Source organism: Pseudophryne corroboree, chromosome 1, assembly GCF_028390025.1.
Source record: "Pseudophryne corroboree isolate aPseCor3 chromosome 1, aPseCor3.hap2, whole genome shotgun sequence".
Classification (NCBI taxonomy): Eukaryota; Metazoa; Chordata; class Amphibia; order Anura; family Myobatrachidae; genus Pseudophryne; species Pseudophryne corroboree.
In genome coordinates, this window is record NC_086444.1 from 719,605,022 (window position 1) to 719,677,110 (window position 72,089).

A 72,089-nucleotide genomic window follows, 5' to 3' on the forward strand; every position below is an offset into this window, starting at 1 on the left:
TTTTTTTCACGGCTCCCCTAGGACAAAAATTTCTTATTGAAACATTTTGAAAGAAATATTACATTAAGTAGATCGCGTTTATATGTCATCCCTAGGGTCAGTTGTGTGGTGGGGGACAAGATTTGCTTCTATTTGGTCACATATTTTATGACTGGCAGCCACCAGCACTGGGTTTTGCCTATTATATTGACCATGAAAAATTTGAATTGGTCCTGCACCACCAACCCAGGGCACCCCTGCAAGTGTCCCGAGGCACCTTAGGGAGCCACGGCATACAGTTTGGGAACCTCTGTCCTCCGGTATTATTAACCTCAATAACATTAATTTCCAGTCTATGCTGAACACTTCACACCTCACAATATTGTTTTTATGCCAAAAGGTTGCACCTAGGTGGCTGGATGACTAAGCTAACCAACACAAGTGTGCGGCACAAATACCTGGCCCATCTAGGAGTGGCACTGCAGTGGCAAACAGGATGGCAGTTTTAAAAAATAGGCCCCAAACAGCACATGATGCAAAGAAGAAAAAGAGGTGCAATGCGGTAGCTGTATGACTAAGCTAAGCGACACAAGTGTGCGGCACATATACCTGGCCTATCTAGGAGTGGCACTGCAGTGGCAGACAGGATGGCAGATTTAAAAAATAGGCCCCAAACAGCACATGATGCAAAGAAGAAAAAGAGATGCAATTAGGTAGCTGGATGGATAATAATAACCCTTTTATTTGGAGCTATTATAATAATATGCAGCACAGGCGAGCGTACCCCTACACCACACAGGGCAAACCCTGTAAAAATAATTTGGATAATAATATAAGTAATGTATATAACCCTTTTATTTGGAGTAAATAATATACAGCACAGGACACCACCACTGGACTTATGGCAGCACAAGACAGCACCACTGGACTGGATTTATATGGCAGTACCCCATGACTTATACGGCAGTACCCCTGAAGTTGTATGACAGTGTCAGTCAGGATGGCATTTTAATAAACTAGTCCCCAAACAGCACATGATGCAAAGAAGAAAAAGAGGTGCAAGATGGAATTTTCCTTGGGCCCTCCCACCCACCCTTATGTTGTATAAACAGGACATGAACACTTTAACAAACCAATCATTTCAGCGACAGGGTCTGCCACACGGCTGTAGCTGAAATGACTGGTTTGTTTGGGCTCCCACCAAAAAAGAAGCAATCAATCTCTCCTTGCACAAACTGGCTCTACAGAGGCAAGATGTCAACCTCATCCTCCGATTCCTCACACCTTTTCACTGTGTACATCCTCCTTCTCACAGAGTATTAATTTGTCCCCACTGGAATTTACCATCACAGGTCCCTGTGTACTTTCTGGAGGCAATTGCTGGTAAAGGTCTCCACGGAGGAATTTATAATTAATTTTGATGAACATCATCTTCTCCACATTTTGTGGAAGTAACCTCTTACGCCGATCGCTGACAAGGTTACTGGCTGCATTAAACACTCTTTTGGAGTACACACTGGAGGGGGGGCAACTTAGATAAAATAAAGCCAGTTTGTGCAAGGGCATCCCAATTGCCTCTTTTTCCTGCCAGTATACATATGGACTGTCTGACATGCCTACTTGGATGCTGTCACTCATATAATCCTCCACCATTCTTTCAATGGTGACAGAATCATATGCAGTGACAGTAGACATGTCAGTAATCGTTGGCAGGTCCTTCAGTCCAGACCAGATGTCAGCACTCGCTCCTGACTGCCCTGCATTACTGCCAGCGGGAGGGCTAAGAAATCTTATCCCTTTCCTCGTAGCCCCAGTTGCGGGAAAAAATGAAGGAGGAGCTGTTGACAGTTCACGTTCCGCCTGAGTTGACAATTTTCTCACCAGCAGGTCTTTGAACTTCTGCAGACTTGTGTCTGCTGGAAAGAGAGATACAACGTAGGCTTTAAACCTAGGATCAAGCACGGTGGCCAAAATGGAGTGCTCTGATTTCAACAGATTGACCACCCTTGAATCCTGACAAAGCGAATGAAGGGCTCCATCATACTTTGCAGAATTGCTCCATCTTGGCTCCTCTTTCAATTTCTCCAGCTACTTCTGCAAAAGCCTGATGAGGGGAATGACCTGACTCAAGCTGGCAGTGTCTGAACTGACTTCACGTGTGGCAAGTTCGAAGGGTTGGAGAACCTTGCATAAGACGGAAATCATTCTCCACTGCGCATGAGTCAGGTGCATTCCCCCTTCTTTGCCTATATTGTAGGTGGATGTATAGGCATGAATGGCCTTTTGCTGCTCCTCCATCCTCTGAAGCATATAGAGTGTTGAATTCCACCTCGTTACCACCTCTTGCTTCAGGTGATGGCAGGGCAGGTTCAGGAGTGTTTGCTGGCAGTGGCTGAATGTCAAAAGTGGCCCGCAATTTTTCTGCCACTGACAGTATCTCCTGCACGCCCCTGTCATTTTTCAAAAAATTCTGCACCACAAAATTAATTGTATGTGCAAACATGGGACGTACTGGAATTTGCCCAGATGTAATGCACGCACAATATTGGTGGCGTTGCCCGATATCACAAATCCCCAGGATAGTCTAATTGGGGTAAGCCATTGTGCAATGATGTCCCTCAGTTTCCTAAGAGGTTGTCAGCGGTGTGCCTCTTACGGAAAGCGGTGATACATAGCGTAGCCTGCCTAGGAACGAGTTGGCGTTTGCGAGATGCTGCTACTGGAGCCGCTGCTTTTGTTGCTGAGGGAGGCAATACATCTACCCAGTGGGCTGTCACAGTCATATAGTCCTTAGTCTGCCCTGTTCCACTTGTCCACATGTCCGTGGTTAAGTGGACAGTGGGTACAACTGCATTTTTTAGGACAATGAGGACACTTTTTCTGACGTCTCTGTACATTCTCGGTATCGCTTGCCTAGTGAAGTGAAACCTAGATGGGATTTGGTACCGGGGACACACTACCTCAACCGATTCCCTAAGTCCCACTGAACTAATGGCGGATACCGGATGCATGTCTAACACCAACATAGCTGTCAAGGCCTCAGTTATCCGCTTTGCAACCAGATGACTGCTGTCATATTTCATCTTCCTCACAAAAAAACTGTTGGATAGTCAATTGCTTAGTTGAAGTAGTACAAGTGGTCTTCCGACTTCCCCACTGAGATGACGATAGACTCCCAGCAGCAACAACAGCAGTGGCAGCAACAGCAGCAGTTGGCGTATCACTCAAGGATCCTCCGGAGGAATGCCGGTTAGGAGAGGACCTCTCAGTCTTGCCAGTAACATGGCCTGCAGGACTACTAACGTTCCAGACTGAGGAGGAAGTTGAAGTTGAGGGAGTTGGTGGTGTGGCTTGCAGGAGCTTGGGAACAAGAGGAAGAAGAGATTTAGGTGTAAGTGGACTGCTTACGCTCTTACCCAAAGTTTCACAACTTGACACTGACTTCTGATGAATGCACAGCAGGTGACGTATAAGGGAGGATGTTTCCAGGTGGTTAATGTCCTTACCCCTACTTATTACAGATTGACAGAGGCAACACACGGCTTGACACCTGTTGTCCGGATTTGTGGAGAAATAATTCCACACTGAAGCGGTGGCTTTTTTGGTATTTTGCCCATGCATCACAATGGGCTTATTCATCTCACGGACAACAGGTGTCTCCCCCGGTGCCTGATTTAAACAAACCACATCACAATCAGAATCCTCCTTGTCAACTTCCTCCTCAGCGCCAGCAACACCCATATCCTCATCCTGGTGTACAACAGTGACATTGTCAATTTGATTATCAGAAACTGGACTGTGGGTGCTCCTTCCAGCACTTGCAGAGGGCGTGCAAATGGTGGAAAGAGCCACCTTTTCCCATCCAGTGTTGGGAAGGTCAGGCATCGCAACCACCGACACACTTGGATTCTCCTTGGGGATTTGTGATACCATCTTAGAACCCACAGTTCTTTGCTGTGCTTTTGCCAGCTTAACTCTTTTCATCTTTCTAGCGGGAGTACATCGTCATGTGAAGCTGAACCACTAGTCATGAACATAGGCCAGGGCCTTAGCCGTTCCTTGCCACTCTGTGTCGTAAATGGCATATTGGCAAGTTCATGATTCTCCTCAGACCATTTCAATTAATTTTTTGGGGTCATTTTACTGAACTTTTGCTTTTTGGATTTGACATGCCCTCTACTATGACATTGGGCATCGGCCTTGGCATACGCGTCTAGTTCCCTTCGTGGAGAGGACCTTTGCTGTGCGGTGCGCGATGACGTCATCGCGCACCGCTCAGCAAAGGTCCTCTCCACGAAGGGAAACTAGATGCTACGCGTCTAGTTCCCTTCACAGGAGGCGGGGACACAGCGGGCCGGGCAGCGGAGGCGGACGGGGGACACAGCGGGCAGCAGTGGCGGATCTTGCCACGGTGCGGCGCCCTCCGGAAGGCGGCGCCCCGGGCAAAAGTCCTGCTTACCCGTGGCAAGATCCGCTACTGATAGCAGCACTGGACATATGGCAGCAGAGTATACCACTGTGACTGCCTGGTCACTGGACTGACTGATGCACAGGACACTACCACTGGTCTGATGTAGGACAACACAGCAACACTGTAAGGGACTTATTATACAGCAGCACTGGACATACTGTATAGCAGCAGAGGACACCACTGTCACTGGTCACTGGACTGACTGATGCACAGGACACTACCACTGGTCTGATGTAGGACAACACAGCGACACTGTAAGGGAACTTATATTACAGCAGCACTGGACATATGGCAGCAGAGGACACCACCACTGTGAATGGTCACTGGACTGACTGATGCACAGGACACTACCACTGGTCTGATGCAGGACAACACAGCAACACTGTAAGGGACTTATTATACAGCAGCACTGGACTTATGGCAGCAGAGGACACCACCACTGTGACTGGTCACTGAACTGACTGATACACAGGACACTACCACTGGTCTGATGCAGGACAACACAGCGACACTGTAAGGGACTTATTATACAGCAGCACTGGACATATGGCAGCAGAGGACACCACCACTGTCACTGGTCACTGGACTGACTGATGCACAGGACACTACCACTGGTCTCATGCAGGACAATACAGCGACACTGTAAGGGACTTATTAAACAGCAGCACTGGACATATGGCAGCAGAGGACACCACCACTGTGACTGGTCACTGGACTGACTGATGCACAAGACACTACCCCTGGTCTGATGCAGGACAACCGAACCCGCTCATCTCTAACTTTAATCCATTAATAAATCTGTGTTTTGTATGTTTACATGCACACTGTATTGTTTTAGTCAGGAACATGTTTCAACGCTATTCTATCTTTACACTTCTTTTTCATTAATCAAAAGTAATTTCATTTTCAACAATGGAATTTTGCACTGGCACAATATTAATTAATAATGTCAGAATATTTTTTACTTAGTAATTAGTAATATTCAGTAATGGTTCAACTGTAGTCTTACTAATTTGAATAACTTTTCTTTTTTACTTATAATCAGTATGATAAAAACAGATTGCAAGAAAAGTCAAGGAAGTACACACAAAACAAGCAAGAGCAAAATACTACCTAAAATACATTTGTGATACTTACATAGGGGGTAATTCTGAGTTGATCGCAGCAGGAATTTTGTTAGCAGTTGGGCAAAACCATGGCCCTCATTCCGAGTTGTTCGCTCACTAGCTGCTTTTAGCAGCTTTGCACACGCTAAGCCGCCGCCCTCTGGGAGTGTATCTTAGCTTAGCAGAATTGCGAACGAAAGATTAGCAAATTTGCGAATAGAAATTTCTTAGCAGTTTCTGAGTAGCTCGAGACTTACTCTGCCACTGCGATCAGTTCAGTCAGTTTCGTTCCTGGTTTGACGTCACAAACACACCCAGCGTTCGCCAAGACACTCCCCCGTTTCTGCAGACACTCCCGCGTTTTTCCCAGAAACGCCAGCGTTTTTCCGCACACACCCATAAAACGGCTAGTTTCCGCCCAGAAACACCCACTTCCTGTCAATCACACTCCGATCACCAGAACAAAGAGATTTCTTCGTTAAGCCGTGAGTAAAATACCAAACTTTTTAGCAAATTTACTTGGCGCAGGCGCACTGCGAACGTTGCGCATGCGCAGTTTGCGACTAATCCCACCGATGCGAAGAAAAATAACGAGCGAACAACTCGGAATGATGGCCCATGTGCACTGCAGGGGAGGCAGATATATAACATGTGCAGAGAGAGTTAGATTTGGGTGTGGTGTGTTCAATTTGCAATCTAAATTGCAGTGTAAAATAAAGCAGCCAGTTTTTACCCTGCACAGAAACAAAATAACCCACCCAAATCTAACTCTCTCTGCACATGTTATATCTGCCTCCCCTGCAGTGCACATGGTTTTGCCCAACTGCTAACAAAAATCCTGCTGCGATCAACTCAGAATTACCCCCATAGTTACATAGTTAGTGAGGTTGAAAAGAGGCAAAATGCTTATTGGGTTCAACCTGTATTCTGTGTTAAGCTGTTCATATTATAATGCACCTGCTGACGTAATGGTTTAGTACCAATTGACAACTATGATTCTTACCACTCCCAGATATTAATGTGACTATGTTAAATGCTATAACCCTGGATACTTCTTCCAGTTAAAAATTTGTCCAGTCCGTTCTTAAATGCATTTACAGAGTCTGCCGTTATTACCTTCTCTGGCAGTGAGTTCCAAATCTTTATTGCCCTTACCGTGAAGAACCCTTTTCTGTGTTGTGTCCAGAAGTTTCTCTCCTCTAGCCTCAGCGAGTGACCACGTGTCCTATACAGAGTTCTTTTAATAAAAAATCCCCTGCTGACCTTTTACATATTTGAAGATATTAATAATGTCTCTTCTTAGATGCCTCTTTTCTAGTGTATACATATTTAACCTAGTAAGACGTTCCTCGTACTCCAGTGTCTCTAACACTTTAACCAATTTAGTAGCTTACCTTTGAACTCTTTCTAGTTCGCCGATATCTTTTTTACAATACGGTGCCTAAAACTGAACACAATATTCAAGATGTGGATGTACCAATGATTTGTACGGTGGCAGGATTACATCCTTATCCCTTGTCTCAATGCCCCGTTTTATGCAAGCAAGCACTTTACTTGCCTTTTTTTGCTGCATTTTGACATTGTGTATTGTTATTAAGCCTATTATCTATGAGCATGCCCAAATCTTTTTCCACCACAGTTACCCCTATATTTTCCCCATTAAGAGAATAGGATGCATGTGTGTTTTTTGTCCCAAAATGCATAACTTTGCATTTTTCTATGTTGAACCTCATTCCCAATTTAGACACCCAGGTATCAAGTTTAAATAAGTAATTATGTAGAGACTCCACATCGCTTTCTGACTTAATTACCTTGTAGTTTAGTATCATCTGCAAAGATTGACACTGTGCTTTCCCGGCCTACTCCTAGATCATTGATAAATATATTGAACAGTAGCGGGCCAAGTACGGACCCTTGTGGTATTCCGCTGACTACTGGTGCCCAGCTGGAGAACATCCCGTTGACCACTACTAGTTGTACTCTGTTATCCAGCCAATTACCTATCCATGTACAAATGGTATATCCCAGGACAAATTCCCTTATTTTGATGATCGGTCTCCTGTGAGGCACTGTATCGAAGGCTTTTGCAAAATCTAAATACATCACTTCCACAGATTTTCCCTGGTCAAGATTCTCGCTCACTTCCTCGTAGAAGCTAATTAAGTTAGTTAGACATGATCTGCCTCTTACAAACAAATGCTGACTTTTGCTAATAATCTTATTAACCTGCAGATAATCCTCTATGCTATCCCTCAAAATACCTTCCAATATTTTACCCACTATAGAGGTTAAACTAACTGGTCTATAGTTACCAGGATTATTTTTAGTACCCTTTTTAAATAAAGGCACTACCTCAGCTATGCGCCAATCCTTTGGTACCATGCCTGATGTAATTGAACTATGGAAAATCAAGTATAGGCATTTTGCTAGCTGCGACCTAAGCTTCATAATAACCCTCGGATGAAAACCATCTGGGCCTGGTGATTTATTAATCTTTATGTTGCTTAGTCTCTCCAGGACTACTTCCTCACTTAAACAAGCATAAAGCCAAGAGTTATTACCTTCACTATCGTTATGCACTACTCTCACCGTCTGATCTTCCCTGGTGAATACTGAGGGGGAAAAATTGTTCAGTATTTCAGCTTTTATTTTATCATCATTTATCAAAGCTCCCAATTCATATTTTAATGGGCCTACATTCTCCTTCTGTAACCTTTTACTGTTTATGTATTTATAAAACTTTTTAGAATTGGTTTTACTCTCTATAGCGATTTGTTTTCGCTTACAATTTTAGCCGCCCTTATTACTTTTTTGCATTTTTCATTGCATTCCTTATAATGCAGGAATGACTCCTCTCCTTCATTAGATTTAAATGTTTTAAAAGCTCGCCTCTTTTTAGCCATTGCTTCTTTGACCTCCTTATTAAGCCACATAGGCTTATGTTTAGTACTCCTTTGTTTACTACTCATGGGAATGAATTTGTGAATATTGCTATCAAGCAACCCTTTTAAAGCATCCCACATTTCTAATGTGTCCTTACCATGAAACAAAACTTCCCAGTCAATGTTGTTTAGTGCCTGTCTCAGCATATTGAAGTTAGGTTTTGTAAAGTTAAATGTTTTAGTTGTTCCCTTATAGCTATGCTTCTTTAAACTGATGTCGAATGTGATCATATAGTGGTCACTGTTTCCCAAGGTCTCCCCAACTTTAGTGTTTGATATTATGCCCACATTATTGGTAATAACTAGGTCCAGAATAGTTTTAGCTCTAGTTGGATCCTCGACTAATTAAGACAAGTATTGATCCTTTAATGTATTTAAGAATCTGCTGCTCCTAGTTTTTACACATGAATCGTTATTCCAATTTATATCCGGATAGTTAAAATCCCCAGTAGGATATCCCCCATTCCTGCAGCTTTTTCAATTTGCTGTAAGAGTTCTTCCTCATCATGTACGCTAATATCTGGTTGCTTGTAGCACGTGCCAATGATTAATTTCTTTGCTTCTGTGCCCGCACTTGTGATCTCAACCCATAGTAATTCCACATTATCTCCAGTCCCCTCATAAATACCATCTATTAAGTTTGGTTTTAGAGATGATTTAACAAAGATACATACCCCTCCTCCCCTTTTGGTAGCCCTATCCCTCCTGAAAAGAGAATATCCCTTCAAATTCGCAACCCAGTCGTGAGAGTCATCCCACCATGTTTCCGTAATACCTATAATATCATACTGAGTCTTTGTTACAAGTTCTTCCAATTCCCCCATATTACCTGATAGGCTACTTGCGTTCGCAAGCATACAGTTTAGCTTAGCATCTCCCATGCCCGTTTGTTTTAATGGTATCGTATCTATATTTACAAGTGCCTTACTAGACTTACCCTTACCAACTGTTATTCTCTTCCCTCCCTTTCCACCCCCATCATGCTTAATATAGCCTTCCCCACTACTATCTCTATTTGACCTATTAAGACTTTCTAACCCCCCTCCTCCCGATGTTAGTATGTTCTGGACATCATTTGCTATGCTATGCTTTGTATATGCTATGGACATCATTTTCTATATACCTTATTGTTGAGCCATATTCGTCATTAGGTTATAAATTGGGAATATCTTGGGAAATACCTGTGTTAGTATTTCCAGTGTTAATACCCATGCAAATACCCTTGCCCTTGCCGGCTGATCTTTCGCTCCCCCCTGCTCCACCCCCAAATTGATTACTACCCCCATCCTTACTGTTTTCACTGTTTGACCCATAGCTTCTAGATAAACCCTCCCCAAGGTTCCTAGTTTAAAAGCTCCTCCAACCTTCTAACCATCCTGCCCCCCAGCACCGCAGCCCCCTCCTCATTCAGGTGCAATCCATTGCGACAAAAAAGATGGCGCCTGATTGAGAAGTCCACCCAGTGTTCAAAGAACACAAACCCTTCCTTCCTACACCAGTCTCTAAACAACACATTTATCTCCCTAATCTCCCTCTGCCTCCCTGGGCTAGCGCGTGGCACTGGTAATATTTCAGAGAATATTACCCTAGATGTCCTTGCCTTAAGTTTCTTGCCTAATTCCCTATAGTCTTTCTTAAGGACATCCCACCTACCACTAACTTTGTCATTGGTGCTAACATGCAACAAGATCGCCAGGTCTTTACCAGCCACTTCCAACAATCTATCTGGTGCCCGGAAGACAACAGTCTGTTGTCTTCCGGGCACCAGGAAGACAACAGACTGTACGGCGATCACGGTCCCGGTATTAGATTGCCCTGTCTGTCCTCCTGATAATAGAATCCCCTACCACCACAATCTGAGAAGGTACCTCACTAACTTTTTTCCCATCTGTACCAGGGGGACCGCTCCTCTGGTTGCTAGAGGGAACAGTCTCCTCTGGTTCCGTCATTTCCTCACTGCCATCCTCAGAATCTTCGTCCAATCAGGCAAATTTGTTGGGGTTTGGCAGATTGGAGATGTCTCCCCCTCTTCTTCTTCCTTCTAACCATGACCCAGCTGTCTACCTGATCATCCTCGTCTACCAGTGATCCCCCCTGCAACTCCTCCACCATTCTATCTAAACTTTGCTTGAGATTGTGAATACTCCTCAGTCGCATAACTCTCCGCTCTAGATCAGTTACCTGGGCTTCCAGGGCGGCCGTTCACTCACATCTCGTACAGATGTACAGATACAGACTGTTGTTCCAAGTGTGCATAGCTGCATACATCATGCACGACATGCACTGAGTGAGATTCTCAATCGTGGCCATCCCCATTTTTAATTAGTGCTAACTCCCTGTTACCTTTAGAAATAAAAAAGAGGAGGACACTGTATATAAGGATAATATATAGGGGACAATAAAGGACAATAAATAAATAAAGGACAAAAAGTATAAATTAAGTATAAATAAAATACAGTAAAGGTCACAATCTATGCAATACAACACAGTACTATAGCCTAGCTGTGAAGAAAAACAATATTCAATAACAGAACAGTAATTGATAAAACAATACAGTCAAGGACAAGGGGAGATACAGAAGGACTGAAACCCCCCCCCCCCCAAAAAAAAAGAAAAAAACAAACAAAACCCAGTCCCTTATACAGTAATGTGGTTAAGCTTATACTTATCGATCCTTGTGTGCCCCCTGATCTTTTTCTTTATCGCAGCAGTAGTCCCCGGCTCTCTGCAGCAAGCTCCTCAAGTAGCAGCAGCAGCAACAGCAGCAGTCTTTAGCCCCCTCCATCATGCTCCTCCGATAGCAGCAGCAGCAATCTCCAGCCCCGGCCGCAGCAGCGTCACCGGGTAGCCCCTAGTACACACTCACACAAAAACGCAGCTCCTAACTCACATACAGAATTGCAGCCACTCACACAATAACCAAAATGCAGCCCCTCACACACACAATATCTCAGCCCCTCACACACTCACCCAAAAGTCGCAGCCCCTCACACAATAACTCAGCCCCTTACACGCACACAAAAACGCAGCCCCTCACACACTCACACAATATCTCAGCCTCTCACACACACATAAAAACGCAGCGCCTCACACACTCACACAGTATCTCAGCCCCTCATACAAAACGCAGCCCCTTACACAACTTCCACAAATAACGACAGCAGCAGCTTATACTCTTGCTGCATGCTCCGCTCCTCTTAGCACCGGCCCCCCTCTCCGGCGCCCACTCTGTCCTCTCTCTGGTACAGGCACAGCACAGGCACACGCTCCCGCTCCCCCCCCCTTCACTGGCACCACTCTCCCACATGTGCAACCGTCAACTTCCGGTTCCGGGTTACGGCTCACAGCGCGTCACACCTCCAAATTCCTCATGGACACCTCCAAATTGCTTGTGGACATCCTGCCCCTGATGGCTGCAGCTGTCACAACTCATGGTTGTATTTTTCAGTTACACCACAGTCCGATTCTTTACATCTACTACCATGTATAAGTTTATTCGAATGGAATATTAGACAACTAGTACTCAGCTAGTAAAGGTCCTTTAACCACTTTACTGATGATTTTTTTCCCTAAAATCCACTCAGAAATTGTCGGGGTTTTTCTATTAGTGAATTAGGTGAAGAGCATGAATTTAATCGTATTCAAAATTATTTTAGTTAACAAAAAGAAAAAAAAGAATAATTTTTTGATATTTGTAAAAAAAATAGTTTTCCCCAAACATCAGGACATTGGTCGGCACAATCGGAACATCAGAAACACAGTGACCATTGCAACTTTTGTTTTAACGGCGGGAACAGCTGCCAGGTACACAGAGGGGGGCTTGATTTACAGGGGGGTCCTGCTGTACTGACGAATCAGCAATGATCGGCACCACGACAAACACTGGGGAGGTTAGGCTTAGGTTTACAGGACGGGGTGGGGTTAGGATTAAGAATTAGAGGGAGGGTGAGGGTCAGGGGTGAAATAGTCACCACAATGCTGGAACATCAGAGGTCTGACCCGGAAAGAGACAGTCACATGACAACCTGGACCTGGAAGCCATGTTGAAGCTGCTACAGCCATCAGGGGCAGGTAAGAAACCGCCAGGCCTCAAGGGACGATGTTGAAATTATGACCATGTTGACATTATTGTGTCAACACAATGAATGTAAACATTTGTTGACATGCCTACCCGCCAGGGAGCAGAGCATGTTGATTTTGCCATGTAAATCCAGCGGTGATTTACCAGTTCCAGTTGGCTGATCGTCACTTCCAGGTCAGAACTCCGATCCTCTGCTGTTCTGCTATTTATACTCTATCCCTAATCCATACACCGGCGGTGCTGAGGTGCTCCCAGTTCATTACGTATACTTGAGTTGCCAGGGCGATACATACTGGCGCTGGGGATCTTTTTGGCAGGCCAGGGTACCGATGGTTGACATTCAGCAAGGGGAGGTCAGCGCTTACTCAGCACCCCCTATCCCAGCTCAGGGTGCCATTCTGCTAAGGCTTTTCTGCCCTGATCTGCTCCTCTCACACCCTCCTTCCTCTTAGAGACATCAGCAGCCATAACAGCTCTGCAGGTCTCTGGGAACGCTGGGGTCTGGTCTCCCTATATACCTCTCACTTGGAGTCAGGATACACACGAGGTACTACATCCTACCAGCTTTTTCATACAACTACTTACAAATAGTTGATAGTGGGAATGATTCATCCAAAATGGATGGAAATAAATACAGCCTCTCCTTTATATCCAAACATAATGTAGCAGCAAATAAAATCTAAAACATCTTTAAGAAAAATGACAAGCTTTTATTTATAGATCCAATACTTTAGTTTGCACCAAACTGGATAGAACATCCTCTGTTGTTTTTAGAAAGACTAGGAGCCTAATGAATATATTGGCCCCTAGCTTTTTTAAAGGACTGTTTGGTTCCCAGTGTAAGACGCAACAGAGGACTTTGATAGGCCCTAAAGTCTCTGCTTTCTTCAGGTGTAATCATGCCAGATGCACCACTTGCAGCTTTATACTTAATAAAACCAAATCAGTAACATCTTTAGTTTCAAAATAAAGTATTCCCCATAGAGTCATTTATTAATTGCAGTACCAATTATGTGGTGTATCTGTTGAAATGCCCATGTCAGCTATATTATGTGGGCCATACCACACGTCTTCTCAAATTAAGATTCATGGAGCACAGGAGAAACATTATGGGGGAGATTCAAATGTGTGAAAAGTCGGTTGGGTGTCTATTTTTTCCTTGTCTATTAGATAAGAAAAACAGACTCCCAACTCACTTTCAAACATTTGAATCTCCCCCTATGAACAAACATACCAATCACAGTATTCCTCATCATTTTCTTAATTGTCATGATGGAGACCATGTGGGACTCATGCTCGTAGAACTGGAACATGTCCCAGCCACCAGCAGAAGGTGGGTTCGATTTAGAACCCTACTGTATGCAGGCAAGAAACCTCTTGGATTCTGACTCTTCAATCCCTCAAACCACAGGGTCTAAATGAAACAACTGATTTAGAGTTCTTCTGACCTCTGTGCTGCTCCTCCTCTTCTGTCCTTGTACCACTGTTTCAGTAAATCTTGCTGCCATGCTTTAAGATTCTCCTTATCTGGACTTCTGGTTCCGGTGCGGCTGATCTGAGGCGGCTCTCACCTCAGCTCCGGTGCCGACCGCCTGTTTACCGTGCTAGGGCCTCCCTGGCCACCCTGCCGACCCAGTGACCAGTCACTAAACCGTGGCAGCTCCCGGGCACCGTGCGGGTGTCTTCTCCTGTTCCTCTGTCACCCGCACCACGGGCCGTGCTGCCCGCCGCACCAAGAGCCTGCCTGATGCCTTCCCAGTGAGGTCTCCTCCTCCCTCACAGACCCGTTGGTTACAGCGGGATCTTCAGAGCTGCTGCTCCCACCATCTATTACACGCTGCTCAGGGTCTTGCTGTCACGGTCCAGGCGAGCGATTTCCCTGCACAGCCCTGACATCATCTGCTCCACGGACCACACCACCCGCTGCACCCGAGGCTTGCCTGATTCATATCAGGAGACATCTCATCTACCCACTGGCTGCAGTGTACATTAATGAGTTACTTGTACAGCCGTTGGCTGCATTCACCAGCTGTACTTTGGTGGTCGCAGGGGCCCGCTTTTTATAGTGAGTCGCGGACAGGTGGCACTATTTACTTAAATACTATAGCGCCCTCTCATACAGTGGTACCATATGGACAAATTTCTGTCCGGCACGATACCTGGAAAATACCCGCACACATGACCGGATGTGGATCGCAGCACTGCACACAAGATGGCTGCTGAGACGGACACTGGCACAGAGGCATCTACCATATGCCTCCCACAGGTGCAACTGCCCCCTGCTGCTTCCTCTAACTCACATAATCCTTCTGCTGCTTCCCCCTTTTCCTCCCTTACCTATGCTGATGTGGTACAAGCTGTGAGGGAGACAGTGCAGCCTATGCTAAAGGAACAGGCTGCTGTTAATGCGGCTGCCCTCCAACAGGCTGTTACAGACATTAAGAGTCAGTGCAAGCAACTGGCCAAACAGGTTTTGGCCGTGGAACAGACAGCCTGGGAAAACTTCCAGGCCATTTCCTCTATGCAGGATTTAACTGCGCAACTGAAACAATCTGACATACAGATTTGTGCTAAATTAGATGACTTGGAAAATTGATTACGCAAGACAACTTACCGGTAGTGGGGCTACCAGAATCCCTTAAAGGGCCAGCTCTCTATAATTTTTTGAAACAGACCCTGCCTGAATTACTTGATATTCAGGACGTTTGCTCAGATCTTGTGATTGAAAGGGCCCACCGGACGGGGCAGCTGCGTGAATCTTCCTCATCTCGGCCTCGGGTCGTATTGTTCAAATGCCTGAACTATGTATACAAGAAAACTATCTGGTCTGCCTCTCATCGGAAGAGGGATCTCACGTGGAATGGCTCCAAGATTCTTGTTTTCCAAGATTACTCCCCTGAATTGACAATGCTTCGTAAAGCCTTTACCCCGTATGCTCGCAATTGGCTCAAGAGGGGAGGAAGTTCGCCCCCCTTTACCCGGCACGTCTGAGGATTTTCAGTGGTACAGCCTTCAAGGATTTTACTTCGGCCGCTGATGCCACAGCGTTTGTGTAGGAACAAACGACACCACCTGAAGATGTCTCCTACTCATATCATCCCAGCCTATTTGCGGTTTCATATAAATCTGCAGCATGTTTTCATACTGCTCTTCTATGTCGGTGAGATGTGCCCGGACTTGTTTTCCAGATTCCTCAACACCGTTTGCTGCTGTTACCATTGTGACTTACTCCGTTGTGGTGAAGTATCGACCACGCCTAGATTTTTGCTTCTATTTGACTGTTTGTTTTGCCACATATTTCTAAGCTGTTTTTGTTTGGCTGTGATGTTGCACTGTCTCCATTCTTTTTCAGGTGTTGCCACAACTACCTTATTTTTTATTCTTATTTTTATTTTATTTTTTTCTATTATTTACATGATGGTCACTGGTTTGGCTTTCAGTGGGTCTATTCCTCCCTCTCCCATGGTTTTGGATAGGGTGGTTTTGGCTGGAAGCTCTGTCTTCCAGGAAACTGCAATATGTCTTGTTTCGAATATGTGAATCGTGAAGTTCTTTTTCTTAGAATTATTGTTGGAGTATATTTTATGCTCCTTCTCAACGGTTTCTCTCTTTTCCCCTCCCCCTTCTTCCCCCCCTTGCGTTGTCTTAGTTTGATGTATACGGAGTCTGAGTCACCTATCCACTATGTATATTTTGTGATATATGGCCTCGATTAAGGTGGATTCTTGGAATGTGGGGGGTATCCACTCCCCAGTTAAACGTAAGAAGCTTCTTTATTTAAAGAAGTTAAGTTTGGATTTAGTTTTATCGCAGGAGACCCATTTATTACTTCCAGAAACACTGAAATTGTGCACCCTTGGTTGGAAGGTCCTTGCAACTGCCCCCTATACTTCTAAGGCTAGGTGTGTTGTTCGTTTGGAGAGGAAACGTCTTTTTATAGAAGTACTACACACTGATACTGACCCCGATGGTAGGTACATCTGGTAGACTTTACCCTCTTTGCTTCTCGTTATACTTTCTGTAATATTTATGCCCCTAATTCCCATTCTGCTCCCTTTTTCCGCATGATACTATATAAACTGACCCACTTTATGTCTAACTGTTTACTTTTGGGGGGTGACTTTAATATAGTCTCCTCTCCATTTATGGACTCCAGTTCTTCTGCTCGTAGGAGACAATCCCCCTAGGGTCGGCATTCCTTTTATCACTCAGCAACTACTACTAACTGATGCATGGAGAGCCTTACACCCCGTTTTAAGTGACTACACGTCTTTCTGTCGCTCATGGTTCGCTTTCTCGAATTGACTATTTTCTTGTATCTGATTCTATTTTTTCTAATATAACTGCTGCATGCAATGAGCCTGTGTTCCTCTCTGTCCACTCTCTTACCTGGGTGTCCTTTTCTTCCTCTTTAGACGTGGGCTCCTTTAAACTCTGGCGCTTTCCTTCATATTTTGCCTTTTCTTTAGGTTTCCGCAACAAGCTTGAACTGTTTTGGGAGGAGTTCAGACTTGACAACCTGTCTGTACTGGACTCTGACACTATTCTTTTTTGGCAGACCTCTAAGGCCGTGATTAGAGGCTGTATAATTCAATATGTTTCCCAGGCTAAAAAAGAATGTGCTGAATCGTATAAGCTGCTGCAGTCTCAACTGACGATGGCATACCAAACTTATAAGTCTACCCCAACTCCTAGTAATAAATCTAGTTTTGTTTTAGCTAAACACAAATTTGATGGCCTGCTCGCCTCTATGCGTGATAGGCATACGTTTTACAAAGATCACAAATTCTATAGATTTGGTAAAAAAACAGGCCACTTACTCTGCAATTTAGTGAAATCCTCTGCCCCCCCTCCCTTATACATTCTATCCAGCGACCTGATGGCTCTAACGCCTCCACTGGTAAAGATATTGCTTCCTTATTTCAGGATTTTTATAAAGATATATACACCCAGCCGTCTAGAAATACCTCTGGTGAGTTTTCCTTTTGGGAGTCTATTGATGCCCCTTCCATTCTGGCTGACTCACGAGAAGCCATTTGCACCCAGTTTACATCCCAGGAAATAGAAGCCGCTATAAAACATCTCAAGCCTGTAAAGTCCCCTGGCCCGGATGGATTCTCAGGGGAATTTTATAAAATTCTTCTGCCAAAACTCATAGATCCATTGGTCTTGGTTTTTAATGATCTCCTTGTTGCCCCCTCTATGCCCAAGTATTTTACAGATGCTGTTATCCGCCTCCTGCCAAAGCCAGGCAGGAACCCCCACCTGTCTGGTTCTTATAGACCCATATCTCTACTCAACGTAGACTATAAACTGTTCACAAAGCTCCTGGCGGATAGTATAAAGCATCTGCTTCCTGGAGTTGTTCATTCGGACCAGACGGGCTTCATAGTCGGCAGGCATTCCTCAGCTAATATAAGTAAGGTTATTGCCACTTCCATTTGGCTGAGTTCCACTCCCGACCCTACCGCTTCTTACTTGCTATCGCTTGACGCTGAGAAAGCATTTGATTTGGTTTCCTGGGATCACCTGTTTACCACCCTTATTAAATTTGGCTTCCCTGAACAATTAATCTCTCTCCAGAGTATATTGTATAATAACTCCCATTCCCGAATTATTTGTACTGGCTACCTGTCGGCCCCTATACCCTTAAGCAGAGGACCTAGACAGAGATGTCCTCTTTCCCCACTTTTATTCGCTTTGGCAATTGAACCTCTAGCAATAGATCTTCGCACCCTTCCTGAATTCCATGGTATTCATGTTGCCCAACACTCTCTCAAGGTCGCACTATTTGCGGATGATATGTTGCTGTTCCTTTCTGACCCCCTCACCTCCATTCCAGCTATTCTTCACTCCATTAATTAATTTGGCCTTTTTTCAGGGTTTAAAATTAATTATGAAAAGTCTGAGCTCCTCCCACTGACCCCATTCACATTTACTCTGTTATCTTCTTCTTCCTCTTCGTCTGTCCTGTCTAAATTTAAACATAACATGTCCAAGTTGAAATATTTGGGCATCTACATTCCACCCTCTCTGTCCGACGTCTATGCCCTTAATTTTACCCCCATACTACAAAACATTGCTACTCAATTAACTGCCTGGTCGTCTTTGCACTTATCCCTCATGGGAAGGGTTGCTGTGCTGAAAAGCATTATTTTTCCTAAGCTTTCTAACCTTATCCAGATGCTGCCGTATGCTACTGCAAAAAACTTTTTGCCAGATTCCTATGGTCCGGTAAGAGGCCCCGTGTGGCTATGGCCAAACTCAAGCTACGCAAAAGTGCGGGTGGTCTGGCCGTGCCAGATATATCTGCTTTTACCAAAGCTGTGGCATTTAGATATGTATTTGACTGGCTACTCTCCCGCTCTACTTACGCTAATTTTACTTTGGAGCAATCACTTTGTGCTCCATATGATCTCCGTGCTCTACTTCATACCACTAAAGCTCTCCTCCCCTCCTCAGCTCGTACTAATCCTCTCTTTTGGGATGTCTACCTGGCATGGTGGGCTGTAAACAAGTCACTTCAGAGAAATCTGGCTCACTCTAAATTGATATCCTTTTGTGGCAATCCATGTTTTCCAGCGGCTTTAGACAATGTGCGGTTCCTTCACTGACGGCAAAAGGGCATTGCATTAATTAAAGATGTCTTCGACCCAGGGGGTGTTTTAGCGTCTTTCTCTGATTTAATTGACAAGTACCAAGTCCCACGTGTAGACTTCTTTATGTACCTAGAATTGCGACATTATGTCCTTTCCTTATCTCCCTCACATGACCCAACTCTGGATATTGACCCTCTCATGCCTATCATCGCCTTAGTAACGCTTTCACCTTATAGGACTTCTTATCTTTACTGGGATATTTTATCAGGGTTTGAAACAAAACTGTGGTCCCGGACTGTTAAGAGTTGGGAAGCTGATTACCTTTCTCCCATAACGTACAAATAATTGACGGTTAATTTTACTAATATTTTTAAAGCCCTCCCTTCAATACAGCTACAGGAGACGCATATTCAATTTACACACAGAGCCTACATCACACCTGGTCAGAGGAAACGTATGGTCCCTTCTGAATCTGGAGAATGTCAGAAATGCGGAGCTCCCAATGCTTTATTCTTACAGTTTTTGGAGCTGCCCCAAAATAAAGAAATTCTGGTTCAAGGTTTTATGGTTCATTAATTCCACGGTTCATCTCAGATTAAAGCTAGACTGTAAAGCAATGCTTGGTCTACACTTTTCAGATTGGGGCATTCCATCACAAAAGAAACACCTTATTCAACTGTTATATGTTATTCTAACATTGGGGGAAAAACTGGTCCTTACTAATTGGATTATTAAATCTCCTCCTAGGCTTGATACACCTCGTTCTCGCCTTATTCATACTTTATACTTGGATCGCCAATCCATCTTACCTAATGTTGAATGTAATGTTATACGCTTCTATAAAAAATGGGGTCCATTCATAGAATCTTTAGACTCCTCTCACCAACAATATGTGTTATCCTTATTTGATTCCACTAACTGGTCCTTAATGCGTCGGATTGCCATTGCACCTTAGAGCTCCTTGTCTGACCAATTACTGTTTTTTGTTTTTTTTTCATGTTCTGTGAGCCCTATCACATTTCTGGTCTCAACCTGGTGTACGCCCATCACAGAACAGTTTGTGTATGTTTTTGCCGACTCTGACTCCGTACCCTATGTCCCTCCCACCCTTTTTCCTTTATAGCTCCATCTCTCTTGTCCTTTTCTTTAGTTTGTTTACACTACTTTAAGGGCGTATTGTATACACATTTTTTGCATGTCTGATACTTTGCTTAATCGGTATCTGAATCTCCAATGTTTTGTTGCTGTATTTGCTCTAAGTTTATTCAGATACTGGAACTATACCCCTTTTATTCTGTGCTGTTTTATTTCAGGGTACAATGATATATGTTTATTCTTGTATTGAATTGTTCAGTTGTATCCCTTACCTTTTCTCTGACACTGCACAAATGCTCGTATTTTTTCTTCGCTTTATTATAAAAACTCAATAAATATATATATTAAAAATATATATATTCTCCTTATCCTATTATTGTGTGTTTTTATTTATTATTCCTTTCCTTTCATATCTCCAAGTATAGTTGCATGGACATCTTATTCAGCTATATTGAATAACTTTTGGCATAAATGTAATTTTTCTAACAATAGGGTTCTTATGAGTATATAAATAACCTGAACACTGTATAAGGATATATGAGAATAGTCCCGTTGTATGTAGCCTCTCATTATAAACACAAATGTGAATGTATTTTATCCAATTAATTATATTTATGCTGTGTAAAACCATTGTGTAACCATTTAGAATATATTGCCAGTTCTCATAAGGGGGTACACACGGGGAAATGTGTGCTGAGCGATCTATCACAGACCTATCAGCACACATCTCTCCCCCCGCTCAGCACACAGCACGATGTGTGCTGAACGCGGGGGCACTCACCCAGCGATAAAGTGAGCGATCTGGCTAGATTGTGCCTGCATGCATGCCAATCTAGAGTCAGCAATAGCGACGCAAGTGCCGCGCATGGCTATCGCTATGAGCCATACACATGATGTGTGCTTCTTTTATAAGCAGTCTAGTCAGATTGCTTAGAATTTAAGCACATATCGCTAAATGTGTACCCCCTATAATGTTGGATTTCGTACCACTGCACTGAGGTTTGCAAACCAGCGCAGGCTATAGAGAGTCCACAGATAAAAAGAATTACAATTACAATTAGGAAATACCTGCAAACAAGGTACTGTATAAAGTCTGTGAATTCCCTCCCTACAGTACAATACTCCTGCTTTTTGATGAAGCCGCCCTGCTGTGCGTTGAAATTATGGTGGCCAATCCCGGGGTCGGGATCGGCAGGATCCCGGAATTTAGGGCCATAAAACGTCCGGGATTCAATCCCGGGATTGGAAGCTCCAATCCCGGGGATTGAGGGATCAGTGTTTATCGTCCAGAGGACGCTCAGGCGCTGCCCGGCTTCCTTCTTCCGAAATCAGGGGGAGGAGCTATGCTGGCAGGATAGTACTTTCACTTTTCACACCACTACTACTCCCTTAAGTAACCCGGTGGCGAGCGAAGTGATGGGAGACACCAAGCCCGAAGCGTGGTGAGCGAAGCAAACCCACAAGTGTACATTATGGGATACAATGTTCAGGTTTTGCTCCTCCCTGGTGACGTCAGAGGTTCTTTCCCCAAGTTGGTTTTAGTCATAACCCTGGGAAATTTTTATATATGTGCCTATACCACCCTGTCATCAACAGTATATCCAATTTGCTGTTCTCCATCAGCATTTCCAATTCCAGGCTCTACCATTTGGTCTTCCCACAGCACCCAGGGTCAGGGCCGGTTCTTGCCCTTGTGGCGCCCCGGGCAAAACGTTAGGGGCGTAGCTTAATACGGGGGCGTGGTCAGTTATGCCCCCATTTGTAGTGCCGCTGAAAGAAAAGAAAAAAAGTATACTTACATCCCCGCTCCTGATTCCAGACCGCTGCAGACCTCCGCCGGCGCCGCTCCTCTCCTCGGATGCATAGACACTAGAGGTCAATTATGACCCCTAGCGTCTGTGGCACAATGCTGTGCGGTGCGCGATGACGTCATCGCGCACCGCACAGCAAAGGTCCTCTACACGAAGGGAAACTAGACGCCTAGCGTCTGGTTCCCTTCACAGCGGGGGACCAGTAGAGGGGCACAGCGGGGAGCATAGTGGCGGATCTTGCCATGGTGCGGCGCCCCAGGCAAAAGTCCTGCTTGCCCGTGGCAAGATCTGCTACTGCCCAGGGTGTTTATTGGTTATGGCTGCCCATCTGCGAAAACAGGGAATACGTGTACTCCCTTACCTGGACGACCTTCTGCTCCTAGCACACTTTCCGGAGGTCCTCAACCATCATCTTCAGGTGACAATCTCATTTCTGCAGAGTCATGGCTGGCTTATGAACTGGGCCAAGTCCTCTCTCATTCCATCTCAGAGGATGCCCCATCTAGGGGCTTTGCTGGATGCTCAGGTACAGTGCGTCTTTCTTCCTCTGAACAAGATTTCAGCACTACAATTCTGCATCCACAACCTGCTTCCCAGTTGCAGGGTGTCCATCCACTCAGTGACGCAAACTCTAAGCTCCATGGTATCAACCTTCGACATGGTGAAATGCGAACAATTTCTCACAAGAGGACGTTTCACTGGACATGGTCCATGCTCTGAAAAAATACGTGGGACGTACTTGTTCCATTAGAAAAACGGATTCCTTGTTCATTCTCTATGTTTTCTACAAGTGGGAGTGGCCAGCCAATAAACAAACATTGACACGTTGGCTTCACGTGACCATCTCACAGGTTTACACGCAAGCTGATCTTCCAGTTACAGACTTTGCTCACTCTATACGCTCTGTGGGTCATTCGTGGGTAGTCTGCTGTGGCGCATCTGCTGAACATCTATGCAAGATGGCTGGTCTTCTGTTCACACATTTTGTAGTATCTACGCCTTTGATACATTTGCCTCTCAGGATGCATCCTTTAGCCGCAATGTCCTTCTTTCAACTTAGGAGCATTCCCTCCCTATTACGACTGCTTTGGGACATCTCATCGTTATCCCTGTGGAGACCATGGACCCTGAAGAAAAAAATAAGAGTAATGGTAAAATCTTACCTCTGTTAACTCTTTTTCTTCGAGGTCAATGGGATCAACAGGGTGCCCACCCTGACGCACCTAGCTTCAATGGGTTACTCTTCTCAGTCACCAGTTCCGGGTTGCCCGCCGCTGCACTTTTTCCCTGTCTCAACTGCTCCTCCTCCTTTCTGTCAGAGTATTCCGTTCAGGGGCGGAGTTTCGTGGAACGATGCAATGTGTCATTTTGCAAAACTCCGCCCCCTGGGCGAAGTACTATGACAGGGAGGAAAGGGAGCGAGTGGGCGGGTGGGCAGGGGAGCTGGTGGAAGCTGGCTGACTGTGGCTGGCTATACACACCCCTGACAACGAGCATTACCCCTGGCAAATAGCATTATACACCCCTAACAACTAGCATTACACACCCCTGGCAACTAGCACTACCACTGGCAACTAGCATTACCCCTGGCAACTAGCATTACCCCTGGGAACTAGCATTACACACCCCTGGCAACTAGCATTACCCCTGGCAACTAGCATTACATGCCCCTGACAACTAGCATTACACACCCCTGGCAACGAGCATTACATACCCCTGGCAATGAGCGTTACCCCTGGCAACGAGCATGACATCCGTCCCAGAGCATCAAACCTCTGGCAACGAGCATGGATCCCAGAGCATGAAACCCCTGGCAACGAGCAAGACACCCAGCCCATGAAACCCCTAGCAACGAGTATGACATCCAGCGCATGAAACCCCTGGCAACACGCATGACACCCAGGACGTGAAACCCTTGGCAACAAACAGGTAATTTAAAAGTAATTAGCAGCTTTACAGTAGGGCATAATGTATCACGGACATTGCGGTGTGTGGCATAATATGGTGCAAGGGGCATTACTGTGTGGGACTTAATATGGTGGAATTAATTTTTGTCCCTGTGGTGGCCGAGGTCTGTTGGTGCAGGGTCAAAAACTGGGGTGTAAGGTAGTTTTTTCCTGCAAGGCCACACCCATATTAGTGAGACCACGACCCATTTTAGCGAGGCCACGCACCCTCGTCGGCGGGCGTCACAGGCTTGAGCACCCACCCACCACTGAGTTAACAAAGGTACCATAAGTCTTAATTTTATTAAACTGTCACCCTGCTACCTTTCAATGACTGACCTGCCAATGTGTTTCATTTGTGTCCCTTTTTAAAAGATTTATCATTGTCTGGTTTTGTGTGTATTCCTTTACCCACATTCAGTTGTTTACATTCATTTCTATGCATGACCTTTATACTGTACTTCCTTTTTTTGTCAATTTATTGAGTCACCCAAGCAAAACTCTCTGGAGGTCTTCAACAAAGCAGACCTGATGTCTACGCTAAGCAACTGTTTTTGTATTTTCCAGCTGTGCACCTGAATGCAGGGTGCACACATGTAAATACATGTGAAGGAGCATACCTCTGCTTGGCGCTGAGGAACAACCTCCACATCTAACCTACCTGTCCAGGAACTATGGACATATCATCAAATTATACACTTGCACATGCTTTCAGTTAGGATTAATGTGCTGGGTATAGAATTATCCTCTTTTTAAGTTGGATGAAGATCATCCAAAAAATCTATGTAACACTCTTTTGCCATCCTATAAAATGATAATGGAATATAATTACATCAACCCCTTTAGTTTTCTCAGTTCAGGGGAGAGACCCTAGTGCCCAGAGTCTCTGCCCTGCTGGCTAGAGAGGATGGGACCCAGAAGGAGCCTGCACACGGGCCTCCTCCTCTCTAGAAACACCCCTGATATGTGGTAAGCCTATTTTCTGTGTGCAATTGTGTGTATATGAAATATTGATATAACTACCTTTTAAACATATAACCAATAAACAGTTATTTTGACCTTTGTATTGAGCACGGGATAGAGTGCACCCATTTTGAAACTGATTCCTTTTTTCTTTCTTGGACTGTTGTCTGGTTCTTTCCGAAGCCTAGCTGTGGTAGAAGTACTGGATTTCAGAATGCACAGCTCTCAGCCAATAATAGGCTGGAAGCATGCCCTGTACTGATGAGTCCACCACGTGGTGTCCAGTACTTCCAGTCTATCAGGGACTGAGAGCTGCAGCATCACATGGTCTACTACAGAGATTCCAGCTCTTCTACTGTGACTGGCAGAGGACCAAAAAATGTACCCACCATCAAGAATGAAAACACCTAGTCCCCTTAATATAGCTCTACTGTACTTTTTGGCACATGCCCCACTTCCCGTTGACCCTGTTCGCCTCTGTATGGAATCCCATAAAACCAAGATTTAATGATTATAATCATGGTTATTTCCAGGACCAAAAATGTCTGGGATCCAGACTCCCAGTAAAGGAATCCATGTTTATGATTTAATCTTTTGACTTGTTAACACTAATATCATAGAACACTGTGATACTGCACTAGTAAACTAGTGATTATGGCAGAAAAGTCACATTATTCATGTGAGTTTTATGAAGTTTACATTAGCAGTATCACGATGTTCTATATTAGTATGTTTTGTTGATAAGTAGATGAAACTGCTTTGTCAGTTCTATTCCTTAAACAATTATATCCCTATGTCTAGGGATGGAAGAAGTAAAGTATATTGGATACACCATTGGCAGAGGTTTGATAAAGCCCCAACTTAATAAAATTAAGATAATACAAAATTTGCCTTGACCCCTAAATAAGAATCAGGTGAGAGCATTCTTATGAATCACGTGGTATTATAGAAGGTTTATACCCAATTTTGCCACCACTGCAGTCCTTTTACAGACCTTACCAAGGGCAAACAGAAAGTTATGGTTATATGAAAAGGCTTTTCAGGAGATGAAGGTACTGTAGCATTGTGTATCCAACCAGTTCTGATGGTGCCTGACTTTCAAAGGGAATTTGTGGTGCAAACTGATGCATCAGATGTAAGGATAGGTGTTGTCCTGCCCCAGAACAAAGAGGGTGGAGAACATAATCTTATTTACTTAAGGAGATAGTTAAATATACATGAGATTGTCATTGTCGAGAAACAAGCATTGGCAATAAAGTGGGTCTAGGAACTCTCGGGTACTACTTGCTGGGAAGAAAATTCAGGTTGATCACTGATCATGTCCCATTGAAATGGATGTCTGAGACTAAAGAGAGCAATGGACGAATAACTAGGTGGTTCTTGGCTTGGCAAAACTTTAAATTTTCAGTAGAGTACAGGCCAGGAAGTCAATTGGCCAATGCAGATGCTTTTTCTCGTGTGTTTTGTTTGGGGGTTGCAGTTATTCCGTCCCACAGGTCCCACAGTTATTCCGTCTCCACAAAGCAGAGGATATGTTAAAGAAGCACTGGTAAAGTGATAAAAGGGAGATATGTTTGTCCTAGGTTTATGCCTATGTGTTTTAAATGCCACGATTAAATGTCTGTTTCTGCTAAACAGACTTGATTAGAGTTTGGGCTTTTAGTAAAAGCTGGATAATGGGTCCTGGGGATATGGGTATGTGAGAGAAGGGAGGTCTTCACCCATACAGCTCATTTTGGGTTTTTAGGCCTTCAGCCTGAGAGCAGGCTAATTACTGCCTGCACCTGTAAGATGTTGATATAAGATGGTTCAGGGCTTGGCTCAGGGTCTCTCTATCTGGCGAAACAGGCAGCAGGCCTGTTACGAGACGCTGATATTTACTGACTGTATGTAATGTTAATATGCCTGTGTTTATGATAGGGGCATTAGGTCCTACCACTCTGAGAGAGGGAATATTTTATATTTATTTAGTGCCCAGACAGGCTACAATTTATTTTTATGTTTTGTTTTTGTACTGCACAATAAAACTAGCCATGTCTAGATTGCACTAAGACCCTGGACTATTATGCTGTTTTCCTGAATGCTGTGTGTTTTGAGGTGCCCATCTACCCCAGGAGAGGGCACCACTATCCTAATCTCATCACAATTAGTATACTTATTGATTATTAGAGTTGGGTTATTTTTTTTTCACTGCTAAAACACCTGAATAATGCAGAAAAAAACAATTGTTCCAGTGTTTTGTAAATCCCCTATTACTCCACCAATTTGTAACTGTTTTAGGAGAAATTACTTATACATGTCGATGGAAGACATTATACAATCAGCAAAATATATTCCTCTATATTACACCTCATTCTATATTATACCCCACCACTTAATATATCATTAGATTCAACATTACACCTCATGTTATATTACATCCCATCAGCAATGTCACACAATTACAGCAGCTAGATACCAATGCCCTGAAAGAAATGGGGGAAGAAAGTGGTGAGATGAAGAAAGAGACAGTCAAAAAAAGAGAGATAGAGCGAGGGGGAGAGGGAGAGTGAGAGAAAGAGAGAGAGAGAGAGAGAAACTATGAGCAGAAATTGGGTGTAGGGGTTGAAAGAGACAGGATTAAAAAAAGAAAGAAAAAGGTTGGGGAAGAGACATGGGAAGGTGGTCTGGAGAAGTTTAAAAAAAAAACAATGTTAGGGACAACAGCTATGACCTGGCGCAAAATGGGTCCATAATATTACTGCAGTTGTACAATACAAACACTACTGTAAACATCAGTGGTGGAACTTGTCAGAGGTGGAGCCAAGTGCAAAAATATGCTTTGCGCCCTGCTTCTCTGGCCCTACCCCAAGTTCATAACATACCACATAGCAACTGGTGACAGGCAGAGATACAAGGCGAGGCAGTGGGTGACCGGGAGAGGTTGCTGAAGTAGGAGTGTGCCAATGCATACATCTTCCACTTAGCTCTGGGGAGACCCTGCAAGAGCAACCACCATAGAGACTGACAATAATTCTGTCAAAACTTGTATCAGTACCGCTACCCACTATTCAGATACAGTCATTAGCTGGTGATCTGTATGATGCCACGTTCTGCTCAAGCTCCGCTCCACATAACCATTGTGTATAACTGTGAGTGTGGCTGTACTGCCTCTACCTTCAATAAACCACTCCACTGGTTAAGCAGTTGGACTGTTTGTAGATACAAGGTGTTCCTTGGAATGTACACTAATGTATACCATCACCAACCTGTATACACATATTCCAATAGGTTATGTGCCAGGCACACAAGTTACAAGTACACAGGCCCTAAGCTAATAAAATGCCCAGCAATACAAACAGGCAACATCTATAGCCACAGAGGAGCTACACCCATACTACACCCATACTCAGGTTTATCAACCTTAAGATACAGAAAATTATACAACATGAACGTTTGTTATGGAAATGCAACTGAAGTGTGAAAGATTGTAGAAAGTTACAGTAGATCCTGGTGACAGTCCAAACCCAGACGATATAGAGGCAGCCATGGAACAACTGGCTTAAGTGTAGAGCAACTCTATACATGGGAAAGTGTCAGCAAAAGACGTGTGAACAGCACTGCAGGCAACATATCAAGATGGGAATCTCAGGAGCAGAATGAATCAGGTATTATACAGTACCAAGCTACTGATGTACCCACGCTCATCTAGCGTGGCTATATCACAGGCGTGCACTCTTGTCACAGCTAGGTGATCGGCACCTAGCCATGCCGAGGCAGCGTATGGAATGCTCCCACTCATGTGAATGGGATACGTGCATGTCTATGATGCAACGGCGCCCGTGATCGCCCTGTCGCACCAGGGCGCAGATGTAGCCACGATGAACGTGGCTACATCTGTATGTAAATGCAGCAGTATGAGTGCCTACATTGACAATCTGATGTCTGGATTAAAGTGCATTGTATGAAACAGCAATAGCAACCAGTAATTGGTATCGCCAATTATACATCCTTGATACCCAGCACTATTATGCGATGTTGTCAACTGAGTTGCAGTCACTAGAACTCTGGCACAGAAGAGTTGGTCACCTTGGATATGACTGTGTTCAGAGATTCCTGAACGGGATGGTCACAGGAATGTCAGTGACTGATACAGAAAAATCTCCATAAGTGAAAGCTGTATTACAGGAAAACAAAGTTGTTAACCATTTCCAAAGTCAGCAAGCAAAGCTGCTGCACAACTTGAGCTACCTGTAGTAAATACAGATGTGTATGGTCCAATGGAAGTCAAATCATTAAGTGTATATACTGTACAATAGATACTTCATAATGCCCACATGAATGACATGCATATACTTCATCAGAGAGGTTTGAAGTAATAAAGAAAACTGCAAACTAAAAGAGACTTGTGCAGAATCAAACTTGTCACAGACTCAGGACTATGGGGGTGATTCTGAGTTGATCGCAGCAGTAAGTTTGTTAGCAACTGGGCAAAACCATGGTGGTCATTCCGAGTTGTTCGCTATTTTTTTCGTTCGCACAACATATTTGCAAAGTTGCGATTATGTTGTAAAATTGCGAACATCCGCCCCCATCGTAAATTTGCAATTTCGTACGCAGTACTACACAAGGTAGGCGTATGCCAAATTACAACGCATTAATGCGAATCCATTGCATACGCACAAACCTCATCGAAAAAATACGATGTCATCGTAGATTTACACATTCCTCTTAAATGTGCTAAGGCTTTTGCAAACAAACGCACAGCAATGGTTTTTTTCCCCTAATTTAGATGACACCTTGCAATTCAAACTCAACAAGCGTCCCTCAATTAAAAAACCAATTAGTGTAATGATTGATTATGTGCATGACCAATTAAGTCTGCAAAGAATACCTCAAGAACACTTTGTAGGCCTAATTGGACATTACCATGTTTGTTTTTAAACAAGTGCAAGAGATGTGTAAACTGTGCCTGACATAAATGTAAATAGCATAATTTTGTGTGGATGTTTAGTGTGTGAATGTATGTGTTTACATGTTTTTTAAAAATATAACCTACTAACTAACCTAATTTGTATGTAATAAATAAGACTAATACTATTTTTTTTTTTGTTAGGTAACCAATTTATGCTTTGCAATATGATTTAAATTTTTACCATTAAAAACATCACAAGCGCATAACGGAGTAAAATACATTTTTAATATTTCCACATTTATTTTTTTTAACAACATTGTAAAAGAAACTTTTTTTAAAAATGTATTTTAAATTAAATTTTTTAACACGTCAACTTCGGCCAACATGGCCTCCAAATGTGCCTTCATGCGAGCAACGATGACTGCCAGTCTTGTGGGATCTCCAACGGCACCATCTGAAATGAAGAGTAAAAATGCAATTTAAAACATAACTCACATTACCTATTACTTCACAATTCCACAAAGCACACTTTCATATAAAATGATATACATCATGGATGTATAAATGACAAAACAGTAGCATACCAACACACAAGCATACTCAGCAATGTTTGTCATAGCAAAATTACAATGTGTAAAAGTCTACCACACCATGATGTACATTTACTAAGATGGGAGTTATATTTAGGGTGTGATGTTGTCCATAGCAACCAATCACATTCTACTTCTCTTCTAGAAGGTGGTAAATAACTGAAAATTTGTTTGTGTTTGGTTGCTATGGGCAACATCCAATCTTGAATCACACCACCAAATTCTTACATGTAACCCCATACTGGTCTTCATTCACATCTGGAGTGAAGCAGACTTGTCTTTTGTGCTGTTTGGCCCTGCATCATCACACTGCATATCAACATCTTCAGAAGGACAACATATCCTAGCATGCACACACTCCCTGAAAGCCTGCCTTACTAAATAAGGTCAAACAGGTTTTGAAAAAGCAAATAAGCATTTTGTGAGTGTAACTTTCACAACACAAATCATTGTGTCGTTAGGCTGGCTAACAAAGTGACTCCTGCGACTTTTTTAAGAAAAAATTGCAATACCCAAGCACAATTGTAAAAGTAAAACCACACAAAAAGTAACACTCAGGTCTAAATGTGTTGCATATAATGTTTCACATACAAACCTTGTTGTGCAGGCAAACCTGTCGACATAGTGATTAGCAACCAGATGTAGACACTGTACATATAATGTCCCGCACACAAAGGTGAATGCATCATCCATACCATGATGAAGAAGACAAGCATTTAACCTTGACAAAAGATTGACCACAGTACAACACTGCATTTATTTGAATGTGTTTTTTCTTTTTAAAATAAAAAAATAAGGAATGTGTGCGAACTTACTCTCCTCTGCCACTTGGCCACCTCCCTCTAGTGGCTCCGGGGCCTCTGCTGCCCATTCTGTTGGTGGCGAAGTTGGCTGGCTGGGGGATGGAGGCTGGATGGGTGAGGTTGGCTGGATGGGGGATGGGTGCTGGATTGGGGAAGGAGGCAGGATGGGGGAAGGAGGGTCCAATTGTGTGAGAGGATGGAAGGGAGAGGTACTTACAGAGGGGGTTTGGGAATGATAGGGTGAGGGTGGTGGTGTGCTTTTTTGGGACACAGAGGGGGAGGGGGGCAGAGAGGGGAATTTGGAAAGAGAGTGGGATTGGGCTGGAGAGGGGGTGTGGGCTGGAGAGGGGAATTGGGAAAGAGAGTGGGCTTGGGCTGGAGAGGGGGAGTGGGAAAATGAGGGTGAGGTGGCTGGAGAGGGTGAGGTGGCTGGAGAGGGGGTTTGGGCTGGAGAGGGGGATTGGGCAAAAGAGGGTGAGGTGGCTGGAGAGGGTGAGGTGGCTGGAGAGGGGGATTGGGCTGGAGAGGGGGATTGGGCAGGAGAGGGGGATTGGGCAGGAGAGGGGGAGGGTGAGCCAGAAGGGGATGGGGCTTGAGAATGTGCCTGTTGTGGCCTCCCAGCACCAGCAGCAGCACCTTGCCGTTGTGCTCGCCCTAGAATGACATATGTAATTTTTAGGTTTTAACATATACATTTAGAACATCAGCATATTCCTATTACTCTGTTCTGTACCATGTTAAAGAGACAGGGGTAACATTACTAAGTTAGTAAAATGTTTATACTGGTGATGTTGCCCATAGCAACCAATCATATTATACATAAACTTTCTTAAGCACCTTCTATCAGATAATATATAGAATCTGAATGTTTGTTATAGCCAACATCACCAGTTCTCCAAACCAGCAACATTTAAAAAAAAAAACCACTGAGCAGGTTATTGGGTTCAGTTGTCAGCCTGTGTAGTAATTATGCACAACAACATACAGTCAGTACCATACCTCCCAACATGACCCTCTCCAGGATGGACAGAATGTTCTGCTCCGTCACTTCCCTCTTAATTTATGATTGCCATCACCTGTGCCGAAACACCTTTATTCCATAAATTAAGTGACAAGTCCAGTAGCAGAGTATTCTGTCCCTCTTGGAGAGGGTCATGTTGGGAGGTATGCAGTACTGCTTGCCCTACCCACACACACTCATGTTTATTGTAAGTGTGCAAATGTTCACACTCTCACTTAGTGAAAGTATGCAAAGGTTATGCGTAAAATCCGTCATGTAACGAAATGTTACTTACTGCGCCCACGTAGGGTCCGGATTTGTTGCCGCAGCTCCGCCAAGTCCGGTGTACGCCTTCGTAGGTCGCTCCAGCGTCTCTCAAGCAGGATAACTGACCTCCGGCTGCGGATGCGGGTCCTTAACAAGCGGGGGCCTCCGCGTAGGCCTCGCGCTCTACCCGATTTGGGACAAAGCGCCCTACGCGGCCTACGCGGCGGTCCATCACCGCCACCAAGACGCGGAGCTCACGCCGTGTGAATGGTGCAGCACACATCATGGCAATGGCGTTTTCCATATATGGGCATATATTTATAGTGTGTGTTGGCATGTGATTGGTGTAAAATCTATGCTGTCATCTAAATTAACTTTATTGATGTGTGCATTGAATAAACTTTATTGCTGTCTGCAGTGCTGTGAAGAGCAGAGGGGTTAGTTCGCTATAGCGGAAATTCGCAGTCGCGGAAGAGCATGATAATAAAAGAACCTACCCTCACAATTCCACATACACACACACACACACACACACACACACACACACACACACACACACACACATTTTTACTAAAATATTTGATTCAATCTGTGTACTCACCACATTTTGGAGGAACAATCAGCTGCACAGTCACAAAGTTTACAACATTTAGTATCATATGTTGTGTATTTTGTTTTGAAAACAGGATTATAAAAAACAAACAAACAGTAATTACAACAATTTAGCAACGTAAATATATTTTAAAACAAAAAAAACATTGTAAGGTTAACATGTTTGAATATTTACAGAAACAACTAATAATATATTCACACACACCAAAACAATTACACAATGAGCTTTCAATAGCTACCTAAATGACATCAGAGCAAAATGAACATAAACATACAGTGACTTTGTTTAATATTTTTATAATTTGTAACAATTCACTATACTTGAAATATTCCCGCACAATGCGTGCCCTTATTTCGTTTCCCCTCCGGGAAACACTCCCCCCACCGACACTCCGCCCAACCCCTGGCTCCTCATCTGGCAATTCCTCTGTGTGAGGAAGCTCAACTCCTTACAGCGATGTTATGTAGGATAGCGCACAGGACCACAATTTTACTTACCATCTCCGGCGAATACATGATGTCGCCACCAGTGCGTTGGAGCACATGAAAGCGCCCTTTAAGGACACCAATCGTGCGCTCCACCAGCTGTCTAGTGGCAGTAAGCGCGGAGTTAAATGCCATCTGTGGTCCTGGCCTGGGCTTACTGTAAGGAGTCATGAGCCAGGGGGTGCAAGGATATCCACGGTCTCCTGTTTGATGAGAAGAAAAGAAAATAATTAGAATCTTAAATTTAAAAATATTATTGTAAGTAAAAAAAAAAAACACTCACCCAATAACCACATGTCTTGTCCTTCCATCGATCTTAATCTGTGCCACATCCCTGATTGTTTAATGACATGGGAATCATGGGAGTTCCCCGGGAACTTAGCATTCAAGGACAGGATCTGGAGGGATGGCCCACAAACAAACATTACATTCAGAGAATGAAACAGTTTCCTGTTTCTATAAATTTCTTCATTATGTCTTGGTGGTACAATAGCTACATGTGTGCCATCCACAACCCCAATAACATGTGGGAAGCAACTACCACCTTCCTCAATTGCCGCTTCACCACATCTAGGGCCCCAACATCCAAAGGCATATCAATAAATTGCTTAACTCGCTTAATAAAAGCCTGGCTGACACGCCGCAGGACCTTACTGAACTGGCCCTGCGACATGCCAACCAGATCGCCCACAACATGCTGGTATGAACCAGTGGCAACAAAATGTAACACAAGGTATTGCTGTAGGATACCTAATGGATTGTTCTAGATCACTCTCTATTATGGAGAGAGTGTCTAGGATTAGATGAGGTGGCAGCCTGTATCTGCGCAAAACCACATCATCAGGCATCCCAAAAAGGAGGACACGGGTACGGAAAATTGGTGGCCTAGCACGTCTCCGTTGCCTTGGATGATGAGGAGCCGGTTGCGGTTGGAGGGCTTGCAGCGGTTGGGGTGGGAGTGGTTCCGTGGGTTGGGGTGGGAGGGCTTCAGCTGCCACATGAATGGACATCACCAACTTAAAATGAAGGTAAGAATCATTAAAAAAAATAAAAAAAATACAACACACATTGTCATCCATAATCAAAGTCAAAGTGTATGGGTGTTAACTTACTGCAGGAGCGTACTCCATTTCTTCAAGATTAAAATACGGGTCCAAAACACAAAATTGGGAACAAAACAAAAACAAACCTTTAGCTAATTATTTCAAACATAGGTTAACATCACAAATCAAAAAGTATTTGAGATTTCAAACATACCCATATAATTACTGCCACAATATATTTTTAAACAACTAAGTATGAATAATGTAAATTAGTTTTAAACATTTTATAAAAAAAAAAAAACAAACAAAAATAAACGGGGGTCCTTTAGTAGCTAATACAGCAAAAATCACCCCTACTTTGTCAAAAGTAAATGCTTTGTAAACAAAGAAATGAGACACCTACAAGAGAGAGAAATGGCCTATAAGAAATAAGATACACACTTGCTACAAACACACTCCAGGACACACAGGGATAGCCTACTTACCTGCTCAATAAATGAAGATTCAAATGTGGTAGAAAAAACAACAAAAATGCAGCCTACTTGGGCACAAAATAAATAGGGATCCAAAATCCACTAATGAGACACCTACAAGAGACACAGAAGGAGTCTAAGAGATCATATAGACACTTACAACAAACAGCAGGACACACAGGGATAGCCTACTTACCTGCTCAATAAATGAAGATTCAAATGTGGTAGAAAAAACAACAAAAATGCAGCCTACTTGGGCACAAAATAAATAGGGATCCAAAATCCACTAATGAGACACCTACAAGAGACACAGAAGGAGTCTAAGAGATCATATAGACACTTACAACAAACAGCAGGACACACAGGGATAGCCTACTTACCTGCTCAATAAATGAAGATTCAAATGTGGTAGAAAAAACAACAAAAATGCAGCCTACTTGGGCACAAAATAAATAGGGATCCAAAATCCACTAATGAGACACCTACAAGAGACACAGAAGGAGTCTAATAAATCAAACAAACTGTGTGAACAATATAACATACACACTGTAAAGTGCAGATAAGAAAAAAACACATATACCATAATAAACCATTTAAATATCAAACAGATATCCTCCAAAATACATAAACCCAGTTCCATTGCACCACCATACATACTTGGCTTGATAATTGACTAATGTAGGAATACTCACAAAAGAAACTTAGCCAAAAAAACGCACTACACAAAATGTTAAAAGCGAATAAACGGACATCTGTCTGCAAGACAATGCAAAAATAACTCACTCTGCAAAGTTGTTCCAAAGACGACCACCTTCTATGAGACCACACAGCAGCTTCATTCATCATACACCCACTCACACAGGCTGCAATCCAGGCTCTTAAATAAGCCATACAATCAGTCACATAATTAGCATAATTTACACCTGTGTAAATTTCCGCTACGCACGCAGCTATAAATAGCTACACACCTGTGTGTACAGACATGCCACTAGCAACATGGCTACTCGTGAGGAGTTGGCAGCAGAGCTGGACCGCGTGCAGCAGCAGGTGTCCACATTGACACAAAGACGCATGGCGTTGCGGCGGCAGATGCTGCAATCTGCCTCCGCGGATTCTGAAGAAGCAGGACTCAGTACTAGGGACATTCCAGCTTCTGATCCCCAGCAGTTAAGAGAGGATACCCTGCCAGACAGACATACTGGGGTAACTGAGGGAGATTCAGCATTAGCCGCAGAAACACAAAATACACAAGCAGCTAGTGAAGAGGAAGATGGTGAGGAGGAACAGGGCCAAAGCTCACTGGCTACTTCAAGGAGAAAAAAAAGGCAGCCCGCATTCACTAAGAGGGAGTTGCGTGTTTGGTCACACAGGCCATGTCAAAAATACATAGAGGACCAAAAAACATGGGTGCTGCTACCAAAGATAGAATCTGGAGGGACATCACTCACTCTGTGAATGAAGTCGGCTCTATAGTCCGAACATCACAGGAAGTTAGAAGACGGTAAGTGTATATTGGCAGTCCATTATCTGTGCAAAGTATTCTTAAAAAAACAAATGCATAACATGTGTCCTAGATATTAGATGTGATGTTGCCTATAGCAACCAAATGCATAACATGTGTCCTAGATATTAGATGTGATGTTGCCTATAGCAACCAAATGCATAACATGTGTCCTAGATATTAAAGCAGGTATTTATTTATTTTCTATACCTTGCCCCTATTTTTCCAAACATATGTAGTTGGGCCGACTTCAAATCCCGCCTGAAGGGCAAGAGGTCTGCGGAGTGGAATGCCTCAAGAGCTACAGGGGGAGGACCAGCAGCCACTGTGGAGTACACAGATCTGGAGGAGATGGCCATGGACTGTGTCAGTTATGAGGAGGGGGGAGGGGTGTCTTATATGGACACGGACCTGCCTGAAATACTGACGGCACATGACTTGCCAGATAAGTTTACACACATATTTGTATTGTTTAATTGTTTTTGTTACAAAAGTCACTAAATTTAAATGTTCAACTCTTTTTCCACACATTCTTCTATTTGCTTTGCACATAACACAGCACAGGGGGGTGATCAGGTAGAGTCACAGGAGGGTTATGTGGCTGAGGCTGAGGTGGAGGGACCTAGTGTGTCTGGTAGTGTGGGACCACAAATCTAACCTATCCAGATTCCAACTGGCCCAACCCTCTGCTATCCCGGAAATCCTGACTGAAATAGCTAGGTATGGTGAGAGCCTAAATGCTTTTCAGGACAGGATGCTCCGGGAGGTAAGCCAGATAGCTGTCTGGCTCACTGAGCACAGAACCAGTGTGGAGCAAGGTGTAGCTCAACTCTGCCAAGGTCTGGCAGAGATCAGGCAGGGACAAGATCAACTTGCCTCCTCCTTCAAAGACCTTGCAAATTCGATCTTGCAAGGGCTCCAGGCCATCGCTGTCTCCCTTGCCCACAGTGGCAGAGAGCCAGCCACATCGGCTCCCTCCCCTCACCCTGCCCAGTAAGAACATCCCACTGGGCAGGGCCCACGAAGGTTGCGCCGCAGACCAAGCCAAGAAGAACATCATCAGGCGGGGGAAAAAAAGAGAAAGTGATGTCTCTCCAGATGGGCAGCACCCATGTTTTTCATGTTGGCTCTATGTATTTTTTGTGTTGCCTTGTGTGGCCAGAATGGCTAACTCCCTCTTAGTGAAAATATAGATTTCAGTTTTCATATATTGTAGCCTGTGAGCTTTTTTTCCTGTACACCAGAGCCATCTTCCTCTTCCTAGCGTGCTGTGTATTGTTGTGTTTGTGTGGTGGCTCCTGAATCTAACTCAGTTCCCCAAAAATATATGTCTGGCTGGGTGTTTACACCATATTTTTTTTTTCATTAAAATTATTATTTTGTCAGAAGATGGAGTTTCCCTAGTACTGAGTTCTGCTATGTGATTTGTGTCAGTGGCATCTGCTTGCTGCTTGGTCCATCTTTGCCTGTGATACTCACCTGTAGCCATGTTGTTTGGACCACTGTTAAATTTTTTGCAGTAATAAAATAAAAAAAAATAAAAAAAAATTCTGTACTTTATTAAAGTTAATGCATTATGTTAATCTTAGCCCAGTAAAGTTTAGCAAGGCATATAGACACTTTGGGAACAAGGGAACAACCAGAATAATCATACAAGCATTGCATCTTTCAAAATGCAACAGGTATGCCTTGCACAACACTTTAATGGCCATATTAAAATAGTATTCACAACTAGGTTTTTGGGTTACTATGGGCAACATGACATAATATTAAACATTGTCAGATATTCAAACAAAAGTGAAATGTTGTTTTTTTTTTACAAAATTAAGTGTATGCTGCATTATGTTGGTACAGATATTTGTGATATACAAAGGGTTACATTTTATGTAGTTTAGATGTAGTTTAAGTTTGGTTAATTCAACTTGTTTGCATTTGGTAGTATTTAAAACATTAAAACATGCACTTTACATTAATGTTTAGTTTAAAACTTGGACCCCAAAAAAAAAACCTTATTTGGCAGCGTGAAAGATTTATAGGTGCTTACAATAAACATGTAATGTGTCCACACAATTGCTGTTTGCAGTACTTCAGCAGAGCAGTGTTTAGGAAGTAATTGAGCAACAGATGAATGGGCTCTCCAATTAACTGCTAATTATTGCACACACACTTGTAACACTACTTCGCAAATGATGAGTAACTGCAGAGCTATTCGGATGCTGCGTCAAGATTGAGAAGATTTGCTATGTTAAGTTTAACATCGAAAAGCATTTCTGCTAAAAACACGCCTACTGCTAGTTGCATACTCCCACACTAGACGCCCACTTTCACGCCCATTTCGTAAGATTGCGAAGCCTCGCCTCTGCCACGCCTTCGGCAATCCCCGTTTTCGTTTCTGTGTAACGAGCAGTTTTCTTTGTAGTATTTCTGCACAAGTGTCGTTTCGCTATACTCGCGCATGCGTATTTCCGCTTTTGCGCATGCGCAGTTACTCGTTTTCTGCCTATTTGCAATGCGATGACCCGCTGCGATCAACTCGGAATGAGGGCCCATGTGCATTGCAGGAGGGGCAGATATAACATTTGCAGAGAGAGTTAGATTTGGGTGGGTTATATTGTTTCTGTGCAGGGTAAATACTGGCTGCTTTATTTTTACAATGCAATTTAGATTTCAATTTGAACACACCCCACCCAAATTTAACTCTCTCTGCACATGTTGTATCTGTCCCCCCTGCAGTGCACATGGGGGGTCATTCCGAGTTGTTCGCTCGCAAGCTGCTTTTAGCAGCTTTGCACACGCTAAGCCGCCGCCTACTGGGAGTGAATCTTAGCTTATCAAAATTGCGAACGAAAGATTAGCAGAATTGCGAATAGACACTTCTTAGCAGTTTCTGAGTAGCTCCACACTTACTCGGCATCTGCGATCAGTTCAGTCAGTTTTGTTCCTGGTTTGACGTCACAAACACACCCAGCGTTCGCCCAGACACTCCTCCGTTTCTCCAGCCACTCCCGCGTTTTTCCCAGAAACGGTAGCGTTTTTTCGCACACACCCATAAAACGGCCAATTTCCGCCCAGAAACACCCACTTCCTGTCAATCACATTACGATCACCGGAACGAAGAAAAAACCTCGTAATGCCGTGAGTAAAATACCTAACTGCATAGCAAATTTACTTTGCGCAGTCGCAATGCGGACATTGCGCATGCGCATTAGCGACTAATCGCTCCGTTGCGAGAAAAAAATAACGAGCGAACAACTCGGAATGACCCCCATGGTTTTGTCCAACTGCTAACAAATTTGATGCTGCGATCAACTCAGAATTAGGCCCTATGAGATCAAATAATAGTGAGAAATGTTTTAATAGAGAGGTGGAATTATTCTTGAAGAAATATGGAACTGAACAATTACTTATTGCCTTTACTCCTGAACAAAATGGTCTAAGCGACAAACTGTACACTACTGGAGAAAGCAAGCTGCAAACAAGCAGTTTTGAGTGGAAACCATGGCCCTCATTCCGAGTTGTTCGCTCTGTAATTTTCTTCGCATCGCAGCGATTTTCCGCTAATTGCGCATGCGCAATGTTCGCACTGCGATTGCGCCAAGTAAATTTGCTAAGAAGTTTGGTATTTTACTCACGGCATTACGAGGTTTTTTCTTCGTTCTGGTGATCGACGATCGTAGTGTGATTGACAGGAAGTGGGTGTTTCTGGGCGGAAACTGGCCGTTTTATGGGTGTGTGTGAAAAAACGGTACCATTTCTGGGAAAAACGCGGGAGTGGCTGGAGAAACGGGGGAGTGTCTGGCCGAACGCTGGGTGTGTTTGTGACGTCAAACCAGGAACGAAACTGACTGAACTGATCGCAGTGGCAGAGTAAGTATCGAGCTACTCAGAAACTGCAAAGAAATTTCTATTCGCAATTTAGAGAATCTTTCGTTCGCAATTTTGCTAAGCTAAGATTCACTCCCAGTAGGCGGCGGCTTAGCGTGTGCAATGCTGCTAAAAGCAGCTTGCGAGCGAACAACTCGGAATGAGAGCCCATGTCTACAGCAGTTTACACCAAGAACTGTTCTCCTACAATTCCCCTAGAGTGCAAGACTGAAGTGTGGTAAAAAAGAAAACAAAGTGTGAAGCATTTCAGAACTTTTAGAAGTGCAGCCTATGTGCATATACGAAAAGAAAGAAGGTTAAAAAATCTTTGAAGTGCATCATACTTGGCTATTGCCATGAAAGTAAAGGCTGTAGAGTATGGAAACCAAGTACCAGAATGTTTGTCAAGTCAGGAGTTATCATATTTGAAGAAACAGTACAGAAAAGCTGGAGTACAGAAAAGGTGGAATTTGAATCTCAGAACAAGTGTGTGTAGCAGTGACGTGCGGTGGGGTGAGGCAGGTGAGGCAGAGCCTTTCCTGTCATATTAACGTTTGTGCCGGAGTTTTGACTGCGTAAAGTATATGAAAAATACAAAAAAATAGGATTTTAATACCTACCGGTAAATCCTTTTCTGTTAGTCCGTAGAGGATGCTGGGGACTCCAAAAGGACCATGGGGTATAGACGGGATCCGCAGAAGACATGGGCACTTTAAGACTTTAAAAGGGGTGTGAACTGGCTCCTCCCTCTATGCCCCTCCTCCAGACTCCAGTTATAGAACTGTGCCCAGGGAGACGGACATTTCGAGGAAAGAATTTAACATTTAAACCCGGTGAGCGTCAAACCAGCTCACACCTCCAGCATGCCGCAGAACGTGGCATTCAACAGAACACCAGCTGACGGCATGAACAATATGCAGCAATATGCTGCCAGAAAACGTAACACAACCTGTGTGTAACTGTAAACACAACCAATAATAGCATAACGCATGCCACGGCATCAGGGCTGGAGCTTCCACTAGGCAGCTTTAGGCAGCTGCCTAGGGGCGCTGGGACCTGAAGGGGTGGTCTGCTACAGCTGCTTGAAAAAGGTAGTGTGGTCCTACATCTCATAGCTTCCGCAATCTCCCTGGCACTCGTATCTACAGTAGCTGCGACTGCCAAGCTCCTGTATTGCATCATCCAGCTCCACCTGGCACGGGCAGTAACTTTGACAGCTCCTGGAGTCTTGGCAGGGGGTGACATGCGGCGCTGCTCTTCATTCCAGGCTCTTTCACAGACTACTCAGTCCCAACTACTCATCGCAGCCTGCAGGTAAGGTGGCTGCACAGTGCACTCTCTGTATTTAATAAGAAAAGAGGGGGAGAGCAGCATCGGGGGGGGGGGGGGGGTTGGGGGGGGGGCGGAGATGAGCAGCTGGCATGTGCACACAGATGGTGGAGGGGATAGAGCAGAAGACATTTAAATGAGGGGGGTGGAGGGGGGGCGCGGAGATGAGCAGCTGGCATGCACACAGATGGTGGAGGGGATAGAACAGAAGACATTTAAAAGAGGGGGTGGAGGGGGGGGCGGCGGCAGGAGACCACACAGACTGGCGAGATGGGGAGAAGAGAGCAGCCATACAACAGACGGAGTAGGGAAGAGCAGCAGTATGCCTTTCTCCTGAAGATCAGGTAGGGGGAAGGGGCAGTAGGCAGAAGTTTTGCCTAGGGTGCCGAGAAACCTTGCACCGGCCCTGCACGGCATGAATAACGTCCGCCACAGGCTGACGGAAAAGTAACCAAACTTAATAACTGCAGGTACAGTACGCACTGGGACGGGCGCCCAGCATCCTCTATGGACTAAGAGAAAAGGATTTACCGGTAGGTATTAAAATCCTATTTTCTCATACGTCCTAGAGGATGCTGGGGACTCCAAAAGGACCATGGGGTTTATACCAAAGCTCCAGAATGGGCGGGAGAGTGCGGACGACTCTGCAGCACCGATTGACCAAACATGAGGTCCTCATCAGCCAGGGTATCAAACTTATAACCCTCTCAAAGGTGTTTGAACCCGACCAAGTAGCCGCTTGGCAAAACAGTAATACCAAAACCCCTTGGGCAGCCGCCCATAACGCGTCCACTTTCCTGGTAGAATGGGCCTTCACCGGTTTCAGCAACGGCAATCCAGCCGTAGAATGAGCCTGCTGAAACGTATCACAGATCCAGCGTGCAATAGTCTGCTTGGAAGCAGGAACCCCAATCTTGTTGGGAGCATACAGGATAAACAGAGCATCTGTTTTCCTAATCTGAGCCATTCTGGCAACATATATTTTCAAAACTTAAACCACATCGGGATACTTCGACGTCGCCCAGGCGTCGGTAGCCACCGGCACCCCAATAGGATTGGTTCATGTGAAACACTGAAACTACTTTTGGCAGACAATGCTGACGAGTTCCCAACTCTGCTCTATCTTCATGGAAGATCAAAGAGGACTCTTGTGAGACAAAACCGCTAATTCAGACACCCTCCTTGCGGATGCCAAAGCCAACCGCATGACCACTTTCCAAGTGAGGAATTTTCACTCAACCTTATTGAAAAAGTTCAACCAATGAGATTGCAGGAACTGCAATACCCTGTTAAGATCTCATGGTGCCACAGGGCACAAGGGAGGGTGGATGTGTAACACTCCTTCTACGAAAATTTCAACCTCTGGAAAGGAGGCCTTTTTTTTTTTTTTTTGTAAGAAACCCGATAAGGCTGAAAACTGAACCCTAATCGAGCCCAACTTAAGACCCGCATCCACACGATCTTGTAAGAAAAGAATGGAGAAAACGACCCAACTGGAATTCTTCCGTAGGAACTTTCTTGGATTCACACCAAGACACATGCTTTCACCAAAAATGGCGGTAATGTTTTAACGTTACTTCTGCTCTGCCTGAAGAAGAGTAGGGATGACTTCACTGGGAATATCCCTTTGGGTTGGGATCCGGCGATCCACCTCCAAGCCGTCAATGGAAATCACGGTAAGTCTTGGAACACACACGGCCCCTGCCGTAACAGATCCTCTCGTAGAGGAAAAAAACAGGGATCTCCTATGAGTAATTCTTGAAGATCCGGATACCAGCACTCCTTGACCAGTCTGGAAGAATGAGGATCACCTGAACCTTTGTTCTTCTTATGATCTGTTAGCATCTTTTGGAAAGAGTGGAAGTGGAGGGAACACCTAGACCGACCGAAAACACCCACGGTGTCACTAGGGCGTCCACCGCTATTGCTTGAGGGACCCTCGACCTGGACCAATATCTCTGAGGTTTCTTGTCGAGGCGAGACGCCATCTTGTCTATTTGCGGAATTCCCCAAATTTGTCACTTCTGTGAAAACCGCTTGATGAAGACTCCACTCTCCTGTATGGAGAACGTGTCCGCCGAGGAAGTCTGCTTCCCAGTTGTCCACTCACAGAACGAACATCGCTGACAGAGCACGTAATTGTTTTCATCGCCCAGCGGCAAATCTTTCTGGCTTCTGCCATTTCTTCTCCATTTTTTGTTTGTAGAAAACCGCTATAAACGGCCCTTAACTCTAGGCCGTTCATGTGGTGACAAGTATCCTAACTTGACACTTGTCCTCGGTGAGAATTGCGCCGCTACCACAGGAGTGATATTCTGGTCTTGAAACCATGAATATCTCAAGTGGGACCCGGACCACTTGTTCAACAGGTCCCGCTAACACTCTGGCATGCAAGCTGCCCATTGAATGGCCTCGTAGGCTGCAACCCTCTTTTCCAATAACTGAATGTATTTGGATTGACCCTGTTGCAGGTCCGACCAGACTCTGAATCCTCAGAGGTTTTTTTTTTTGGAAGCAAATAATATTTTCCAAGCCGAGCACCGCGTCTTTGGGACCAACAGGGATTCCGGCAAGTTCTGTTGTCGAAGAACTGTCAGGGGGATAACAACGTTTTTCACCAACTGGCTTCTTGAACTCTCCGTAATCCGGAGAGCGATCCAGTACAGAATACTTCTGTCTCCTTACTTTCGGAGGAAACCTATCATACCGTCATCACTCTGGTGAATTGGTAACGACACCCCTGAATCACAAACCTCAGGAAAGTCTAATGCGACAGAAACCGCAATTAGACCTCCTTTCTCCTTTTTCAGAGTAAAGAAACCTGTCATGAGAGATTCCCTCATGGATTTTGAGAAGGAAATTTGAGATTTCAGGTATAGGATTTTGTCTGACTGAGCCGTCCGGCCTCGGAAGAACGAAAAACCTTGAAAAACAGCTTCTTCCCTTTTTTTTTTTTTTTTTTTGCGATCGGGACAGCAGGACAAAGACCTGATCCTGACACAACTCTTGCATTGCGCCACATACTACCTCCCTGTCCAGAGGAGAATCGGTAATGTCTATTTGAAAAAATCAGTGAGGGGAAACGTCTGGAAAAAACTCCTGTATGTCCCACCAGGGACTCTATCCTTTACTCACTGGTCCATGTCCTTTCCAGGGCTGACTGAAGACTTTTAGACGTGGTCCCACCGGCATGGGTTCCCGAAAGATAGACCCACCGTCCTGCGGTGGACGTGGCAGAAAACATAGAATGATTTCTGCTCCTGTTGAAAAAAGGCAGCTGACCTCCTTCCTCTCTTTACCTTCTTTTACCTGCAAAGAAAGGGGAATCCTTTTCTATTCAGTCGAAATGACTGCATCTTACAATAATGCGTCACCAGCCGTAGTGAGGGAACCTAGGGCAAGAAGGTAGACCTACCAGTGGCACCTGCTACGAGCATACTAACCAAGTCATCACCAAACCAAGCTTCACCTTCATAGGGAAGGCGCTCCACTCCTTCTCGGAGTCAGCATTAGTATCCCTTTGGTTAATCCACAACGCCCTCCTAGCCGAGACCGCCATGGACTTGGCTCACGAACCCAAGAGTTCCATATTCCTTGTAGTCGCACGGTAGTAAGCTACAATGTTCTAGATATGACCCAACTTAAGGAGTATCCCATCTCTCCCCAGGGTAATTATATCGGAAGACAAGGTAACCGATCATTTCTGAATACAAATACTCCCCCATGCGCATGTCATGCAAGTATAATCAACGTATAAAATGCAAATATCACTTAGCTTCCTGTATACGATCCTTTGTGACAGGGCCCTGTGCAAGACAGGGGTTGACTCTCAATTTATTCTACCCATGGCGGGAAAAGAATAAACACTTGGCCTCCTCGTGAGGATTTGAACCATTTTGTCACGGCTGACCTAGAGTTTTTTCAACAGAGCGACCAGCACATGAAAAGGAACAACTTTACTTCAGCATTCATTATAAATTTAAACATAATTATGCACATTTAAATACACATATACACACATATCTATAAATATATATATGTCTCATATATATATATTTGTCCGGAACAGCAGGGTCCCTAGTGATGTTAATACGTTCTTAATGTGTATGAAACATGTACTGAATGCTGAAATTGTGGATCTAATCAGGAAACCTTATGGTCGACATGAGAAATAGTATCCGTGTCGATACCAGGGAGTAGTAACTGGGCAAAATAACATTTATGCGACCCAGAGGGGTCTGAGGGAAATCTATATATATTATTATTAGTATTACCCTTACTACGTCTGAGATCTAGCCACAGATCTATGCAAACGTACCATACATATATATATACATACAGGTATTGAAATGCATCACATTACCATGTCAATGTTTTTACCCAGTCAGATTTGTTGGTGCCAACAGGATCACCCACAAACATCTGTGTCTCCCATATAGTTTTTTCCTTGGAAAAAACATACATTTACTGACATGTTGACACACATTTACATGAACCAAGTACCATCAGGAGTCGGCGGTGCCGACTGAGACATTCCCATAGCCGTTTGTGGCAGAGTACTCAGCCTCCTACATACCGACACACATGTAGCAACCACCCACCGACATTACACTGACTATTTTGTGTCAGGGAAACACAGAAAAACGCTCTCCAGCTCTTTTGCTCATTATATATTGTGCTTTTTTAACATGTATTGCACTAAACCACTGTGCCCCCCTTTTTTTTTCACTGTGATCTCGTTCAGCAGTGTTTTTGGCAGGGCCAGCGTTTCTGAGGAGAAAATGGCGCTGGGTCGAGCTATTTATACTGGCGGGGGTCTGTATACAGTGCCTATTCACTGTATACCTCTTATGCCAGGCTTAATATTGAGGTTTTATTGCTGCCCAGGGCGCCCGCCCGCCCTGCACCCTTGTAGTGCCGCTTGTGTGTGGGAGCAATGGCGCGCAGCGAGACTGCTGCGCGGTACCTCTGAGACTGAAGTCTTCTGCCGTCTTTACAGAAGTCTTTTGTACTTCGGTAACTCACCCGGCTTCATTCTTCTGGCTCTGTGAGGGGGACGACGGCGCGGCTCCGGGAACGAGCAGCTAGGCTATACCAAGTGATCAGACCCTCTGGAGCTAATGGTGTCCAGTAGCCTAAGAAGCAGAGCCTTTAAACTCACAGAAGTAGGTCTGCTTCTCTCCCCTCAGTCCCACGAAGCAGGGAGCCTGTTGCCAGCAGTGCTCCCTGAAAATAATAAACCTAACATAAAGTCTTTTCCGAGAAACTCAGGGGAGCTCCTCAGTGTGTGACCAGTCTCTCTGGAGGCATAGAGGGAGGAGCAAGTTCACACCCCTTTTAAAGTCTTAAAGTGCCCATGTCTCCTGCGGATCCCGTCTATACCTCATGGTCCTTTTGGAGTCCCCAGCATCCTCTAGGACGTATGAGTAATATGTTTGAAATATCTTCTTTGCGTTATTCTAATAATTTTTATAGCCAAAACTCTGGAGTAAAAAGTCTGCTTATCTTTTCCGCACTTCTCTGATCAAAACCCACCAAATTTCCAGGAGTTTATAATGCTGCACCTGTGCATAATGCCCAGATGGACATATATCTAAACCACCAGCGTGGACAGGTCTCCTATACTGTCGAATACTGCAATATTGCATTCAGCAAACCTCAAAACATCCATAAACCAAAGTTAAGGGCAGATTGGTGTGAGTGGAAGTCCATAATATGCAAACAGACTTTGCACAATAAAAATGAAAAGATATCATCAACTGTGAAAGTGACAGGAGTCATGTGTTCATGAACAAAAAGACTGTTGATATGGTCTGCTCAGTCAGATAGAAAAGCAGCGGCGGCTGCAGCACCAAACATATATAGAGAAAGGGGGATGTATGTAAGCTATGTGCTGGCTGGCTCCACCGGGGATCAGCAGCACTGTGTGTATAAGACGCCATGCCGAAACTCAGCATAAGGCATCACACTCCTTCTAAGCCCACCCACGGACTCCCATTGGGTAGTTTCACGGAAGTCTGGGGGCAGGCTTTAGAAAAAGTGTAATGCCTTATGCTGAGCCCCGAGTGCCGCAAGGCACCTGATACATAAGTGCTGCCAATCCTTGGGAGGGGAGGCAGTCAATTTACTGCCTGTCAGGATCCCGGCTGTCAGGATACCGATGCCAGAATCCCAACACCCGGTGAAATACTGACGGTCCGAATCCTGATCACTGGATGGAATCCCCACTTGGGTGGTGGCCCACGCCCCCACCTGATGGGGAATATAACCCTGTGGCGATGGAAGGTGGCCACTGGGCCTGAAGTATGGCGAGCGGACACACTGCACTCGCCACTGGTATCACGGCTGTTGGGATATCCCCGGGAGAACCAGCCAGCACATATATTAGAAGAACACATTGATGCTATATACACCAATGATAAGGAGCACTGTAAAGAATTATATAGACATTTTAATTAGTGATGAGCGGGTTCGGTTCTTCGGAAACCGAACCCCCCCGAACTTCACCCATTTTACACGGGTCCGAGGCATACTCGCGAGATTCGGATTCTATATAAGCAGCCGCGCGTCGCCGCCATTTTCACTCGTGCATTGGAAATGTTAGGGAGAGGACGTGGCTGGCGTCCTCTCCGTTTATTAATGTTGATGCAAAAATTTGTGCTTATTGCTTAATTGTGGGGACTGGGGAGCAGCTGTATTATATAGGAGGAGAACAGTGCAGAGTTTTGCTGACAGTGACCACCAGTATACGTTGTCTGCCTGAAAAAAACTCCATATCTGTGCTCAGTGTGCTGCATATATCTGTGCTCACACTGCTTAATTGTGGGGACTGGGGAGTAGCTGTATTATATAGGAGGAGTACAGTGCAGAGTTTTGCTGACAGTGACCACCAGTATACGTTGTCTGCCTGAAAAACACTCCATATCTGTGCTCAGTGTGCTGCATATATCTGTGCTCACACTGCTTTATTGTGGGGACTGTGGACCACCAGTATATTATACATACTTACCGACCTTCTGGCTGCTCTCTGCGGGAGAGAGCAGCCAGGTTGGCTCAGCGGGCGGGCAGGGGAGGCTGTGATGTAAAGGAGGGGGTGGCCGGAGGCGGGACAAGGGTGGGACAGGGGCGGAGCAAGGGTGGGGTCACAGTGACACCTCCTTTAAGCCCCCCCCCCGCTCTGTAATGCCGCGATCACCGGCATTACACTGCAGGGGGCGTGGCTATGATGATGCGATTCAGCAAGAATCGCGTCATCGACTGCCCGGACCGCCCACTTTACACACTAAGTGGGCGAATGGGCAGCGGGGACCCCGCAAATCGGGAGACTTGCCTGCTCTTCCGGGGGGGCGGGAGGGTCACCCGATTTTCGGGAGCCTCCCGGCCATTCCGGGAGAGTAGGCAATTATGATATTATATAGGAGGAGTACAGTGCAGAGTTTTGCTGACAGTGACCACCAGTATACGTTGTCTGCCTGAAAAACACTCCATATCTGTGCTCAGTGTGCTGCATATATCTGTGCTCACACTGCTTAATTGTGGGGACTGGGGAGCAGCAGTACTAAATAGGAGGAGTACAGTGCAGAGTTTTGCTGACAGTGACCACCAGTATACGTTGTCTGCCTGAAAAACACTCCATATCTGTGCTCAGTGTGCTGCATATATCTGTGCTCACACTGCTTTATTGTAGGGACTGGGGACCACCAGTATATTATATAGGAGGAGTACAGTGCAGAGTTTTGCTGACAGTGACCACCAGTATACGTTGTCTGCCTGAAAAACACTCCATATCTGTGCTCAGTGTGCTGCATATATCTGTGCTCACACTGCTTTATTGTGGGGACTGGGGACCAGCAGTATTATATAGGAGGAGTACAGTGCAGAGTTTTGCTGACAGTGACCACCAGTATACGTTGTCTGCCTGAAAAACACTCCATATCTGTGCTCAGTGTGCTGCATATATCTGTGCTCACACTGCTTTATTGTGGGGACTGGGGACCACCAGTATATTATATAGGAGGAGTACAGTGTAGAGTTTTGCTGACCAGTGACCACCAGTATACGTTGTCTGCCTGAAAAACACTCCATATCTGTGCTCAGTGTGCTGCATATATCTGTGCTCACACTGCTTTATTGTGGGGACTGGGGACCAGCAGTATTATATAGGAGGAGTACAGTGCAGAGTTTTGCTGACAGTGTCCACCAGTATATATAGCAGTACGGTACGGAAGGCCACTGCTCTACCTACCTCTGTGTCGTCAAGTATACTATCCATCTAGATTCTATACCTGTGGTGCATTTTAGTTTTGCAGTTTGCTGACAGTGACCACCAGTATATATAGCAGTACGGTACGGAAGGCCACTGCTCTACCTACCTCTGTGTCGTCAAGTATACTATCCATCCATACCTGTGGTGCATTTCAGTTGTGCGCAGTATATATAGTAGTAGGCCATTGCTATTGATACTGGCATATAATTCCACACATTAAAAAATGGAAAACAAAAATGTGGAGGTTAAAATAGGGAAAGATCAAGATCCACTTCCACCTCGTGCTGAAGCTGCTGCCACTAGTCATGGCCGAGACGATGAAATGCCATCAACGTCGTCTGCCAAGGCCGATGCCCAATGTCATAGTAGAGAGCATGTAAAATCCAAAAAACAAAAGTTCAGTAAAATGACCCAAAAATCAAAATTGAAAGCGTCTGATGAGAAGCGTAAACTTGCCAATATGCCATTTACGACACGGAGTGGCAAGGAACGGCTGAGGCCCTGGCCTATGTTCATGGCTAGTGGTTCAGCTTCACGAGGATGGAAGCACTCATCCTCTCGCTAGAAAACTGCAGTGCCACTCCTAGATGGGCCAGGTGTTTGTGTCGGCCACTTGGGTCGCTTAGCTTAGTCACACAGCTACCTCATTGCGCCTCTTTTTTTCTTTGCATCATGTGCTGTTTGGGACTATTTTTTTGAAGTGCCATCCTGCCTGACACTGCAGTGTCACTCCTAGATGGGCCAGGTGTTTGTGTCGGCCACTTGTGTCGCTTAGCTTAGCCATCCAGCGACCTCAGTGCAAATTTTAGGACTAAAAATAATATTATGAGGTGTTCAGAATAGACTGAAAATGAGTGTAAATTATGGTTATTGAGGTTAATAATACTATGGGATCAAAATGACCCCCAAATTCTATGATTTAAGCTGTTTTTGAGTTTTTTTTGTAAAAAAACACCCGAATCCAAAACACACCCGAATCCGACAAAAAAATTTCAGGGAGGTTTTGGCAAAACGCGTCCGAATCCAAAACACGGCCGCGGAACCGAATCCAAAACCAAAACACAAAACCCGAAAAATTTCCGGTGCACATCTCTAATTTTAATTACATATGCAGATCAAATCACAATTACAGTACATTAAAAAGATCTCTGATAGTAAAAAATTGATGTAGGCTGATGTTTCTACAAATAATGTTCAAAAGTATGCACAATGATATTCCAAGATAACTATAATGTTCCTCGGTGGAAAAGAGTTTCAGTTTAGGTAAGTGTTCTATTCTATGAACCACATGTGGATCCCACATTTTTTAAGTCATTTCCGGACCGGAATTTCCGTTCTTTTCCTAAATGGACTAATAAAGTTTTATGTATAGATAGGGATATTTTTTTAACATAATCTAACCTTGAAGAAGTGCTACACATAGCATGAAACGTGTTGGTGGATTAGCGGTGATACAGAGGACATTTACAAACTGGCATCTAGCGGACCGAGTGACGTCATCTGCTCAGCTTCCCCGCCTCACCTCTACCCCGCTGGACGCAGCGGTGGTGAGACGCGACTACACCAGCAAGCCACGGACAGACGTTTTCCACAATGAGGCTGAGGAATCCCGTGGCCATCGGTAAGGTAGGGAAAGTTAGGTCACAATTCCGGAGAAGCCTGTACATCACACCGCAAAAGTGCTCCCGAAAAGCGTTGGAGACTGTTTTTATTTTAACAATTTTTTTCTTTCAGGTGCCACACTAAAACATAAGCACTCGTTTTTTATCACATATCTATCATTATAACCTGAGCTGCTTTTTTAAAAAATTTTATTTCATTAGTGCATAAAACATTTATATAACAAAATAGTCAAATATCCATTGTTTTCAGCTGCTGCTAAATATGACTCAATACACATCCATTCATGTATCACATACAAATAAAAGAAATAACATTGATACAATTTTTTCAAAAACAACCACATCAATGGAAGTTCCTGTGGTAGATGAACGGTTCTGTAGTCAATTTTTAAAATTAGAACAGCTATATACCCAAGAGGTAAAAAAATGGTGGGAGATCACCACTTTGAAAAAATATGTGGAAAATGGGATGATACCAAGAGGGCTACGAATAAATAAAACAACAACGTTCCTTCCGACACGTACACATTTTTATGAAAAATTTAATAATATTCTGGATAAATGCTCTACCGATTTAATTAAATTAATAATTGAAGATAGACAAACTACACTCAATAACACCAATTAAAATATTCAAACATATGAAAAAAGGTTTGAACCCGTCTAAAATGGAGCATTTCAATAATCTGATGAAGATGACTAATGATAAAATAGGAAAATTAGAGGAAGTTATAGCATTACAGAAACAAAGAAAATTCAAGAGACGTTGAAGAACAAGAACAGTATAAGATGAATATGAATATGAAAAGAACAACACACAATACTTGACTATCTCACAACAATGAACAAAGATGGAAGAGACCACAGAGACCACAGAGAAATCAAGAACAACAACCCTCATATGATCATATGATCTCTCAAAGATAGAGAAGACCAAAGAGAGATCCAGAATTGAAACAACTCTATTCATCAATTGTTAATAAAACAAGAGATCAACAGAATAGAAAAGGATGGAAAGAACCATTAAGACAAATCTGTCGACTCCAAGAAACAGAAACTATCCACCATACAATAAAAATAACTTTTCATATAACAATTCTTACAAAATAATGCAGGATTCATTTAAGTCTGGACAACAACAAGCAATACAAGAAGAATACAATCAATATAAATTGCTTTTACAAACCATACAAAACAAAAACTTGGAAAAAACTCATCAACCAAGGAAAAATTCCACAAAAAGAAATCACTGCAAGGAAAGTGAAGAAGAATCAGAAGATGATGAAGACTTTTTTTTAGACATAAGCCATGGCGTTAGGAAGCCCCCAGATGCAATAACACAGAAAAGCAAGAAGTTGAGGGGAGGAAAAAGTACAGAAGAAGGGGCAAGAGAGGAGGAACCAGGAGCAAGAAGAAAAATGTACAAGTAACACAAAAATCTACAGTATTCAATTTAAGTGACAAAATAATAACAGAATCACAGATGAAAATACATCAAATAGGTCTGAAATTTGCTCCTCAATCGAAAATTAACAAATTCGACCTCTATATTGATGTTCAGAAATTTGTACGTAAGCTATGTATAAAAAAACATTTTGCAAAACAGGATGCAAAACAAGATGTAAATATTAATACCAACTCTTCAGAGGATCAGTTTTCACACTCCACCAGAAAACCAGCATCAACATTCAATCCTATACACTGTAAAGGATCTCACATTGATACTTTTAAAAAGCTACTGGAAAAAGAAATAGATAAAATTCTTGATCAGCAAAGAATAAAACAGAACATATCAAAAGCAGAAAAAGAAGCTCTGAAAGAACTATGAGTAGATACCACAATTGTGATTAATCCGGGTGATAAAGGCGGAGGTGTCATTATAATGGGGCGTGAGATGTATGGAAAAGAGATAGAAAGACTCCTTTCAGATACAACAACATATACAGTCCTGCAACAAGTTCCTACCCAACAATTTCTACAGGAGTTGGAGCAACACCTTGAAGAAGGGTTAGAAATAGGAATCTTGAACAAAAAAGAATATGATTTCATTTTAGAGAAGCATCCGAGAATACCTACATTCTATTTTCTACCGAAAAGTCATAAAGACCTCAATAACCCCCCCCCCCCCCGCCCCCGGCAGTCCTATTGTATCATGAATAAATTCACTTAAAACCAATCTGTCCAAATACACAGACCTTTTTCTTCAGCCACTAGTCACACAACAGAAAAGCTATCTTCAAGATACCACAAGCATACTACAAAAACGTAAAAATACCCGATGGGAAGAAAATTATATACTTTGCACTACCGATGTTAAGTCACTCTATACATGCATAGCACACGAGATAGGATGTGCCCATATGAGATTTTATCTTTCAAACAACACAAGTCTACCCAATTAACAAATTAATTTAATCTTGGCAAATATTGAATATGTATTGACACAATTATTTTTTGAACAAAGACAGCTTTTATTTGCAAAAATGTAGAACTGCCATGGGCACAGCATTGGCACCTAGCTATGCCAACCTATTGCTCACCAAATGGGAAGATGACAACATCTGGTCGAATAATGAATATATTGAACATATAAGATGCTGGTATCATTACATCAACGATATATTCTTTATATGGAGTGGAACAGAGGAGAAATTAGAAGAGTTCAAGACCTACATCAATAACAATATAATTAATTTAGAATTCGACACAACATCAAGTAAAGAACAAATCATCTTCCTGGACTTGGATATATACATTTACAATAAAACAATACATTAAAAAACATATTAAAATGGTTAATGGTAACAATATGCTTCCAACTACAAGTAACCATCACAGAAATTGGATCTCCAACATCCCACGAGGACAATTCCAAAGACTTAAATGAAACTGTACAGATCCAGAAATAGTTAAGAAACTGAGTAAAGAAATGATGATGATAAAGTTTGTTGAAAAAGGATATAAGCATGAGGAACTCAAATCAGAAATTACAAAAATAGAACAAATGGAGAGAAAAGATTTACTAACATATAAGGAAAAGAACAGAAATCCAGCCTTCTCCAATCCTTTCATTACTCAGTTTAATAGCAATACCAATGTGATTGAAAAGATGATAAGGGAACATTGGCACATCCTGCAATTGGATGAAACTCTACAACTACTACTTCCGGACAAACCGCAGATAATTTATCGAAAGGCAAGGAATGTGTAGCAAGCTCTAGTTTCACGTTTTCTAAAGAACGAACAACATCAAACTCCAAGGAACAGCAAAGGATATTACAAATGCCAAAATTGCAAAGCATGCAAGAATGGAAAAGAGAAATTTACAAAACCGATAACAACTTTCAAATCACATACTACTGGAAAAAACTACACAATTTATGATCATCATACACGTGATATGGAGGGAGTAATTTATCTAGCATCATGTCCTTGTGGTCATCAATATGTGGTACAAACAAAAAGGAAGGCGAAAATCAGGTTCGTTGAACATATTTATAATGTGAAAAGAGGATTAATGACACATAGTCTATCAAATAATTTTTTGGAAAAACACAATAAGGATCCAACAGGGTTGACGTTTTTACCTATTCAAAAACTAAAAAAGAATTGGAGAGCAGGAGATCTAATAACAGAATTGATGAAGAATGAAAGTAAATGGATGATTGAGTTAAAAACGCTACAACCATTAGGACATAACATAGACATCGAATTAAATGTCTTTTTATAAACATACACACAAACAAATTTCAATCTTTTTACACAAGTGGCACCTGTAAATTTTTTCAATAATTAAAAAAACAACAAAAAAAACAACAACATTTTTATAATAGATTATTATTTAATTCTATTCTATGAACCACATGTGGTATCCGCACTTTTTAAGTCATTTCCCAACCGGAAGTTCAGTTTTTTTCCTAAATGGACTAATAAAGTTTTATGTATTAATATGGATACTTTTTTAACATAATCTAACCTTAAAGAAGTGCTACACATAGCATGAAATGTGTTGGTGGATTAGCGGTGATACAGAGGACATTTATAAACTACCATCTAGCGAACCCGGCGAATGCCGAGTGACATCATCTGCTCAGCATCCACGCCTCACCTCTCCCCTGCTGGACGCAGCGGTGGTGAGACGTGACTACACCAGCAAGCCTCGGACAGCCGTTTTCCACAATGAGGCTGAGGAATCCCGTGGCCATTGGTAAGGTAGGGAAAGTTAGGGCACAATTCCGGAGAAGCCTGTACATCACATCGCAAAAGTGCTCCCGAAAAGGGCTGTAAACAATTGTTTTTATTATAACAATTTTTTTCTTTCAGGTGCGACACTAAAACATAAGCGCTTGTTTTTTATCACATATCAGGTAAGTGTATTTAGCGATACACCGAGTACGCTATGCTCAAACCCGGTTGTTATAATTGAAAGATCTCACCCCTAATGAATAGATGGAATCATCATCTGTGAACCTCTCTCGGGACTTGTAAGCTCAGCCCTTTGCCGCACAAGGGTATTGGTGTTTGAGTCTTTTAAAGCATCAGTGGCATTGTTTATAAGCTTAGCAGCGCCATACCTGACTGGCAGTCCCGGTGAGGTAGCCGCTAAAGGAGCACTTTGATGAAAGTTTTGACGTGATCCAATTACCGGAGCTTGCAATTTCCACTGGGGGGGAGGGCGTACACAGCTTCCAAACGATCTGACCACCGAAGCGGGTGTGCATACAAACACAAATGTCCTCTACCCGTTTCTCCACTGTAGTAACTTAGCGGTTTCCTCAGGAGATGCACCTCCTGACGAAAATGTATGAACACTGAAACATTGACCAGGAGACCTGCCTCATTGTTTTTCTTTCCTGAGTGCCACAGCAGGGTGAATTTGTGTAAATAACACTGCCGTCCAGCAGTGTGAAACTGAGGGCACGGGGTTAACATACCATATATCACATGCACGGGTGAGTGCCGGAATATAACTTGATATATATATTATATATAATAGTGTAAAAAGTGCTGCTACCTACAAGACAACAGATTTGTAAATAATCCTTATATCAATGCAGTTTACATAAACATATAGCACTCCCGTTTAATACAAGGGGGGCTGCTAGAAAGTCCTCAGGTATGATTCTATTTTCAAGAAGCCAAAAAGTTCAATATATAAAGATGGTAGCATAGGCGTGCGCACGGGGGATGCCTGGTGCGCACAGGCACGCCCTAATGTCCGGCACCCCCCGCACTCACGCCTGCTGCTGCTGATTCCCGTCTATTGACGCTGAAGGAAGGAGGGCGCTGTGCGCGTCTCTCCTGCCCCGGCCCTCACTGTTTCCCCATCTCCAGCAGTCATTTAAAATGTCTCTGGCTGTCATCCAATCAGAGCTCGCGGACCGGCTCTTGATTGGCTGCCGGCCCATGAGCTTTGATTGGCTCACAAGCTGGTGCTATATTTTATATGGCCGCCGGAGACAGGGATTCTGTGAAGTGAGGCACAGGAGAGAACGCATGGAGATGCGCTCACCTCCCCTCAGCATCAGAGATGGAAATCGGCGGCACTGGCAGCAGGAGAGTGAGAACAATTGGGGGCATATATGTATCTGGCATCGCTGGGGGCATAAGTATATCTGGCACCACTAGGGGCATATGTATCTGGCACTGCTAGGGGCATGTGTATCTGGCACCACTGGGGGCATATGTATCTGGCATCGCTGGGGGCATAGGTATGTGGCACCGCTGGGGGCATATGTATCTGGCACGGCCAGGGGCATGTGTATCTGGCACCGCTGGGGGCATTTGTGTATCTGACACCGCTGGGGACATTTGTGTATGGCACAGCTAGGGGCATATGTATCTGGCATCACTGGGGTCATGTGTATCTGGCACCGCTGGGGTCATTTGTGTATCTGGCACCACTGGGGGCATTTGTGTACCTGGCACTTCGGGGGGCATTTGTGTATCTGGCACTGCGGGGGGCATTTTTGTTTCTGGCACCATGGGGGGGCACTTGTGTATCTGGCACCGCTGGGGGCATTTGTGTATCTGGCACCGCTGGGGGCATTTGAGGATCTGGCACCGCTGGGGGCATTTGAGGATCTGGCACTGCGGGGGGGCATTTTTGTTTCTGGCACCATGGGGGGGCACTTGTGTATCTGGCACCGCTGGGGGCATTTGTGTATCTGGCACCGCTGGGGGCATTTGTGGATCTGGCACCGCTGGGGGCATTTGTGGATCTGGCACCGCTGGGGGCATATGTGTATATAGTACCGCTGGGGGCATATGTGTATATGGCACCGCTGGGGTTGATGAGTAAGGGGCACCGCTGGGGGCATATGTGTATCTGGCACTATGGGGGCATATGTTTATATTGCTTTGAGTACCAATAGGTGGTGCTAGATACGCCGAATAGGCGGTGCTAGACACGCCCAGTAGGTAGTGCTAAACACACCCCTCTGATGGTGCCCTCCCTAATAAAATATTCTGCGCACACCTATGGATGGTAGGACCCAGTGCCTTCCGTGCAGACGATATTAATCAATCAATAAAACATTTGTATACGTACCAAATAGATGATCTATTTAAACGTATAGCATGGTCTTTGATTCCTGTTGTTCCTTTCTCCGCGCATCAGATTCATCCAATATGTGGAGTAAAAGGAAAACAGGGATCCAATAGTGCAATACTGCAAAGGTGTACTTCACCACGTGCTCCAAATTAAAAACTGATTTCTCTTAAAAACAGTGATTCCTTATACACTTATGAGATCAAACCTCACCAATGGTGGATGTTAATAAAACAGGTGTACCCACATCCTTGTGAGAAGGAGAAAAAATAAATATATATATATATAATACCCTCTGAACATCAGTTCTTCTCATGTAGCGGGATCTTTAAAACTGCATCTCAGGTTTTGCAGGATAACTGTATACCTTAAAACCAAAGATAAATACTCTGAATAAAATGATGCCACCCCCAGCTGCTGGGAAGTTGTCCCATGAAACCAGCACACCCTGTAATGGAACAAATGCTAGGAATCCTGGCTCAATGCTGATTCTCCTGTGTTCTTGCTGATATATAGCGAGACTAATTCCAGCAGGCTGCAGATTGGTTTCATGGGACAACTTCCCAGCAGCTGGGGGTCGGCATCATTTTATTCAGAGTATTTATCTTTGGTTTTAAGGTGTGGAGTTATCCTGCAAAACCTGAGATGCAGTTTTAAAGATGCCGCTACATGATAAGAACTGATGTTCAGAGGGTATTATTCTATATATATATATATTTATTTTTTATCCTTCTCACAAGGATGTGGGTACACCTGTTTTATTAACATTCACCATTGGGGAGGTTTGATCTCATAAGTGTATGAGTAATCACTATTTTTAAGAGAAATCAGTTTTTAATTTGGAGCACGTGGTGAAGTACCCCTTTGCAGTATTGCACTATTGGATCCCTGTTTTCCTTTTACTCCACATATTGGATGAATCTGAGGCGCGGAGGAAGGAACGACAGGAATCAAAGATCATGCTATACGTTTGAATAGATTTAAATCTATAACCTGTTGTATTCTAATCTACCCTACTCATTGAGCTATTTGATCCTGCATAAAAACTATGAACATTATTTGAAGCTACTGGTACTTTGTGAAAAAATAAATAAATCAGCATTGTAATTGAGCAGATCTATGTAGTGTGCAGCCACACATCCAATCCCTTGCAGCCGCACACTACATAGATCTGCCCAGCCGCAATGCTGATAATTATTTCACAAAGTACAAGGTAACCTTCAAATAGTTAGAATTCTCTAGCTTAGAATTCTCTACCTTTCTATACAAGAGCAGATAGCTCAATGAATAGATTGTGTAACTGCAATGCCACAGGCAATGGGTTTGAATCTATGGAATGTCAGCATCTTGAAATGTAATAAAGGACAGTGTGCCTGAATAACAAAGAAATCTCAAGTTGAGTTCATGAATGTTGTATAGGTGTTAGGGACAGAAGGAGTCAGGGTAGGAGACAGGAGAGGTCAAGAGATGCTGAGCTTTAAATAGGTGGGGAAGCTGCAAGTAAAAGTAATTAAACAGATAATTGATAAGTGCCGCCAAAAGCGCCTCCTACCCTGCAGCAATATGTGCGGTGCCCCCTCCGCACACACCTAGTTACAGCCCTGACAACCACTACAGAGTGTCACAACTGAGGGCCTGAGCTGACGGGAGGCAGCCTCAGTTGTAGGGGCTGAGATGTACCGGAACCTGGGAGGTTGTATCAGACCCCTGGACATGTAAGTAACATGAATAATAACTGCCCGAAGGCGTGACCACGACAACTTGGATAAAAGTCAATGATGTTTATTATGACAACTCCGCAACACAGCAGCAGTAAAAGAAAACGTAAAAGTCAGCAAAGAATAAATACAGTTCCTGGGTACTACAGGATGGCAGGAGCCACAGGGCACTGGTAGTGTGAGATAGTTCTTATGATCTTCTAGATGGAAAGTCCTTACCCGGCCCGACTGTAGCAATGGAGATAACCCAGGATTGTGCCAGCTGGTGTTCCAGGAAAAGCTGGGTTGCTGAAGATAAAACAGCTGCTGTGGATACTGGCTGGAACCAGACTGTTGTTAGCACGGAGTGGATACTGGCTGGAACCAGTTAAATAATAAATGAACTTGGGAGCGATGAAATATGAACTGAAATGTAGAACTTGAGAGCGGAGAAATAATAATACCGGTGGAGAGTGGTAAAGTGTAGAAAGGACACCGGCCCTTTAAGGGAAGCTGTACTCTGCTGGAAGCTGAGCTGGAAGCAGGTAAAGTTGTAGCTGGAAACAGATGAATCCACAATGGATTGGAGAGTCAGGCTACACCGCAGGTGGAATGCTGGTGCGGGTCTCTATGGTGGAAGTCTTGAGACAGGAGCTGGAACCTGGAAGACAATCACAGGAGAGAGACAAACAGGAACTAGGTTTGACAACCAAAGCACTGACGCCTTCCTTGCTCAGGCACAGTGTATTTATACCTGCAGCAAGGAAGGGATTGGCTAGGCAATTATGCAGATTATCAATACTGAGAACAGATTGGTGGAAATGATCAGCTGACAGAATCCAAGATGGCTGCGCCCATGCAGACACTTGGAGGGAAGTTTGGTTTGTAATCCATGTGGTAATGAAAACAGTAATGGCGGCGCCGGCCACCGGAGACAGGAGGCGCCAGGCTGACAGATGCACATCCAACCACGCGGACACAGCGGAGGCCGCGGCTGACGTAATCGCCACTCAGGCACTCTGCATGCAGAAGTTCAGGGACGGCGGCGGAGGCCGCGGGAGACGCCATGCCAGGTGTAATATGGCGTTTACTGTGACAGCGTCCCAGAGTGACAGGAGAGGATACAGGAATGTACACATCAGGATAACAGATGGGATCCGGTCCTGGAGCGCTGAGCCAGCCTTAGGAGGCATCTGATGGGTAAGAAATGGCGTCCAGATACCCGGATCGTGACACAGAGATGCTGCCAATGCTGCTATGCAGAGCTAGTTACCAGCACCAATACTTGCTATCCAGATACTGTCACCAGCTGATGAGCTGTATGACACCCTACTCCGTTTAAACTCCGCTCCACATAACCAGTGCGTATAACTGTGAGTACGGCTGTACTGCACCTACCTTCAATAAACCACTCCACTGGTTAAGCAATTGGGTAGTTTGTAGTTTCAAGGCATCTGCTGGTATGTACACTAAAGGTGTGTACTGTACACACGGTGAGATTCTGTCTATGTTCGATTTTAGCTATATGATTTCCCCCCTGAACTCAGGCTAGCACCTCCAATTTTGACTAACCTTTCTTGAGATTTTGACTATGTGTATTTGCGATTTTGGCTTATGTGCGATTTTGGCTTATGTATGATTTTGGCTTACTGTATGTGAGATTTTGACTATCTCATTATAACAGTGGGATGATATTACAGGGTTGGGGGGAGTGTCTTTTTCGACTGGCAGCCATTTTAAAACAGTGCATTTCTGCTCTGTGTCTGTGCACTGTGTGGTCTTTTTTTATTTTTTTTTACAGGTACCCCATGGATTCTACATGGACAAGAGGACCGAGGGGCTACGTGGGACACTAGGTAAGTATGTGTGAGTGTGTAAGTGTGTGTTAATAAACTTTTACTTTCACTGTAAGAGTTTTTTTCTTTTTTGGGGTATTTCTTTTGTTGTGGAACTACAGGTACCAGCGGGCCCTTTAATTCTCTGCATGCTGGTATTTGTGGTTCTCCAAGTAGCAGCATGCGGGAGAGGCTTGTTGGGACTTGTAGTTCCACAGCAAAAGACAATGGGGGTAATCCAGAGTTGATCGCAGCAGAAAAGTTGTTAGCAGTTGGGCAAAACCATGTGCACTGCAGGTGTGGCAGATATTACATTTGCAGGAAGAGTTAGAGTTGGGTGGCTTATATTGTTTCTGTGCAGGGTAAATACTGCACTACGCAGGAGTGGCTGGAGAAACGGGGGAGTGTCTGGGCGAACGCTGGGTGTGTTTGTGATGTCAAACCAGGAACGAAACTGACTGAACTGATCGCAGTGGCAGAGTAAGTATCGAGCTACTCAGAAACTGCAAAGAAATTTCTATTCGCAATTTTGAGAATCTTTCGCTCGCAATTTTGCTAAGCTAAGATTCACTCCGAGTAGGCGGCGGCTTAGCGTGTGCAATGCTGCTAAAAGCAGCTTGCGAGCGAACAACTCGGAATGAGGGCCATGGTTTTGCCCAACTGCTAACAAATTTGCTGCTGCGATCAACTCTGAATTAGGCCCAATGATGGTCATGCGGTGTTGATCGCAGCCAGCAACTTTTAGCTGCTGCTGCGATCAACAGTCCACGCCTATGGGGGAGTGTATTTTAGCTTAGCAGGGCTGCGAACGCTTGTGCAGCCCTGCTAAGCTAAAAAAATTTCAAGCAGAACTTGACCAGCCCTATACCTACTTACCCTGTGCGATGATCCCTGCGATGCTGAAGCTGCTTCTGACGTCAGACATCCGCCCTCAGTTGTTCTGGACACGCCTGCATTTTCCAATCCACTCCCCGAAAATAGCCGCCAATGCTGTGGAGACGCACAGGTCCGCCTTCTTCCTGTCAATCTTCTTAGTGGTCCGCTCTGCGACCGCTTTGTTCTCTAGACGCGATGCAACGTCGCGCGCGCACACTGCTGCCGCGGCGCATGCGCATTCCGCACCTGTTCACACCGCTGCGTGCGAACGCGTCGGAATGACCCCCAATATTCTTTATCTTACACAGTTATGGCTATCAGCCCAGCACCCACCATCAAGGGGTGCTGGGGACAGCTTCGGGCTTCACCCCTGGCTATTTGGTGCCTGGAGGGGGGGACCCCTTTATTAAAAATCCCAAATAATTGCATGCAAAATCTGTTTTATCCTTAAAAATTGCACCCTATTACATTTGCAATTTTTATCAAGTTACAAACGTGTGATTTGTTGTGTTTTTTTTAAGACACTTAAAAAATCACACCCTGTTACATCGGGTGTGGTACAGAAGGTCGACCACACTTAGGTCGACAGCGTCTAGGCTGACCACTTTTGGTCAACAGTAACTAGGTCAACAGGGATTCTAGGTTGACAGGGTTTCTAGGTCGACATGTTCTAGTTCGATAGGTCAAAAGGTTGACATGAGTTTTTCTTTTTTTGGTGTCGTTTTCTCCGTACAGTGGCCGGGAACCCCAATTAGTGCACCATGTCCCCTCGCATGGCTCGCTTTGCTTGCCATGCTTCAGGCAAGGTGTCTTGCTCCGATACCGCTGCACTCGGCACAGGTTACTATTCCCAATCGTAGTCCACGTGGATCGTTAAGTATGAAAAAGTAAAAAAAAAGAAAAACATTTTGAAAAACTCATGTCGACATTTTGACCTGTTGACCTAGAACATGTCGCCCTAGAGACCCTGTCGACTGTAATTACTGTCAACCAATAGTGGTCAACCTAGAGACCGGATACCATTACATCTAGGCTATGGATTGGCAAATCTGCAATTTACGCCAGTGCTGGATTTTTAAACCAGTTGAAAAATAGGCACAGGCATTGAGTAGGGAGAATCTCATATGCCCTAAAAACGGCCTATAATTGCCAACTACGTATCCCCCCCCCCCCACACACCTCTGACGCAGGAGCACTCATCACCCCTCTCTCACCTAAATCCACCATCCCCCACCTAAAAACACTATAGTGCGTTTTGGCGAACATTGCCAATAACACAATATAACCCACATTACATTTTTTTAAAATACACAACACAATTGTTTTTTTTCTGAAAACTTTATAAATTTTTTTAAAACTGGTTAACTTCAACACCAATTCTCGACAGGATTCAGACACTGTACCATGAGAACGAGTGCCTTTTTACAGGCACTATGCCAACAGAACAGGAATCGGGCATATCCCACACCACAGTACAGTAGAGGCAAACACAGTGCGATTTTGCCTTGGGTGAAGAAGCAAACAGCAAATTTCCAAACAGTGTTGAAAGGAACACAAGAAGTGCATTGATCACAACGATCAGTAGTCTGGGACAATGAGGTCACAAAACCAACGCTGCAGTACTAATGACCTCAATAAAGTTCACTTGTAGCAAGAGAGTAGGATAATGTCAAAAGCAGATATTTTTCCAACAGAACTAAAAAACTGTGTACAAAAAAAAACGAATCATAAATTAAAATAACGTGGGTCTCCCAGCACAGAGGGCTGTGTACTCATCATGTCCGAGTACATGCCACTGGACGAGGTGCTTGATTGGGGCTGGGCTGTGTGGCTCCCGCCAAAAAAAATGACATTTGCGGAGGAGAGTTTTCCGGCGAATGCTCCATGGGAGAGGGTGGTATGGGAAGGTGGTAGGGGGCAAATTTGGGAGGTGCCAATGGTCAGCTGGCACTATCTCACACGCCGGCATTTGGTGCCTGGCATGTGAGGTAGCCTCATAGACTATCCATTTCTGGATCATCTTTTGATCCTCGGTCATCAACCGCATCTCCGCTGCGATATAATTGCAGAATTGTTGATCCATGTCCGGGGTCCTATGCAGAAACTCCTCGGCACATTGGAAAAACTGCTGGGAGCAAGAGGGGGCGCTATAGGGGGCAGAAGTGGTCTTCCTCGCCGTCCGCCTTAGTCTTGCAGGACGTGGCTGTGGGGTTGCCTCCACCACTGGCTCCACCAACGGCTCCCCCACTTCTGCCCCTTGGCCTGTGGTAGGCTTCTCCTCCAGCTCCGGGGTAAGTTCCTGCAATATAAGATAAACAAAAATTAGGTCTATGTAAAAATTTATGGGTGGCATACAAAACAAATGTGTGTGTACTTACCAGATCCAGACTCTCCTGGGCCTCCTCTTCCACAAGAACTGGAGACTCTGGATCCAGATGGTCCCATGACCTTACCCACGGCTCTTGCTCCAAGATGAATTTTAATTGGTCATAGTACCACAGCGTTGGCTTATAGACCTAATCTGTCCCGGCTCCGGATCGCTGTGATTCCTGCACCTTCTTGTGTTCCTTTACAAAGACTGTTCGTAAAATTTGCTATTTTCTTCTTCACCCAAGGCACATCAGCAATAGAGTTTCTGCCTCTACTGTACTGGATGAGCTGTTGATATGTCCGATTCCTCTTTGTTCTGTTAGCATAGTCCGGACTTCTGACACGCCACAGGCACTCGTTCTCATGGTACAGGTCAATTAACCCTGACCAGAATTGGCGATGCTCGTCAGTTGTCATTTCTAGTTGAAAATAAAATAACATAATTAACCTGCAAAATACAACTGACACATACAAAATGCCTAAAAAGACTATAAAAAAATAGTAAACAACATTAGCACATTAAAAAGTCCATAGAGGATGCTGGGGTCCACATTAGTACCATGGGGTATAGACTGGTCCACTAGGAGCCACTGGCACTTTAAGAGTTTGAGAGTGTGGGCTGGCTATGCCCTCTATGCCTTTCCTACCAGACTCAGTCTAGAAACTGTGCCTGAGGAGACGGACAACTTCGAGAGGATTTTACACAGATAGTGGTGAGATTCACACCAGCTCACACATACAATGCAAACCATGCTAACTAGCTTGAATCATCAGCAATGGCTGAACAATATTACTTAACCAAGTAACAAAACAGTACTAAAAAAAGAACTAAGCAGTACTGAACAAAGTAACCACTGCAGGATCACGAAGCGCTGGGCAGGCGCCCAGCATCCTCTACGGACTACGAGAAAAGGATTTACCGGTAGGTTATTAAAATCCTATTTTCTCTTACGTCCTAGATGATGCTGGGGTCCACATTAGTACCAAGGGGTTGTACCAAAGCTCCCAGAACGGGAGGAAGAGTGCGGAGGCTCCTGCAGAACTGATTGACAAAACTTTAGGTCCTCATCGGCCAAGGAATCAAACTTGTAGAACTTAGCAAATGTGTTCGACCCCAACCAAGTAGCCACTCAGCAAAGCTGTAAAGCCGAGACACCCCAGGCAGCCACCCAGGAAGAGTATGAAGAGATGGAAATAGATAGGTATGGGGAAGGAATGAATAATTGTGGGGAGAAGGCACCTAGGCACCAATGGTGTCTGTTTGTAAATAAACAGGTATGAAGGTGATCAGTGTATATCGTTTTATTAGTATGAGTTATGGCTCGATCAGGTGTATCCTGCAGATCACCCTTTGTAGTGTACCCTCCTGAATGGTACACTGTACTACAAAACCTTTAGTACACCCTTCTGTCGGTGTTCAGTCATAAGTAGTGGATTGTTGTTTAAAGTACCTAAAAGGTGAAATGTCAGGTGTGCCCTAAGGGTACACCTTTACCATAGGAGTACTGGATCCTATGTGCTCCGATTACAGCATCAATGTTTGAGAGGTATGTGACTAGTTGCGGCGTCCCGCCTGTCACCCTCAATGTGTGCACCACTGGAAGAGACGGGGGTCTGCAGGATACACCTGATCGAGCCATAACTCATACTAATAAAATGATATACACTGATCACCTTCATACCTGTTTATTTACAAACAGACACCATTGGTGCCTAGGTGCCTTCTCCCCACAATTATTCATTCCTTCCCCATACCTATCTATTTCCATCTCTTCATACCCTCCCAAGAGTGCGCTGACCTTAACCTTCACCAATATTCACTCAGAGGTAGGACACCTCTAGGCCCAGCAGCACCGCATTTCTATCCCAGTGAGCGCAATCTCTTTCTACTTCTAGCCACCCAGGAAGAACCCACCTTACGAGTAGAGTGGGCCTTAACAGACGTAGTACAAGGCAATCCTGCCGTAGAATACGCATGCTGGATAGTGAACCTGATCCAGCAAGAGATTGTCTGCTTAGAAGCAGGACACCCAAGTTTCTTGGGATCATACAGGACAAACAGAGAGTCCAATTTTCTGTGACGAGTAGTCCTCTTCACTTAGATTTTCAGAGCCCTTACAACATCCAAGGACTTTGATGAAATTGAGGAGTCAGTAGCAACTGGCACCACGATAGGTTGGTTGATATGAAATGCCAACACAACCTTCAGAAGGAACTGCTGACGTGTCCGGAGCTCAGATCTATCTTCATGGAAGATCAAGTAGGGGCTCTTACAAGACAAAGCCCCCAGCTCCGACACACATCTAGCAGAAGCTAAGACCAACAAAGTGACAGCCTTCCATGTGAGAAACTTGACCTCAACCTCCTGTAGAGACTCGAACCAATCCGATTGGAGAAACTGCAGCACCACGTTAAGATCCCATGGTGCCGTAGGGGGCACAAAGGGAGGCTGGATGTGCAGAACCCCTTTCAAAAAGGTCTGAACCTCTGGGAGGGAAGCCAACTGTTTCTGGAAGAAAATGAATAGGGCCGAAATCTGGACCTTTTTTACGGATCCTACCTCAGGCCCATATCCACACCTGCTTGCAGGAAGAGGAGAAACCGTCCCAGTTGAAACTCCACTGTAGGAAACTTCTTGGACTCACACCAAGATACATATTTTTCCAAATACGATGGTAATGTTTAGACGTTACTCCTTTCCTAGCCTGTATTAGGGTAGGAATAACCTTGTTCGGAATGCCCTTCCGAGCTAATATCTGGTTATTCAACCTCCATGTCATCAAATGTAGCCACGGTAAGTCTTTATAAGCGAATGGCCCCTACTGTAGCAGGTCCTCACGAAGAGGAAGAGGCCTCGGCTCTTCTAGCAGTAGATCCAGAAGACCCGCATACCAAGCCCTTCTTGGCCAGTCCGGGGCAATGAGGATTGCCTGAAATTTTGTTCTCCTTATGAGTTTTAGAACTCTTGGAATGAGTGAAAGTGGAGGAAATACGTACACTGACTGGAACACCCACGGAGTCACTAGGGCATCGACCGCCACGGCTTGCGGGTCCCTCGACCTGTAACAATACAGCTGAAGATTGTTGTTGAGACGAGAGGCCATCATGTCTATTTGAGGTACACCCCAAAGATCTGTTACCTCCGTGTACACCTCCAGATGGAGTCCCCACTCTCCTGGATGGAGATCGTGTCTGCTGAGGAAGTCCGCTTCCCAGTTGTCTACTCCCGGAATGAACACTGACGACAATGCCAATGCGTGTTTTTCTGCCCAGAGGATGATTCTTTTTACCTCTGACATTGCAGCTCTGCTCTTCATTCCGCCCTGTCGGTTTATGTAAGCCACTGTCGTTACATTGTCCGACTGCACTTGAATGGCTCGATCTTGCAGAAGATGGGCCGCTTGGAGAAGACCGTTGTAGACGGCTCTTAGTTCCAGAATGTTTATTGGTAGGCTGGATTCCAGGCTTGACCACCTTCCTTGGAGACCAGCCCTGGAGACTTGCATCTGTGGTTAGAAGGATCCAGTCCTAAATCCCAAACCTGCGGCCCTCCAGAAGGTGAGGTAGTTGTAGCCACCAGAGGAGTGAAATCCTGGCTTTTGGCGACAGACGTATTCTCTGGTGCATGTGTAGATGAGATCCCGACCACTTGTCCAGGAGATCCAGTTGGAAGGGCCGAGCATGAAACCTTCCGTACTGTAGTGCCTTGTAAGAGGCCACCATCTTCCCCATAAGGCGAATGCACTGATGAACTGAAACCCGGGCTGGCTTCAGGACATCCTGGACCATTGTTTGTATCACCAATGCTTTCTCCTCTGGAAGAAACACCCTCTGCACTTCTGTGTCGAGGATCATTCCCAGAAAAGACAACCTCCTTGTAGGCTGCAAATGTGATTTTGAAAGATTCAGGATCCAAACATGTTCCCTGAGCAGATGAGTCGTGAGAATAATGGACTGCAACAGCGTCTCCCTGGATGATGCCTTTATTATCAGAACGTCCAGATATGGGATTATGTTCACCCCCTGCCTGCGGAGGAGAACCATCATCTCTGCCATCACCTTGGTTAACACCCTTGGTGCCGTGGAGAGGGCGAATGGCAGTGCCTGTAACTGAAAATGACTGTCTAACAGTGCGAATTGGAGAAAAGCCTGATGCGGCGGCCAAATCAGAATGTGGAGGTACGCATCCTTGATATCCAGGGATACCAGGAATTCCCCCACCTCCAGATCTGAGATCACCGCCCTCAGAGATTCCATTTTGAACTTGAACTCCCTCAAAAAGGGGTTTAGCGATATCAAGTTAAAAATGGGCCTGACCGAACTATCCGGTTTCAGTACCACGAAAAGGTTCGAATAATAACCTTTGTTTTGCAGATGAGGTGGAGCTGGTACAATGACCTGTGACTCTACCAACTTTTGGATGGCTTCCTGTAGGACAGCCCTGTCTGCCAGCAAAGCTAGCAAGCCTGATTTGAAGAACTGGTGAGGCGGGAGTTCTTGAATCTCCAGCCTGTACCCCTGGGACACAATATCCTGCACCCAAGGGCCCAGGCCGGACGACAGCCAGACGTGGCTGAACCGTCTGAGCCTCTCCTCCACTGGCCCGACCTCAAGGCCGTGCGGTCCACCGTCATGCTGAGGATTTTGATGTACCTGAAGCAGGTTTCTGTTCCTGGGAACCCACAGTAGCAGGTTTTTTGGATTTTGCCCAACCTCCTCTAAAGAAGGTGTTAGACGGCTTGGTCTTTCTGGATTTGGCAGTCCGAAAGGACTGTGACGCAGCTGAAGAAAAAGTTTTCTTCATAGCAGGCACAGCTAAGGGAAGAAAAGGTGACTTACCTGCGGTTGCCATGGAAATCCATGCATCCAACGCTTCCCCAAAGAGAGCCTGACCTGTGTAGGGTAGGTTCTCCACACCTTTCCTGGATTCCACGTCGGCAGACCACTGGTGCAGCCAAAGTCCTCTGCAAGCTGAGACAGACATGGAAGATATCGCTGCAGCCATCGAACCCAGGTCTTTCATGGATTCCACCATAAATTCTACAGAATCCTGTATGTTACGTAAGAACAATTCAACGTCACTTTTATCCATTGTATCCGAATCTTCAAGTAACGTGCCATACCACTTTACTAAAGCTTTAGAAATCCATGCACAGGCAATAGTAGGACGTAATATCGCCCCTGAAGCCGTGTATATGGATTTGAGCGTTGTGTCAATCTTGTGATCAGCCGGTTCTTTTAACGCGGTAGGTCCTGGAACAGGTAAAACCACCTTTTTGAGAGTCTGGAAATAGATGCGTCAACTATGGGTGGGTTTTCTCATTTCTTCCTATCTTCCTCAGGAAAAGGAAAAGCAACCAGAACCTTTCTAGGGATCTGGAATTTTTTCACTGGGTTTTCCCAGGATTTTTCAAATATAGCATTTAATTCTTTAGGCGCAGGGGAGTTTAGCGAGACTTTCTTATTGTCAGTGAAGTAAGACTCCTCAACCTGATCAGGTGTTTTGTCAGCAATATTCAACACATCTCTAATGGCATCAATAATTAACTGCACCCCTTTTGCATGAGATGCCGCCCCCCCGCAGCACATCCCCATCACTGTCTGCCGTGTCAGAATCGGTATCCGTGTCATCTTGCATAATCTGGGCAAGAGCACGTTATTGAGAGTGTACGTTAGAGGGCCCTGACGGAACAGAACCAGACCAAACTGCCATAGAGTTCTGTTAAACCTGAGTTGCAGTCTCATTCTGTGCAACCCTAGTAGAAATCTGAGAAATCATATCTTTAAGAGAGGCTAACCACTCAGGCTCCCTTGCAGGGACCTGCACTAAAACAGTGCAATCCTGATTACATGGAATGGGATCATCCTGAGAGGAATTAGCCTCTGCAGCATATGACAGTGAGTCCCTAGACATGGCTTTTTGGAGACAACACACACTCCACACACACACACACAAACACACACACACACACACACACACACACGGAAAGGGCAGACGGAGTTTCCCTCCCAAGAACGCCAAGAGAGCCACAGAGATTGGAGCCAACCCACACATAGCGCTTTAAGATATAGGGAAGCCCTTACCCAGTACTTACTGTGCTCCTTAATAGGCTACACAGTACACATATATAGCCTCCCCCCCCTTCTACAACCCCCTGGTACTGTACAAGATAGCTGGAGTTGACTTGGAGGGACAGCTCTCCCTGTCAGCGCTTCTGCAGGCAGGAAAATGACGCTGAACGCTGCTGGGTCCGCTCTGAGGAGATGCCCCGCTCCCTTTCATGGCGCTGCTTTCCGCTCTCCTGTAGTTTATACTGGCCTGAGGAATTGTGCTGGTAGCAATCCTGGGAACCTGACAGGCTTGCTGGACAGTGTAGGGTGTTGGCACTGGCTCGGGGCGCCCCTCACAGCACCGCACCATGTATCGCTGAGCCCCCGGAGCGCAGTTATTACTGCGCTCCCTACCATGTTGCCGCCATCTTCACACCGGCTCTCCGCTGAAGTTTTCTGGCTCTGTAAGGGGGTGGCGGCATGCTGCTGGGGTGAGCGATCCTCTGTGGCGGCAAACAGTCGATCCCCTCAGGAGCTCAGTGTCCTGTCAGCGGAGATAGTGGCTCAGTCCCCGCAGGGCAGACACTACTCCCCCCTTTAGTCCCTTGAAGCAGGGAGGTTGTTGCCAGCAGCCTCCCTGTGCCTAAACTCTAAAAAAAAAAATAACTCCTATGGAGCTCCCCTAGTTGTGACCGGCTCCTCCGGGCACATTTTCTAAACTGAGTCTGGTAGGAGGGGCATAGAGGGAGGAGCCAGCCCACACTCTCAAACTCTTAAAGTGTCAGTGGCTCCTAGTGGACCCGTCTATACCCCATGGTACTAATGTGGACCCCAGCATCCTCTAGGACGTACGAGAAATACTATGCAGCACCCCAAAAAATGCACCCCTCAATGCAGCCCTTAATAAGTCCCCTCCCGGTCCCCCCAAACATTGGTAGTGTACAGCGGCCATGTTGACACATGCATC